The 72,089-nt window shown below is 39.6% G+C and overlaps 3 protein-coding genes across 3 annotated transcripts; 1 reads left to right on the top strand and 2 right to left on the bottom strand.

Annotated features, from left to right (window-relative positions):
• Nucleotides 1–9,791: 9,791 nt before the first annotated feature.
• Nucleotides 9,792–14,371, top strand: LOC107790879 (uncharacterized). Its single transcript, XM_016612847.2, has 3 exons — nucleotides 9,792–10,522; nucleotides 12,485–12,731; nucleotides 13,740–14,371. Exons 1-3 carry the CDS (start codon nucleotides 10,184–10,186, stop codon nucleotides 14,117–14,119), a joined length of 966 nt encoding a protein of 321 aa, XP_016468333.1. The 5' UTR covers nucleotides 9,792–10,183; the 3' UTR covers nucleotides 14,120–14,371.
• Nucleotides 14,372–33,120: 18,749 nt separating this feature from the next.
• LOC107790876 (glucan endo-1,3-beta-glucosidase 8-like) lies at nucleotides 33,121–34,951 on the bottom strand. Its single transcript, XM_016612845.2, has one exon. The coding sequence runs from the start codon at nucleotides 34,707–34,709 to the stop codon at nucleotides 33,267–33,269; it is 1,443 nt and encodes a 480-aa protein (XP_016468331.1). The 5' UTR covers nucleotides 34,710–34,951; the 3' UTR covers nucleotides 33,121–33,266.
• A 2,690-nt stretch (nucleotides 34,952–37,641) lies between these two features.
• LOC107790878 (tRNA (guanine(37)-N(1))-methyltransferase 2) lies at nucleotides 37,642–54,515 on the bottom strand. Its single transcript, XM_075225377.1, has 11 exons — nucleotides 54,118–54,515; nucleotides 53,490–53,587; nucleotides 52,299–52,403; nucleotides 47,239–47,299; nucleotides 46,995–47,070; nucleotides 46,026–46,524; nucleotides 45,843–45,962; nucleotides 45,494–45,658; nucleotides 44,642–44,748; nucleotides 38,205–38,279; nucleotides 37,642–38,090 (listed from the first exon to the last, which is right to left on the bottom strand). Exons 1-11 carry the CDS (start codon nucleotides 54,216–54,218, stop codon nucleotides 38,037–38,039), a joined length of 1,461 nt encoding a protein of 486 aa, XP_075081478.1. The 5' UTR covers nucleotides 54,219–54,515; the 3' UTR covers nucleotides 37,642–38,036.
• Between the last annotated feature and the right edge of the window lie 17,574 nt (nucleotides 54,516–72,089).

Below are 72,089 nucleotides of genomic sequence, written 5' to 3'. Positions count from 1 at the left end.
GCTGATGAATCTATCCTCTCAAATAGCGGGATTCCTAGTCCGGTCAATACCCCCAACCTGCGGCACACCACCCCTCGGTAACTCCCTATCTCCCTCATCACCTCTAGCACCCTCTCCAGATATTGATGTTGTGGGAGAGGTAGAGCATTCATCCCCACTACCTGCCGCTGAGCCCTCAGACGACCCAGAAGAAATGTTGATTGAGGCTCGAGCATCGGGGGAAGATGGGGGAGTGTCTCTACGTATGGCATTCTCCGGATATGGGATGTATAGAGGGACTGAATCTGAAGAGATCTCCCAGGAGGGCTGGTACTCACTCCCCGAGGTGTCAAGGGCTCTATCAGCTGCTTTGATTGCTTTGCTCATGTCCTTTATGTTTTGTCTCGCCTGGGGAGTGAGTTTTACCATTCGTTGCTTCCCTCCCCGGGAGGAATTATCTCGGTCGGGTTGTTTGGCACCTTTACCTCATTGTTTGACCATTATCTGCAAGCATACACATCTAACATGGTTAGTATCAGCACAGGCAGTGAAACAAGTCTTGAAATTGAATTGCAGACAGCAGGTTAAATGTTGCAGAAACAGCTACAGAACATGGCACTGCGGCTCGCACAAACATGAGTGTGGCCGCACTGGGGGCACCGCGAACCGCGTAAAGGCGACTGTGGTCCGCATTGGGACAAGGCCCTGAACAATATCTCTCTGATTCTCCCCACCGTGGCTCACACAAAAAGTAGTGCGTCCGCATCGGGCACCGCGGACCGCATAAAAGTGACAGCGGTCCGCACTGATGTAAGGACTATAACACCACCTCTCTGAATCCAACCACTATGGCCCGCACAAAGTAGCACCGCGGCCGCGGTGGGCCAGCGTGGACCGCATAAAGTGCAATGCAGTCGTGCTAGGCATAGGTTCAATTTCAATTACATGGGCACCGCGGTCCGCGCAAAATGGTAATGCGGACCGCGTCAGGGCACTGCGGACCGCACAAAAGCGACCGCGGGCTGCGAAAAGTACTTTGAACAGGCACTAAGTTAGGGTTTAAGTTTTTGCTATTTTTGTTCAAGTTTTCCACCTAACATGTCCCTACTCATTTTACCCAGCTCACAAAGGTCTCTAAACACACAATATCCAACCATTACACTTTTCTAGGCTAACAAATGAAATAAAAACGAGAAGAAGAAGAGACTCTAGCTACTGAGCATGAAAAACAAAATGAAATTATAATATAAAACAAAGAAAGATGATGAAATGTTACCAGATTGTGATGATGAGATGCAATTAATCAGGCTAAGCAAGAATTACTATCAGAAGAGAGAGTGAACAGTAGCTTTTAGGTATTTAAGTGTTAAGATTTCAAAAAGTGTAAGTTGTGACCCTTGGGCTCTATTTATAGAAAAACAGTGGGACCCAGCTTTAACTACCAGCGCGGCCGCACAAAACCGACCGCGGACCGCGCTGGGTGTGTTCAAAATGAAGCTTGAGCAGGCAACCTTTGTGGTCCGCACAAAATAGACCGCGGCCGCGGAGGTCCACCGCGGTCCGCACTAAATGGAATGCGGCCACGGTGGCAAACTTCAGAGAGTACCACTTTTCACCATCACCAGTGCGGACCGCACAAAGTGCACTGCGGCCGCACTAGCAATCTTTAGAGACTGTTCAACCCTTTTTTCAAACTATTTTGCATTGCATCAACTCAATCCCTGCAACATCTCACAATCAGTTAGCTCAAAAATCAAACCTACACTACCAAGAAAACACAAAAAACAACAAAAAGGAAAAAGAAAAAAAAAAGACATGGGTTACCTCCCAAGCAGCGCCTGATTTAACGTTGCGGCACGACGCATGTTACCATCACATCACTTTAGATGGAGAAGTGCCACCACGTGGCTATCATCAAATTTCTCCAGATAATGTTTGACCCGATGTCCATTGACTCTGAATACTTCACCATTCTTGTTCCTTATATCAAGAGCACCAAATGGGGTCACGAACACAACTTCGAACGGTCCACTCCACTTTGACTTGAGCTTACCCGGAAACAGACGTAACCGGGAATTGAACAAGAGGACCATATCTCCAACCTTGAACTCCTTACCCCGAGCATATTTTTCGTGAAGGTACTTCATTTTGTCCTTGTACAAGGACGAGCTAGAGTAGGTATGGAATCTAAACTTATCAAGCTCATTAAGTTCTTCAACCAGCAGATTTGCCGCAACATCCCATTCTAAGTTCAACTTCCTCAAAGCCCACATGGCCTTGTGCTCTAATTCCACCGGAAGATGACAAGCTTTCCCAAACACTAACTGGTACAGTGACATACCAATCAGAGTTTTGTAGGCCGTCTGATAAGCCCAAAGAGCGTCATCCAACATTTTTGACCAATCGGTCCTATTAGCATTGACAGTTTTAGACAAGATACTCTTAATTTCTCTGTTGGAGACTTCTGCTTGGCCACTAGCTTGAGGATGATAGGGGGTCGAAACCTTATGAGTACAGTGACATACCAATCGGAGTTTTGTAGGCCATCTAATAAGCCCAAAGAGCGTCATCCAACGTTTTTGACCAATCGGTCCTATTAGCATTGACAGTTTTAGACAAGATACTCTTAATTTCTCTGTTGGAGACTTCTGCTTGGCCACTAGCTTGAGGATGATAGGGGGTCGAAACCTTATGAGTACAGTGACATACCAATCGGAGTGTCGAAAGCCTTGTTGCAAAAGTGAGACCCCCATCACTAATGATAGCACGAGGAGTGCCAAACCTTGTGAAGATACTCTTTTTCAAAATGCCACAACACTCCGGGCTTCATTGTTGGGCAAAGCCATGGATTCAACCCATTTTGAGACATAGTCCACTGCCACGAGAATGTAAGTGTTCCCACAAGAGCTCACAAAAGGACCCATGAAATCGATGCCCCAAACATCAAAAATATCCACTTCGAGAAATGTATTAAGGGGCATCTCATCCCTTTTAGAAATTCCACCGGCTCTTTGGCACTCATCACATCTCTTCACCAAATCGCCTGCATCTTTAAACAAGGTAGGCCAATAAAATCCACAACTAAGCACTTTAGAAGCCGTTCTCGCCCCGCCATGATGGCCACCATAGGGAGAGGAATGGCAAGCCTCCAAAATACCCAATTGTTCCTCCTCCGGGACACATCGTCGAATCACACCATCCGTGCAAATCTTGAACAAGTATGGCTCATCCCAATAGAAATCCAAACTATCCCGCTTGAGCTTCTTCCTTTGGTTAGAAGAGAGCTCACATGGGATTATTCCGGTCACAAAGTAATTGGCAACATCGGCAAACCATGGCATGTCCTTCATTGACACCGCAAGAAGTTGTTCGTCGGAAAATGAATCATTGATCTCAAGGTCATCACAAGGCCTCCCCTCCTCCTCCAAACGGGACAAGTGGTCCGCCACTTGATTCTCACTACCCTTCCGGTCAACAATTTCTAGATCAAACTCTTGAAGAAGTAACATCCATCTGATCAATCTCGCCTTGGAGTCTTTCTTGGTCATCAAATACCTAAAGGCGGCATGATCGGTGTGCACTATAACTTTGGCCCCCATAAGGTAAGGTTGAAACTTTTCCATAGCAAACACAATAGCCAACAATTCTTTCTTGGTGACTGTATAGTTTCTTTGAGCCTCATTCATGGTCTTGCTTGCGTAGTACACCTGATGAAATATCTTGTTGATTCTTTGGCCCAAAACAGCCCCAACCGCAACATCACTAGCATCACACATGAGCTCAAAAGGCAAGCTCCAACTTGGTGCGTTAATGATGGGGGTAGAAGTCAACTTGAGCTTAAGAAGCTCGAATGCGTGCATACAACTCTCATCGAACAAGAACTTTGCATCTTTCTCTAGCAACTTGCACAACGGATGTACCACTTTAGAAAAATCTTTTATGAACCTCCGGTAGAAACCTGTGTGTCCAAGGAAACTCCTCACCCCTTTGACAGAAGTAGGGGGAGGGAGCCTCGAAATAACCTCAATCTTGGCCTTATCAACTTCAATTCCTCGCTTCGAGATTTTGTGACCCAACACTATACCTTCTTCTACCATAAAATGGTACTTTCCCCATTGAGAACAAGGTTGGTGTCTTCACATCGGGCCAACACTCTATCCAAGTTTACCAAACACTCCTCAAAATAATCCCCAACCACGCTGAAATCATCGATGAAGACCTCCAAGATATCCTCCACCATGTCGGTGAAAATAGTCATCATGCAACGTTGGAAGGTCGCCGGAGCATTACACAATCCAAATGGCATTCTAGAGAAAGTGAATGTGCCATAAGGACATGTAAAGGTGGTCTTCTCTTGGTCCTCCGGGGCAATTAGAATTTGATTGTACCCCGAGTAACCATACAGAAAACAATAGAAAGCCCGGCCCGCAAGACGATCAAGCATTTGGTCAAGGAATGGCAATGAGAAATGATCTTTTCTAGTCACCTTATTCAGCTTCCGGTAATCCATACAAACTCTCCACCCGGTGACCGTTCTAGTAGGAATGAGCTCATTGTTGTCATTGGTCACCACGGTCATACCACCCTTTTTCGGCACACATTGCACCAGAAAAGTCCACGAACTGTCAGAAATAGGATAAACCACCCCAGCATCTAACCACTTGATAACCTCTTTCTTCACCACCTCTTGCATCGCCTCATTTTGTCTTCTTTGATGCTCCAAGGAAGGCTTTGCATCCTCCTCCAAGATGATTTTATGCATGCAAAATGCGGGGTTTATTCCCCGAATATCAGCTAGAGTCCATCCGATTGCCCTTTTCCGCTTTTGAAGAACCGCCAAGGTGGCCTCAACCTGCATGTTAGTAAGGCAAGAAGAAAGAATAACATGTAAAGTAGAATTTGAACCCAAGAATTCATACATGAGGTGTGGAGAAAGTGGCTTCAACTCCAACACCAATGGCTCCTCAATCGATGGCTTTGTTGGTGGAGTTTTGCGGTTTTCAAGATCCAAGGATAGCCTCCTAGGCTCATATGAATATGAACCCATACCATGCAATGCATTCACGCACTCCACTCTACTAGCATCATCATTGACATCCATATTAAGAAGCACGGCCTCAAGGGGATCTTCAACATGGATCATGGAACTTGTGTCATCCACTATCACAGCTGTGACAATGTCCACAAATGAACACACCTCCGTGCTATTGGGTTGTTTTATTGATTTGCAAACATGGAATACCACCTTCTCATCCCCCACTCGGAAAGTCAACTCACCCGCTTCAACATCAACCAATGCCTTCCCCGTAGCTAGGAAAGGCCTACCAAGAATAATCGGCACTTCAAAGTCCACCTCACAATCCAATATGACAAAGTCGACCGACAATATAAACTTATCCACCCGGACAAGTACATCATCGATTATGCCCAAAGGTCGCTTCATCGATCGATCCACCATTTGAAGTCTCATTGAGGTGGGTCAAGGTTGTCCAATTCCCAAAGTCTTGAAGACCGAGTACGGCATCAAATTGCGCAGCTCTCTACTGATGTATCTAATTACCTAAAAAATGGTAAAATATTCTATTTATACTAGGCTGGAAAAATTAGACAAAAATACCCTTATGGGGTCAGTGCGGGCCGCATTAAATGGACCGTGGCCGCACTGGCTTACTTCTGCTTCTCTAAACTTGGACTCCGCGGACCGCGTAGAACGGATCGCGGCCGTGGAAGGTGCTAGCGCGGTCCATGCAACCACGACCACAGACCGCATGGCACTGGCTTTGCAAACTTCATCTCTCTGAATCTCATGACCGCGGACCGCACAAAAGAGTAGTGCGGCCGTGCAGCCTTCACCGCGGACCGCGAGATGTGTACCGCGGACCGCGAGATGTGTACCGCGGTCGCGCTTCTTCTAGCCTGATTCACCAACTTTCTGAACCACCTAGTGCGGCCGCATTCCACTTTGCGCGGTCTGCACTAGGCCTTCGTTTCTTAAATTTCTTGGTCTTTGATATTTGAGCAAGTTTCACACCTTTTTGAGCCGATCTTTGACATTTCGTCACTTTGTCGATCAAACCTGCGATCAAGCACAACTTGTGAGCCTTTTAGGACTAGTTTGTAACAATATATGATCAAAGCATAGGTAAGTAGGAGCATAAAACATGTTAAAATCCTAACTTATCACAGAGTCATTTATTAAACGCCTGCAATTGATAGCAAGACTACTACTTGTGAAAACAACATTGCTCACTACTGTTTGGTGCCATGCTATCTTGCATGCAGCATCACTTATCCGTCTTAGACCGACACATTATGATAAATATTCTATGTCACAATTAGTTTTTGGTCATGAACCAAATATTGTCCATCTACGAATTTTCGGATGTGTTGTATATGTGCTAGTAGCATCACCATAGTGCAGTAAGATGGGACCACAGAGAAGGATAGGAATATATGTTGGGTTTGAATCACCCTCTATTATTCGCTATCTTGAACCATTGACAGGAGATTTATTTACTGCTCGATTTGTAGATTTTCGGTTTGATGAAACACATTTCCCACAATTAGGGGAGAGAAAATGGAAATCAAAAGAGAAATTGTGTGGAAAGTTTCATCATTATCTCACTTTGATCCCCGTACCCCTATATGTAGTTAGGAGGTCCAGAAGATCATTCATTTACAGAATATAGCAAATCAAATGCCAGACACATTTTACTGATTTGAAAAGGATAACTAAGTCACATATCCCAGCAGAGAATATGTCTATCTGAATTGATGTCCCAGTAGGACCATCTACTAGCATGAGAGCTAGTGAACCTAAAGCACGGCTGAAGCGTGGTAGGCCTTTGGTTTCTAAGGATTGAAATCCTCGAAAAAGAAAATCGACAAATGATCAAAACGATACTATGAAGGGATCTTTTGAAGAGACCCAAGATTTGATTACTTCTGAGATTCCTGAAGAAACCGGTGATGGGATTAATTTAAATCGATCTGAAATAGTGGTGGATAATATTTTTGCATATAATGTTGCACTTAATATTATGCAAGATAGTGACGATCTTGAACCTCGATCTGTCGAAGAATGTCGACAAAGATCAGATTGGCCAAAATGGCAAGAGGCAATTTAATCGGAATTAAAGTCACTTGCTAAAAGAGAGGTCTTTGGACCAGTAGTCCAAACACCTGCCGGTATAAAACCAGTTGGTCATAAATGGAGTTTTGTGTGAAAAAGGAATGATAAAAATGAAGTTGAAAGATACAAAGCTCGCCTTGTTGCACAAGGATTCTCACAACGACCTGGAGTCGATTTTGATTAAACATATTCACCTGTTATGGATGCCATAACATTTCGATATCTCATCAGTTTAGCACTGCATGAAAAGTTTGAAATACATCTAGTGGATGTAGTTACACCTTATTTGTACGGTTCACTTGATAATGAAATTTATATGAAAATTTAAAATGCCTGAAGCAAATTTTAAATCTCAGGAAATGTATTCAATCAGATTACGAAGATCTTTGTACGGTTTAAAGCAATCTGGGCGCATGTGAATCGCCTTAGTGAATATTTGCTGAAAGAAGGTTATATTTGTCCATGTATTTTTATTAAGAAAATGTCATCAGAATTTGTTATACTTACTGTTTATGTTGATGACATAAATCTTGTTGGAACTCCAGAAGAGCTCCAAAAGGCAATTGAATATCTTAAGAAAGAATTTGTGATGAAAGATCTTGGAAAGACAAAACTTTATCTTGGTCTGCAAATTGAACATTTAGCAAACATGATCTTTATCCATCAATCTGCCTATAAAGAAAGGGTCTTAAAACGCTTTTACATGGACAACGCGCACCCATTGAGTACACCAATGATTGTTCGATCACTTGAAGTGAATAAGGATTTGTTCTGACCTCCAGAAGAGGACGAGGAACTCCTTGGTCCCGAAGTACCCTATCTTAGTGCAATTGGTGCACTAATGTATCTTGTTAATGCTACAAGGCCTGACATATCATTTTCTGTTAATTTACTAGCAAGATATAGTTCTTCTCCTACACGGAGACATTGAAACGGGATTAAGCATATATTGCAATATTTAAAGGGAACTATTAATATGGGTTTGTTTTATGCTAACAAAGATAGTGCAGATCTTGTTAGTTATGTAGATGCAGGTTATTTATCTGATCCACATAAAGCTCGATCTCAAACCGGGTACGTATTTACATATGGAGGTACTATCATATCATGACGCTCCACAAAGCAATTTATTGTTGTTACTTCTTCAAATCACGCTGAGATAATAGCTATTCATGAAGCAAGTAGGGAATGCATATGGTTGAGATCAATAATTCATTTTATTCGAGAAAAATGTGGTTTGGAATGTGAGAAAAGACCCAAAATTTTATACGAAAATAATGCTGCATGCATAGCCCAATTGAAGGGATGATTTATAAAAGGAGATAGAAAGAAGCACATTTCACCAAAATTATTCTACACACACGATCTTCAGAAAAGTGGTGACATTGATGTGCAACAAATCCGTTCAAGTGATAATCCAGCAGTTTTATTCAATAAATCTTTGCCAACTTCAACTTTTGAGAAGATGGTATACAAGATTGGAATGCGGAGACTCAAATATTTAAAATAAGGTTTTCATCAGGGGGAGTAAAATACGCGATGCACTCTTTTTTCCTTACTAAGGTTTTTTCCCATGAGGTTTTCCTTATAAGGTTTTTAATGAGGCACATAGCGATGCGTATTACTAAATATGTGTACTATTTTTCCTTCACTAGAATTTTTTCCTACGTGATTTTTCCTAGTAAGGTTTTAATGAGGCATATTATCTTTTAATGAACATCCAAGGGGGAGTATTATAATTATATTATGAATATTCATTTAATACTCCATTGTAAATAAGTATCCTGAAGAAGCTTATCCATATGGGAATCCGCTGTAAATATGTTTATCTATTTAGTACTCTATTGGAAATAAACCTCCTGAAGAAGCTTATCACTTCGGTACCTGATTATGGATAAACATTACCCCGGTAGAAGATTATCCATATCGGATACAATGAGCTTATCCTTTCAGTACTCCGTTATGGACAATCATTACCCCTAGTAGAAGATTATCCATATTTGGTATACTAGCAGCTTACACAGTAGCTTGTAGTAACAACTTACACAATAGCTTGCAGTAGCAACTTACACAACAACTTCTTTTTTTCTATAAATAGAAGTATCAGCACAACCGACCACATGTGCTGGTAAGTGTCTAGACTTCGGACCGCAGCGAGATTGTTGTTTCTTGTTCATCAGGCGACCCCAGGTAGTCCTGCAGGCGTCCGCAGGCCTTGGCGTTTCCTTCTATCTACTATTCCTATTTCTTTCATGTATTTCCAGAGACGGTGTTGTATTTATTTCTTTTAGACCTTTATTTGTAGTACTCCTAGATAGTCTGTGAAGTTGTGACACCAGTCTTGGGTAGATTTGTTATGGATTGGTATTAGCAGTATTATTAAATCTTTACAATGCAATCCTCCGCTTATTCAATTCTGTTGTTATCTAATTGTTGGCTCTTAACCGTTATCGGATTAAAAATAGAAATAAGGTAAATAGTTTAATTGGTCGGCTTGCCTAGCTTTCACTAGTATGCGCCATCACGATTCCCGAGAATAGAAAATCCGGGTCGTAACAAATACATTATATACGTCAATTTGAATTCGAATAATATATCAGTTTACTTTACCGTCTTTATTTGATAACATTTGTAATAATCTTCCACTGCTATATTTTATTAGTTATCAAACACAATCCTTAGTCCTCCCCTCTCTTGTTAGGTTCAGCCACACCCTTATGCTCTCAGCCAAACCCTAAATTAACCTTAACCGACCATCCCCTATAAATTTTGTTGGATCCACCATCTTCTCCAGAAAATCATTCTCGGAAAATTATCTTTAACCCGATCAGATCATATAAATCTTATCGATTTTTCGAAAATCCATCTGGGTCTTTTCTTAAATTTTCCCAAGAACCATCGATTTTAGTCGATCTTATCTGTCTGAAAGAACCTAGATATTTTTGCAATCTTCAGCATTTTATCTTCGCCCGATTTTGTGTATACATAGAGTGATAAACTTTTGGAACATAGCGACAAACGTACGTTGTTGGGTTTTTGCTTGTTTTTGAAATTGGAAGGAAAAAAAAAAAGATGGTGGGAGGTGGAAACAGGAAGGACGAACAGTTGGTGATAAGCAACAATAACGTATTTGCGGCACTTGGAACCCTAAGGAAGAAGAAGAAGTCTGATAAGGGGAAGAGCACTGAGGGTTCATCTTCCAAAAATGTGAAGAAGCAGGCTGATAAGGAATCTGAGGCCGTTTTCTGGGCTCCGGCACCATTGACTGTGAAATCATGGGCAGATGTTGATGATGAAGACGATGATGATTATTACGCTACTACGGCCCCTCCCCAGGCTGTTTGGGGAGCGGATTCTGCTGCTAACGAACAGCATGACAAGCCAAAGGAAACTGTAACTCTTGATGTGGAGGTGTGAATTCTTTGATCCACCCTTTTTGGTTTAAAGCTTTATCGTGTAAATATTTTATTGTTAGTGTTTTTTCTTATTTTAGAGTTATATGGTGCTTTCGGTGACTGTATGCTGGTAGTATTGAGTTGATTTGAACATTCTAATTTGCCCACATGGTCGTATAATTTGTATGCGTCTTGTGTATGAATTTATGTTTGTGTACACGATGGTTGTGCCTCAGATGGCTTTGGGAGTGTTCAGCTGCATGTATGAAGTCAAAATTATTTCCCTTGTCAGTAAGGTCAACTGGAATCACTGAAGGATAATGGCTTAGCTCTACTCATTTTCTTTTTTGTTTGGTATAGAGATGTTTACTGGCTTTGAATGCATTATTGATATTCCTCAATGCAGTTAATTTCATATCTCTTATCTTTTAGTTTTCTTTTACTCTATCTTAGTTTGTCTGTTCGTTGCTAATGGTCCATGGACACTTTTTTCTTGTTCCTGCATTTATCTCTGGTGTATAATATTATCTTGTACTTTTTGATTTCACAGTTATCTTTCTTAGATCCACATTATGGAGTGTCTTCGGTCAATTTTACTTGTATCAGATGTGGTACCTATATCTCTCTGTATTCTGGTTTTTTCATTAATTATTTCTTGATAAGGTTAGATTCTTTAGCTGTATATCCAGATTATCGGCCTTAACTCGTCAGTTGAGATGGCAGTTACCCGTAAATCACAGGAAACAACTAGAAGCAGATGTTGGACAATAGGGCTTTTATGATGTTAACAATTGTACACTGATAACATGATGTTGACTGAAGACGATTTCAAGTCCAATTGTAATTTATGTTATACACCAATTACAAAAATGTATATGCACTAGTAACTATTTGAAAGCTATGTATTGTAATCTTGACTTGCAAACCAATATAACCCAGTGGGGTTGGATAGTTTCCACTGTACGGTGCTGAATATTAATAGCGTTTTCCTTATTAAAAAAAAAGCAGTTTCCACATTTCAATGTCACTTTCTTGGTTATATAGGCAATATATGATGGCCTTGAAAAAAAAAATCTAAAATCCATTTTCATTTGAAAGTCTGGTCAAGTTATCCTTCACCTAGAATATCTTTTATTTTCTCAATAATATAAATTGGATTTTATGGTACCCAAGGGTACGACCTAGCTGTCAAAGAAGGGGCTTCAAACCTTGGATATCAGGGTTCAGATCCCAGAAGTGACAAAAAACGCTGGGTTATTTGGTACTGTGCTAGTGCAAGGTAGCAGTTACTCTGTTGAATAGTCGAGGTGCAAGCAAGCTGGCTCGCTATCATCATTATAAAAAATTGGATTTTCTGTGTACAATTTTTGGAGCGTACTCTAGGCTTTTTGTGGGGGCCCAAGGATTTATGATTTTTGCCTCCATTCTTTTTCCTTGTCTTTCTTTCCTGTTGCTGTCTCCCTCACTCTTTGTTGCTCCTATTCTGTTCTTTTGATGGATTATTACTTCATATTATGTTTCCAAACGAGCTTTTGATTGATAAATTACTTTTCGTTGTATTTGCATTTTTGAATAAAATTCTTGTTCTTGCCTTATTCTTTCATGTTGCCAGTGGTTCATTTCCGGCTGAGACATTTTTGAAGGATTATCAATAACTAGTTAGTGTTTCTTTAACTGAAATATATTCCCTGACATCTCTTTAAAGATGGCCACACTTAGTTCTGCAGTTGCTTCACAAAACCAATTTCATGTCTTGCTTATTTTGTTATGTGTTTGGAACAACGAAAGAGTTTGGTATAACAGAACTTTTCTGCTCTCTCCCTATATGCTATTTTCCCTCTTTCTTTCTAAAAAAATATATTTTTATTTGTTGATGATCAAATTATAGTGTCTTAGAAATGTAGATTTATTTTTCATTCTTTTGTTTCACTAGTTTAACAGTTTATCTGCATTAAGTCTTGTAATCTGTTCATATCAGGAAAGTGAAAGTGAAGACGAAGGCGTCGATGAAGCAGATGATGATAATGAGGAAGAACATGAGCAAGAACCTGATGTTCCAGAGGAGAAAGAGCCAATTGTTAAGAAGCCTGCTGAAATAGTGGCACCCAAAGAGTCGGAAAGGCAGCTTTCAAAGAAGGAACTTAAGAAAAAGGAACTTGCTGAGCTTGAAGCTATGCTTGCTGAATTTGGATTAAACAAAACTGAGAGCAATGATGATTCACAAGGTAATTTGTTTATGTATATGCAACTAGAACTTTGCCTGTTTCACCAAAAGGGAAAGCTAGAGAGGCCATTGCATAGCAATTATTTTTCCATGAGAAATTCGTACAATTTCGTGAACTGCCTATATTTCTCTTTGTACTGTTATCCCTTCATGCTTTGCTTCCGCAAGAAAATCCGCACAATTTATCCACTTCTGATTTGTATTCATTGTACTGCTGTCTTTCCTGCATCTAAATTTATTAATAGTGAAATTACTATTATGTGTAGGAAGAACTGAGAGACATCTCTAGTGCTTTGACTCGTGTTTCCTGAAAAGTGGATCCTCTTCGGTTGAATTAAATATTAAATGCGAGCATTGTTATAAAAAGAGGAAAAAAAAATTAAATACGTGCATTAAGATATGAGAACAGAAAGGGATGGCATGAAAGTAAAGGGTATCCTTATTCTCGCAAATGGATTTGCAAGAAGCAAGTATAGTATGTGTTGTTCGACTTGTGTCCAATTAGGAGCTCATTTACAAAGCTCTGACTGTTCCAAAAAGATAGCAAAGGATGGACCTATATTTAAGGCTACTTGTATTTTCCTTTTCGCCTTCAAATATGCTGAGTTTTCTTTCAATGCATACAGCCAACCCTGTTCCAACTTTCTCCAATGTGGCTTGTGGCATTGCCCAGCAAATACCCTCTAGCCCCTGCATTAATTCCCCCTTTCATTTTTAAAAAATAATACAAGAAGGACTTGTTTTGTCCATGGTGAGCTTTATCGATTAAGTCATCTGGCGTTTGTTCTTTTCCTTCTCTCGTTCTTGCTTCCAACTCCCTGAATCAAAGAATGTTTATCTTCTGCTGAGCCTGAAAGTTGGAACTCTAATATTGTGGCAAATTTTCTATCTTAATAAAAATATATTATGGATTGGAATGTGTCTGTGTTTAGCTTTCGCTATTTCTCTACGCAGTTTGCATTATGCATTGACTATTCCAATGTGACTTGGTGCTCCATTCCACTTGCAGGTGCTGCACAGGATAAGAAGGTGGAAAAACCCAATGGGGAGATGGCTAAGAAGGATGATAATACTCCCGGGGAGAGCAAGAGTGCAAAGAAGAAGAAGAAGAAGGATAAATCATCAAAGGAGTCTAAGGAGCAACATGATCAACCCAATGGTGTTGAGGCTGGAAATGGGACCAATGAGACCGAGAAGGGAGAAGATGCATCTACTTCTCTTGTGAAGGACAAGATAAAGAAAGTGGCATCTCTCAAGAAGAAAAAATCAAGCAAGGAGGTAGATGCTGCCGCCAAAGCTGCGGCTAGTGAGGCTGCAGCAAGGAATGCAAGGCTGGCTGCTGCAAAGAAAAAGGAGAAGAGCCATTACAACCAGCAGCCCCTGCGGTGAAATGTTTCTCGAATTGGAAGTGAGCATGTATGTTCTTGTTCATTTGTTAAATGCGCAATAAACATCAGAATCTGGTTCAACGGAGATCGATTATTGGCATACTACTTTTTGTTTTACCAAAAAATAGGTCGTTAATCTCAAAATTTAGGTTTATTGAATGGTGATGGTCCTCTTTTATATGCTGCTACCGGATGGACAGTTTTTGTGATGTTGCTATCCAATAGAAATGAACCAAACTCAATTGTCTCCCGATAATTTTGCCAATGAGTTCAAATTCTACTGGAGCTTTGACGCAAGACGATAGCATTTCTGCAGGCCCATTTCAGTGTCCGTGTTTCAAAACGAATTTAAAAAAATGTCTATTCAAACTTCAAAAAAGCTACTAGCTGCAAATAAATGGTATGACACCAACACATGCTTCATAAACCAAAGCCCGTGGTTGCATTTGTATTAGCCAACAGAGATACTTGTGTCAAAAAGAATTCAATATTGCTATTTATAATCATGAATAAGTACGCTTTCAACTACCTCACCAACAAAAATTCTGAAAACTTCTCATGGTCTTTGCCTTGATATTTTCATGGCCATATCCCATAGTTTCTGATATTTTTACTGAATTTTCAGCAGATCCTCATGGAGTGCTAAGCTCATGGTTCCTAAACGTACTTTTACCGATCACAGGTGTCATGACGCAAAATTCCACAAATGTTGTGATGGAACCTAATCCAACTCGATAGGTAAGCCAAATAGCATATAACACAACTCGAGAGGAAAATCATCAAATGGATAATGAAAATAAGAATGCAAAAATCATTACAACTAATATTTAGATTCACAATGTTCGTACGAAGAAAATACAATATCTGTTTAGATATGCACAAATAGAAGTACAAGTCCTAAACTACCATGAACAGAATGGTAGCTTGCAACTGGAACACTGGTACATCTTAAAAGCTAGACTTCGTCTTCCACAACAACTCAGTTCCAAAATCTGCACGCAAGGTGCAGAAGTATAATATGACTACAACCGACCCGATTTTCTCAGTAAGTATCAACACTAACCTCAACGAAGTAGCGACGAGGTTTAGTCAAAAGATACACACTTTATATGACATGTATAGCTCGATAGCATGTATAATAACAGAGGAATATCCATGAAACAAACAAAGAAACAACGATTATCAATAATAACGTGCACAAATTGAGGAGAAGGCAATAGGCATGCTTTCAAATAACCAAATCAAGCATGTACAAATGCACCAAATCCACATATTAATACAATTTGCATCACGTAGCTTTTATTCAAGTACTTCTACATATATACGGTCAAATTGGGCTTGCCCTTTCCGTGTGATTGATCAATATTGGAGCGCAATAAGCCAAGGATCGACCTCGTATTATATCGAAATATGGTTCAAAGTTAAGTTGTCAAGCTCAAGGCCCTAAGACCGATGAAGGTTGAGATCGTCCAAGATCGAGATCGCCCAAGATCGAGACCGAGTAAGATGGAGATCGAGGGAAGCTTACTGAGTCGAATAACAGAAAGACAAAATATCCGCAATCGGGCGAGGATCACGACGCAAATCCCGGCACGTATCAAGAAGAGGCCGATTAATTAGCCAATCATGGGTTTTCTTACTGTATTTAGAATTGTATCAAGAATAGGACTCCCCTACTATATAAAGGGGGTCTGATCATTTGTAAACATCATCTATTCACGCAATACAAAGCAATATACTGCCTTTCTCTAGTTAACATTGTCTGGTTATTCTGTTCTTAATTCAATTGATACATATTCGGTTCAAGGGTGACCAAACTCGAGGGCCAAGACTGTTCAATTTGTGTGGTTTAAATTTATTCTTTAATTGTCTATTTCAATACTATCTTATTGTTCTTAATTTGTGCCAAGTTATATCACGTATTCTTAAAACGACATATAAATTCAATTATTATTCGATTTTAGGGTAAATACTTTGGCGCCCATCGTGGGGCTAAGGATAATAGTGGTTACATGGTACAACTTTTTATAACACATACTATTTTACACTTGATCTTTGAAATATCTTTGATTACAGAATTAAAAAATGTCAAACTCTCAGTCAGTACCTCAACACATTGACAATGATCTCGGCCACCACAGCGAAAATGAGGACATTACACCAGGAAACGTTGTACCCCCTGCTGGCCTCGATGGACTTCCAGCTATAGATCCAATCGACGTCAGTTCACATGTAGCCATCAATGGGAATTTGGTCGTTGATCTCGAAAGCAGCATCCACGGGGATGCCCGATTAGCTACTCAGAGCACATGTAACACCCCAGACTATAGACAGAGTCCCACATCGGCAAAACACAAGAGGGATGCTGGGTATATAAGTCAACAAGCCTTAGACCATAACGACACATTTTAAATCTGTGAGGGCCTAGGCCCTGAGTGGACAATATCACTAGCGGGCTGGGCTGTTACAGATGGTATCAGAGCCCTCTTGCTTCAGCCTTGCCGATGGTGGGTCAGTGTTCAACTGAGTTTAAGCAAATCCCGGTTAGGTGGGGCAAACCTCAGTGCTGAGTCTAGGCAAATTCCATGCGGTGGGGCAAACCTAAGCGAAGACGATGAGTCCATAAGAGGGTGTATGTAACACCCTAGACTATAGACAGAGTCTCACATCGGCAAAACACGAGAGGGATGCTGGGTATATAAGTTAACAAGCCTTAGACCCTAGTGACACGTTTTAAATCCGTGAGGGCCTAGGCCCTGAGCGGACAATATCACTAGCGGGCTGAGTTGTTATAGCACACATGGTGGTAAAGATGGTGGGATCAGCCAGCGGGTGATCTTCGAAATGTTGCAGGCTCAACAGGCAGCAACAACCCAGCTCCAAAATCAAAACCACACACCAAGCAGGTTCGAACCCGAGCCATCCCATAAAATCGTACATGGGGTCGAAACGGTTTTGAAGAGGTCGAACGAGAAGGAATCGAAGACTGACCCTGCTATTATAAAGATGCTCGAAAAACTAACAAAGCGAATCGAAACAGGCAAAAAGAAGATCGAGGAAAATGACAAGAAGGTGGAAACCTATAATTCCAGGGTCGATCAAATCCCGGGGGCACCACCAATATTGAAAGGACTAGATTCCAAAAAGTTTGTACAAAAACCTTCCCCCCCCCCCCCCGAGTGCGGCTCCGAATCCAATCCTTAAGAAGTTCCGTATGCTCGAGATTCCTAAATATAATGGGACGACTGATCCAAACAATCACGTCACCTCCTACTCGTGTGCTATCAAAGGAAATGACTTGGAAGATGACGAGATCGAATCCGTGTTGCTGAAGAAATTCGGGAAGACTCTATCGAAGGGTGTTATGATATGGTATCATAATTTACCGCCTAATTCTATTGACTCGTTTGCCATGCTTGCAGATTCTTTCATAAAGGCACACGCCGGGGCCATTAAGATTGTAACCAGGAAGTCGGAGCTTTTCAAGGTAAGACAGTAGGACAACGAGATGCTTAGAGAATTCATATCTCTATTCCAAATGGAACGAATGGATTTGACACCGGTTACCGACGATTGGGCTGTTCAAGCTTTCACTTAAGGTCTCAACGTTCGAAGTTCTGTGGCTTCACAACAGTTGGAGCAGAATTTGATCGAATACTCAGCTATCACATGGGCCGATGTGCACAATCGGTATTAGTCGAAGATCAGGGTCGAGGATGATCAACTGGGGGCTCCTTCTGGGTCCATTTATCATGTCAGACTCGTAGATAGAATCAAGAGGGATATCAACCGAGAACCAAGATTGAATAGAGATCGATATCAACCGTATAATAGATACCGTAGAGGCAGTAGATCCGGGGAAAATTCTACACGGAATGAGAGGAGAAATGATCGAGGTCAAAGTTTATGAGGACTTATGAGTAAAAATGGATTCGATAGATCTATCGGTCCCAAAGAGGCACCACGATTGTCGGAGTACAACTTTAGTGTAGACGCAGTTGCAATCGTATCGGCCATTGGACGCATCAAGATACCAAGTGGCCTCGACCTTTGCAAACTGATCCAGCAGAAAGGGACCCTAACCAAATATGCAAATATCATGGCACATATAGCATGGGATGGAGGATTGTCGGCAACTGAGGGAGGAAGTAGCTTGTTTGTTCAACAACAGTCATCTTTGAGAATTCTTGAGTGACCGAGCTAAGAACCACTTAAGAAACAGAGATTCCAACAGGCAAAACGTGCAAGACGAACCCCAGCACATCATCTATATGATCATTGGACGGGTCGATGTTCCCCAAGGTCCGATGATGAAACGCACCAACATGTCAATCACAAGAGAAAAATATTCTCAAGATTACTTACTAGAAGGGACTCTATCTTTCAACGACGAGGACGTGGAAGGAATCATGTAGCCTCATAATGATGCACTGGTAATCTCTGTACTTATGAATAAAACTAAAGATAAGTGTGTGCTAATTGATCCAGGTAGCTCGGCCAACATATTACGATCGAGGGTCGTAGAACAACTCGGCCTGCAAGACCAGACCGTACTAGCAGCCCGAGTACTGAATGGATTCAACATGACTTGCGAAACTACTAAGAGAGAAATAACATTGCCGGTAAACGTTGCCAGTACTATACAGAAAACCAAGTTCTATGTAATCGAGGGGGACATGCGATACAACCCCTGTTCGGGAGACTATGGATCCACAAATGAGGGCAGTACCTTCGACCCTCCACCAGGTATAAAAATTTCCAACACCGGAGGGGAAAAGACGGTTTACGGGGAACAACCCGCTGCTGAGATGCTTGCGATCGATGAAGTAATTCCGATATCAACACTCTCATTAATTAAGGACTCAGGTTCAAAAGCGAAACAGGGAACCAAATAGCAATTATTGGTTCCACCTTCGACCCAATCAGATAAGTAAGGGATTGACGAAGATGATGACTTAGGGGTTCCTCGATCTTTTATCGCCCACGATGATTCCGATGCTACCAAGTCAACGATCAAAGAACTGGAGCAGGTTGTGCTGATCAAACATCTGCCTGATCGGAAAGTATATCTAGGCACGGGGTTAACTCCCGAGCTCAGGAAAAAACTTATTCAATTTCTTATAGCTAATATGGATTGTTTTGCTTGGTCCCATCTCGATATGACAGGGATCCCACCGGAGATCACTACTCGCAAATTGAGCTTGGACCCGAAGTTTTGCCCGGTGAAACAAAAAAGGAGACCCTAGTCCGAGATCAAACATGCCTTCGTCAAGGACGAGGTAACTAAGTTCTTTAAAATAGGGTCCATCTGGGAGGTCAAATACCCGAAATGGTTAGCGAACGTAGTCGTGGTTCTTAAGAAAGGGAAAAAACTAAGAATGTGTGGAGATTATAAAGACCTAAATAAAGCATGCCCCAAAGATTTTTTTCCCTTTGCCTAGCATCGATCGCATGATCGATGCCACGGCTGGCCACGAGACTCTAAATTTTCTCGCTGGCCATTACGGGTACAACCAAATACGGATAAACTCGGGCGACCAAGAAAAAACCTCTTTCATCACTAAATATGGCATGTACTACTATAACGTAATGCCATACGGATTAAAAAATGCCGGTGCTTCTTACCAACGACTAGTAAACCAAATGTTCGAAGAACAAATAGGAAAAACTATGGAAGTTTATATTGACGATATGCTAGTTAAGTCCCTACAAGCAGAGGACTATTTAAAGCATTTGCAGGGAACCTTCAGTATATTGAAGAAGTATAACATGAAGCTGAATCCAGAAAAATATGTATTCGAGGTCGGGTCCGGCAAGTTTCTCGGATTCATGGTGTCCAATCGGAAAATCGAGATCAACCCCAATAAGATCAAAGCTATCGAGGATATCACGGTACTAGATAATGTGAAGGGTGTACGAAGGCTAACCGAGCGTATTGCAGCCTTTGGTCGATTCATCTCGAGGTCATCCGATAGAAGTCATCGATTCTTCTTGTTGCTGAAAAAGAAGAACAATTTCAAATTGACCCCAGAATGTCAACGAGATTTAGAGGAACTTAAGTGATACTTATCGAGCCCACCATTGCTTCACACGCCTAGGGCGGATGAACGACTATACTTGTACCTAGCGGTATCGGAAGTAGCGGTAAATGGAGTCCTAGTCCGAGAAGAACAAGGTATGCAATTTTTGATTTATTATGTCAGTAGGACCTTAGGTGAGGCCGAAACTAAATATCCTCACCTAGAAAAGTTGGCACTCGCCTTGCTAAGTGCATAGGAAACTAAAATCATATTTTTAGTGCTATCATATATGTGTTGTGACAACCTACCCTTTACGAAATATAATGCATAAACCTAAACTCTCGGGAAGATTGGCCAAATGGGTCATCGAAATCAGCGAATACGATATCAAATATCAACCCTGAACGACCATTAAATTCCAAATATTGGCAAGCTCCGTAGCCGACTTTACACCGGCCCTAATACCCGAAGTCGAAAAGGAGTTGTTGGTAAACTCAAGAACATCTTCGAGAATCTGGCCCCTCTTTACGGATGGTGCCTCGAACGTAAAAGGGTCCAAACTTGGCATCGTACTAAAGCCTCCCACGGGCAATATAGTTAGACAATCTATTAGAACTGTAAAATTGACTAACAACGAAGCCGAGTATTAGGCCATAATTGCAGGTCTCGAACTAGCCAAAGTCTTGGGAATGGAGGTGATCGAGGCAAAATGTGACTCCTGCCTGGTAGTAAACCAACTAAATGGAACATTCAAAGTTAGGGATGAACGAATGCATAGGTACTTGGGCAAGCTAAAAGTAACGTTGCATCGTTTCAAAAAATGGACTTTGCAGCACGTGCCCCGAGATCAAAATAGTAAAGTTGATGCCCTCACAAACTTAGGGTCGTCGGTCGAAGACAACAATCTCAACTTGGGGGAGATCGTACAGCTTATGAGGTCGGTAGTAGAAGAAGGTCACGCCGAAATAAACTCCACACGCTTGACTTGGTATTGGAGAAATAAAACATAGAATATTTGAAGACCGGAAAACTTCCCTTAAATCCAAAGGAATCGAGGGCTCTGTGCACAAAGGCAGCCCGATTTAGCTTGTCCGAAGATGGAACCTTACTCAGGAGGACATTCGACGGTCCGCTAGCGATATGCCTGGGACCGGGAGATACCGAGTATGTTTTGAGGGAAGTCCATGAAGACACATGCGGGAACCACTCAGGCGCCAAATCATTGGTTCGGATGTTACACCCCATGTTTTTGCACATGAAAGTACGCCATAAGTAAATTGATATAAGCTCGGAAATGAGATGTTACATCCCGCATTTTTGTATGTTGAAGTTTTGTCCTAAGTTAACCGACGTAAGTTCGGGAATGAGATTATTTTGAGATTATAAGCACTATGCTATTTTAAAAAAGCGATAAGTAAATTCATGAAGGTGAGAGGGTAAGCGAATCGAAGAAAATAAGTTTCGTCGAGGTTTGATATTTTGAGATAAAATACGGTCTGAGTTATAATACCTGATATTTATGGACTAGTGTCATACAAGATACCACATGACCATAATAGTAAGGTGTGCAAAGTGTGTAAAAGTGAATAGTATTTTAAGTAATTTGAGATAATTCCTAATTATGTGGATAATTATGGATTAATGGGGGATTAACAAATCAATTAAGGAATTAAGTGGATAGTTATTTGGATAAGTTTGATTAAGCTCCCACACGTGGTAGCCCACTATGCCATATAGTGACTCTTGAATTAAATGGAAAGGTGGCACATTTTAAAGAAGGTATGTGACACCAAGTCTTGATTGGTGGGGCCCACACCACCAAGACTTAAAATCCATCTCTAAATTTAAAATAAAGATGTATTACATCTATGTGAAAGGCTTCAACAAGGTGAACTTCATTAGCAATGTGAGTTGCTTCAATCTCTCACTCAAATGAGACTTTGTAATGTTATAGCAGCGAGATTTTACGATTCTAAGGGAGTACGGTGCAATCATTCTCAAGAATATTATACGAATTTTTCCCTACTTCGATTCGTCGTTACATGATTTGTCATAATTGACGTGTGTTAAAGGGATCGTCAAGAGAATCGGCTCAGGTATGTTAAGGTTATCCCTTTTTTCCTTTTGGTATGATCTATACGACACAAACGAAATGATCAAATGCACAACTTCCATCAATGACTCTATTCATAGAAGTATAAGAGGTGCCTATATTCTTGAATTCTCATGTGTCTTATTATTACATCTTCTGTTCATGGGTCTCAAAAAAATACGTAAGTTGAAAAAAGTTTAATTCATGATATTAATCAAAGGCATAATGGTCTTATGATACTCCGAAAGATTTTTTGACGTACTTCTCATCCATTGTATTCATTTACATTGACCCATGACCAGATGGTATTATATACGCGTATATATGTATGTATGTATATATATATTACATAGGCATATATTTATATGTGTTTATATATATATATGGGATATGGGAAAAGGTTACGGCATTATATACGCACCACCACCTAATCAGCTGGTATACGTTGATGATTTGCCCACAGTAGCCGAGATGATATGATGGGATGCCCTCAGAGGCTTGATGATGTTATGAACACATATACCTATGCATGGTATGACATTTACATGCATATGAATGACATTACAAGTATTAAATGAGTCATAGAGCTATTCAGACTTACATTCGAGTCTTTTACTCCATGTTTCTCTTATGTCTATTATTTATTGATTTTCATTCCTTACATATTCGGTACATTATTTGTACTAACGTCCCTTTGCCTAGGGACGCTGTGTTTCATGCCTGCAGGTCCCGATAGACAGGTTGAGAGTCCTCCAAGTAGGCTATCAGCTCAGCAGAAGATATTGGTGCGCTCCATTTGCTCCGGAGTTGCTTATTTGGTCAGTTTGATTTGGACGTGTATTGTTTAGTATAGCAGGCCCTATCCTGGCCTTTATGATACTTATATACTCTTAGAGGCTTGTAGACATATGTCATGTACATAAAATATTGTATGGCCTTGTTGGCCTATATTTAGTGTACGAGTGATCATTTTTGTCTTATAGGCCCGTATGTCTTATGTATAAGTTGGTATTACATATTTTATTCTAGTTATCCCATGGAAACCTTTCTATCTTATTTACCTATGATAGCATGATACAAAAATATTCGTTATGTTGGTACTCGGTTAAGTAAGGTACTAGGTGCCCATCGCGGCCTATCGGTTTGGGTTGTGACAGAAAGTTAATCAGAGCCGGTTATTACTGGGTCGATATGGAAAAAGATGCGAAAGAGTTGGTCAAAAATTTGATAAATCTCAAAGACATGCTCCAATGATTCATCAACCTGGGGATCTGCTGCATTCGGTTTTATCGCCATGGCCGTTCATAAAGTGGGGATGGACATCGTCGGCCCTCTTCCATCGGCACTGGGTAAGGCTCAATTTGTTTTATTTATGACTAACTATTTCTCTAAATGGGTTGAAGCACAGGCCTACCAAAAGATCAGGGAGAAGAAAGTCATTAACTTCATTTGGGACCACATCATATGTCGATTTGGAATACCATCTGAATTGCATGTGACAACGAAAAACAGTTTATCGATAGCAGGGTGACCAAATTTCTCGAAGACCATAAGATCAAAAGGATCTTATCAACACCTTATCACCCTAGTGGGAATGGGCAAGCCGAATCGACCAACAAAACCATAATCCAAAACCTCAAGAAAAGGTTGACCGATGCCAAGGGAAAATAGAGATAGATCTTGCCCGAAGTCCTTTAGGTGCATCACACAACTTCGAAGTCCAGTACCAAGGCCATCTCGTTCTCTTTGGTTTATAATGACGAAGCTTTAATACCGGTCGAAGTCGGGGAGCCGAGCACTAGATTTCGATATGAGACGAAGGAATCGAATGACAAGGCCATGAATACAAGCCTGGAGCTATTAAATGAACGACGTGAAGCTGCCTTTGTTCGATTGGGTGCCCAAAAGCAACGGATAGAACGGTATTACAATCGAAGGTCCAATCTTCGATATTTTAATATCGAGGACTTAGTACTGAGGAATATCACATTAAACACCCAAAATCCAAATAAAGGGAAATTGGGTTTGAGCTGGGAAGGGCCGTACCAGATTCTCGAGATCACAGGGAAAGGGTCCTATAAGCTCGAAATGATGGACAGAGAACAACTACCGAACAATTAGAATGTAACTTATCTCAAACGATATTACTGTTGAGGTATGACCGACCATTTCAATTTTTCTATTCTTTGACTATCACATGCAGGCTATCGACAAGGAGCGGCACGAAGCCTTTAGGTTTGAAAGCACGTGTTGCACTCTTTTTCCCTTGAACTATTTTTGTCCCAATTGGGTTTTTCAGCAAGGTTTTTAACAAGGCAACAGAGGATCGTGCTAGCTTAAAATCGAAGGTTGATCATGAATCGGTGTCAAATACAACACTAACAGTATCTGAGGTTCCTCTACAATCAACCTCGAATACTGAGGGGGCATTGCCCTTGGATGTCAACTTTGTTAAGAGGAAATTACTTCATAATAGAGGGGTCTCGATAGGTGAGATTTGTAAGGGCCAAACGGTCAAATGAACTGTGCCCACATAGGTTTCTCGAGTCCTGGCACAAAACATGTATGCACGTGTAATCATTTTTCACAAGAATAAAGAGAAGTATTTTTCCTTGCAATTATCTCATGTCTTAGAAAAAGTTTTTCTACTTTTCATTTTCGTACTTTCGATCTATTATGGAAACTAGCTCAAAGGCCGATCATAACTAGAGTTCAGATAATCACTCCCGCACTCGGGGACTGCCATCCGAAAAATAAATTCGAACAGATCGAACTATCGAGCATCGAGGGTATAAGACCGTTTAGGTAACCCTTTAATTTAAAGGTCACAGCCATACCCACTCGGGGACTGTAATCTTAGGCAAGCCTGGATAATTCGAGAAAGCAATCTCACTAGGCTACACCTGAATTAAAAGGCAACGGCCAATTTAACACGGTTTGGAGACGTCCAAAATCCGTATCAAAAATAGGCCTTCGAAAAAGAAAAAATAAAATTCTTTCTCAACCGATTTTAAAGGCTACCCTCGGAAGACCCTCAAACTTAAGATATTTTCGGGAGAAAACTTTGGTAAAATCGAACCCCGATAACGCCTCAACCCAGAAAGGCAATAAAAGCAAGGTATGTTCGAACCCTCGAACACAACCTCATTGTTTCATGCTAAGGCATTCCAACCTTTGTGAACACAAATGATAAAGCAAAGGAAAAAATTTGAGATCCAAAAAAGAATGAAAAGCCTTATATTTATATACAATAAATTTTTACAAAGGCCAAATCGGCCTAATACAAAATATACAATGGCCGAAATGGCCTCTGAAATATGCAAAAGAAAAACAAAAAACCTAAAGGCCTAAGAGGCCTGGTCTGCATCAGAGGCAGCATCTTCATCCCCAAGATCTTTCCCGCCTTCAGACTCACATAAAGTATCTGAGTCCTCCTCGGGAAAGGCTAGCTTTTGAGCCCTAACTTCTTCTGTTTTGGCGTTCTCGAGTGCAGCCTGTATAACGAAGCCCTGAGCATGGATTTCATCGAGGGCTTCCCTTCGAGCTCGCCATTTTGCATGATCCACCATGCTTTTGGCCTACGCCTGGATAGCCCCGACATCGACCTTATACTAGGTCGTAGTAGCAGTGGTGGTCGTGGCAACCTCAGATTTGGCCGCCTCGAGCTCATTAGCCAAGTTAGCTAACTGGGACTGAAGCTCCTCAATTTTATTTGCTTGCACCGAAGCTTTCTCTCTTGCAACCCGAAGCTGGGACTCGATCGACTCCAACTCTGCTTGGACGGCCTCCTTTTCGAGGCTAAGATATCCATATTCTTCTTGAATTCTTCAGCCTCGGCTTAAATTGTATCTATTTGTTTCTGAAGATCCTCGATCTGTTCGAGCCTCTGTTGGAACTGCAAAACTGGATCATTAGTCATTATCTCCAATTGGTCTTCACTATCGTGAAGCCCTCGAAATACCTGTTCGGCCATCTCAGCATGCTCATCCCGGGCCGTCACTAGATCTGCCTGAAGCTTCTCATTAAGAAGTTTGTAGGTGTCATTCTTCTTAGTGAGGTCCCGAACCTCAGCCTCGCGCTCCTCCCGGATTCGAAGGAAAGCCTCGTGATGCAACAACAAAGCCTACAAGCAAGGAAGAAAATGTTAGAATTACCTATGACTCCAAGTTTAAAATAGATAATGGAATGACCCTCAAAGTTACCCAATTCAGAGCATGTTGTGCCTCGTTGAACAGACAAGCGACTCCCACCACATTTATCATATCTTGGTCTTCGTCGATCACCAAGAACCTCATATAGATCGCAATCCCCACGGGGGGAGAGAAGACCCAGGCATCCTGTGCTACGAAAAAAACTATATTCTGCCTACGGTCGGGGTTAACACTTGGGGCCGGGAACCGGTCCCCTAGTTTTGGGATCGACGAAGACCTAGTAGCACCCGGAGATGATTTTCTTTGGCACCGGTAAGTCACCATGCCCGATGACATCTCCGAAAGCACTGAACTCAACTCCATCCAAGAAGCCATGAATATCGACCGCCTCCTGAGGGCCCTCGCAAGAACGACCCTCCAACATATTGGCCTCATGGATCATGACATCCAAAAATTAAGGGGATTCGGATATATGAATCATTCCAAGATCGTCCCTCAAGACATCTTCAGATGCTCGGGAAACTTCGCCCCCGGTTTCTCCTTCGACCATCTCGGCTTGGGATGGAGTGGCCTCAACTTTTTCTAGTTCATGAACTTTGGCCGAGGCTCCCTCATCAACCCCCTCCAGTTCGGCGGACTTTTGTATCAAAAAACCAGCCCGCACACGGGCTACCAAACTTGACTCCTCTTCGTCTTCATCTTCGGGATCATTTCTTAACGGACTGAGTCCAAAGATAGAGCGATGATGCTCCTCTTGGGTTTACGAGCTTGTCTTTTCTTTGGCTTTTGCTTTTCCGAGTTCGGGGAAATCGGAGCCCCTTTTCTCTTCTTCTCTTTGGCCTGCTTCGGAGCAGGTAGTTGGGAAAGGATTTCTTCTTCAGTTGGGGGCATCATTTCCACATCTTTCTCGAGGCCTACAAAAGAAAGAAGATGAGTAAGCTTGAGAAAGTGTCCCAAATGAAAACCATTCAAAGAAATAAGCTTACCATGATTGCAGGCCTCCCATTAACCCTTTGACAATTCCATCCAAGCATGCTCGGAGTAAGGTCTCTATGATACTACGCTCTCGACCCCGCTTGAGATCGAGGATTACCCCCATGCGCCTGGGTTATATCTATAACATCAAAAAATATAGATAAGGAAAGGAGATAAGAGGTAAAACAAAAAAAATTAGAGAGACAAAATACTACTCACGGTGCATGTTCCATTTCTCCGAAAATGGCATCTTTTCAGCAGGAATTGGGTTTGAAGTCCTTACTCGGACAAATCGGCCCATCCAACCTCGGTCACGAGAGTCATCTATGCTTGAAAATGGGGCATTGACGCCCGGCGAGCGAGCTTGATCAGCCCTCCTCGATAAAGTCTGGGACTATAAAGGCGCATAAGGTGATCGAGGGTGAAAGGACATCGCTCGATTTTACTTGTGAAGAAACAAAGGAGAATGACTATTCTCCAGAATGAATGTTGGATGTGGCTGAGGGTGACATCATACCACTTGCAAAAGGCGATGATGATGGGGTCTAAGGGACCCATCATGAAGGGATAAGTGTAAACGCTTAGATACCCCTCCACGCGAGTGGTGATTGATTCCTTAAGAGAAGAAACTACTATATCCTAGTTCACCCAGTTACACTCCTCTTTAACCTTTTCGAGGATGTCTTCGATTATCGTGCATATATACCTCGAGACCCGTTCATAATGACCAGGTACTGAGGAGGTGTTTTCAATCCTAAAATAGGCGACAGTAGGGCACCTTCCCGGAACAAAATCCTCAAGGGGGTTCCGCTGTAGCTCCGTCACCGGTGGGCCGTGAAGAGGAGGCGGTCTCCCTTTGCGGTACGATTTTAGAAGTTTTTGCCATTATAAGGTTGAAGAAAAGGAATTAAGGTGATTTGCTTGAGATTCAAGAAATTTGGGAGCAAGAGTTGCAAAGCAAAGAGATTTTTTGTAGAGAAGCAGTAATGAAGGAAATTTTGAGCGTAAAAGTTTAAGAGGAAGAAGGTGGCGGTACTTATAACTTGCTGGTGGCGGTTCAGATCCGATGGTGGCTGACCAGCAACTGACAGGCTTTTAATGCCTTGGTAACCAAATCGACGGGACATTTCAATACCTACTGTCGCTGACATCATAATCGGGTTTGTCTCTTACGTCACGACACATCGAGACAGGATTGGAAAAATTCATGTCGTTTCTCGTTGTCTTCTCTCCGAGAAACGAGGGGACTATTTGTATATGGTCAAATTTGGGATTGCCCTTAGTGACTGATCGAGACTGGAGCGCGATAAGCCAAGAATCAGCCTCATATTATATCGAACTATGGTGCAAAGTTAGGTTGCCGAGCTCGAGGCCCTGAGACCGATTAAGGTTGAGATCGACCAAAATCGAGATCGTCCAAGATCGAGACCAAATAAGATGGAGATCGAGGGAAGCTTACTGAGTCGAATAACAGAAAGATGAAATATCTGCAATCGGGTGAAGATCACGGCGCGAATCCCGACACATATCAAGAAGAGGCCGATTAATTAGCCAATCATGGGGTTTCCTACTGTATTTTGAATTGTATCAAGAATAGGATCCCCTACTATATAAAGTGGGTCTGATAATTTGTAAACATCATCTATTCACGCAATACAAAGCAATATACTGCCTTTCTCTAGTTACCACTGTCTTTTTATTATGTTCTTAATTCAATTGATACATATTTGGTTCAAGGGCGACCGAACTCGAGGGCCAAGACTGTTCAATTTGTGTGGTTTGAATTTATTCTTTAATTGTCTATTTCAATACTATTTTATTCTTCTTAATCTGTGCCAAGTTATATCACATATCCTTAAAACCACGTATACTGTTATCCGATTTTAGGGTAAACACTACATGATCACAAAAGGGACTATGCATAATAGAGATTCATTTTCTCACAAATTTTCAAATAGCATATACTAATGCTCTATAATGCTTTATCATGAGTCTAAGTGTCAATTCATGATAAAGTCTCAATATGTACATCAAACCAGACTCTCTCTAAGTGCCCAACAATCTGCTAACAATTCCTACGCATACGAAGATGCGTGAATGTACATATGTCAACGATATATATGAATATTTCTACACGAGTCTAGGATGTCAATACATGCTCAAGACTATATCCTTTCCACAGAATCAACACCAATATTGACACACACACACACACACTGCGCTTATAGGGCCCAAATTACAATAGGTGATCACCTGACTCCGAAGAGACGGATTCATATCCTAGTGTTGCTTGGACAACTCACGTGCTACACGAACAAATCACGTGCCAATAATAATATCACTGGCACAGACAACTCACGTGCCTTAATAATACCAATCTACACGAATAGCTCACGTGTCGTACTCAATATTAATATCACAATAATCGTACAACAGAAACATTGTGCCATAATCATCTCAATTGTACGGATTATTGACGTACCATAGTCTCGGTCCATATAAGTGGACCATATGCAGGGATGCATACAAGTATATAATAAATGATCTCTAGGCATGATGTATGCCTATGTGTAATGTATACTACGATCCCAACATTTAATCCATCATCCAGTTAATCATCATGTCAAAATAAGGATTAAAAGTCTAAACATGATATCTAACACAAATAAGAAAGCTCAAATAGTTATACAATAGTTTAAGGCATATCACAACAATAACATGTGTGTTTGTGTGTTCATAATATAACATGTGACTGTGGCCAAATCAAGTACATCAACAAGCTCAAAAATAGTCCATTAATGTAATAACTTGGCCGGTCGTTTTGGGTATAAGCTCTGTTCCCCTATTTGATAATTTTTGTATGTATGTTTGTTGTCTCGTGACTTGCGGGGATGGTTGGTTTGGTCTCCGCAAGGGTTGAAAGTGATTTGAGACACTTAATCTCATTTTGAAAGTTTAAGTTGTTTGAGTTGACCAAGATTTGAATTTTGTGTAAATGACCTCGGATTGGTGATTTGATGGTTCCAATAGGTTCGTATGGCTATTTTGGACTTAGGTGTATATTCGAATTTGGATTCAGAGGTTCCTAGAAGGTTTTGGCTCTATTTATCGAAAGTGGACAATTTGAAGGTTTGGAGAGTTTATAAGTTTGATCGTTAGTTGACTTTGATGATATCAGACTGATTATTATTCTAAAATTGGAAATAGGTTAATTTTGTTTTTTGAAACTTATGTGCAAAGTTTGTTTGTGATTCGGATTGTTTATGCTTGAATCGGATGCTTGGTTGGAAGCTTGAGAGTTCTTATACTTTAAGAGATGTGCAACTTGTGTTTTGATCTTCGATTCGTGTAAAGTTATCGTATATGTTTATAAGCTTTGGATAGGTTCGGTTAGTATTTATGGACTTGTTGGTATGAGTGAATGGGGTCTCGAGTAGCTCGGATGAGGTTTGAACCACCCTGAGCATTTTGGTGTAGCAGATTTTTGCTGGTGTCAGGCCCTTCATCGCAAGCGTGGAGTGCAATTTGGGCTGGAGCAGTTTCTCTTTGTTTTCATGGAAGGAGTCCCGCATTCACAAAGAAGGATGATGGAAGCTAGAGGAAACCTTCGCATTGGCGTAAGGCATGTAGCGTTCACGGAGTGGCTGGTCATGTAATTCTTTGCGTTCGCATGTGTAATGCCGTGTTCGTGAAGGAGGTTGTAAGGAAGGCTTCACGTGACAACATCTTGGTCCATATCAGGGAACCATATGCAAGGAGGTATGCATATGAATAAGAGATAAACTCTATGCACGATATATGAATATGTGTAACATGTGACTGCATCACCAACATTGTAATACATCCTCCAAATAATTATTATGTCAAATTAAGCATCAAAAACATAAACATAATCTCTAACATAAATAAGGAAGCTCAAGTAGTCATATAACAGTTTAAGACATATCACAAGAATAACAAGTGCAGATGTATATTCACAATATAACGTGTGACTTCAGCCAATTTAGTATACCAACAAGTCCCAAGAATAATCTATCGGGCTCAAATAAGATGTCATAAGCTAACATGGCCTCTAGCATGAATAAGTGTGCAATGTAGGCATGAGAATAAAATAGAGCATAATTCAAGAAGAACACACATTATATCAAGGCATAAAGAAGCCTAGAATCTACCCCAAATATGGTAGAACCTCGGTATTCGCATATACGTTCGTCACCTCACATATACATTACCCTCGAAACACATAGCGCGTAGAAAATAATTTTGCTTTTCGAAAAATATTCCCTCAAGTCGAGGTTAAGCAAGATACTTGCTTTAACAAGCCATATTAACCCTCTAAAACCGTCTTTTTTGGAAATCACCTCCAACCTGCTCAAGTCAAACCAAATAATACTCAATAAGGTCAAATAAAATTATAGGAATCTATTCTATATAATAAAGCTTCAGTCTTTAATTATTTCTCAAAAGTCTATAAAAGTTAACAAATAAATCGTTACGAATGCAATAAATTCAATATTATTTGCTATAACTTCATGCTCACATGTCGGAATAATGAACTACTTAAACCACAAGAAACTAGACTCAAATGAATACAATCCTATTAAACCCTCATCCCAAAATTCTTTTATATATTGGGAGAAAGGATCTTTGAAGTCAGTTCATCTGCAGAACAACCTTGTTTCAGCAACTCAATTCTTTCGGAACTTGCTCCAAATGTACCGAAACTCACTTGAGCCCCTCAAGACCCTATCCAACCATTCCTACAATTTAAAATACCTATATGGACTTGTCTAAAGACTCAAACTACCCACGGGAACATCATAACAATGAACTAAGGCTCAAATCGAATAGAGCTTCTCTTAAGTTCTTAAATCTTCATTCTTTCGAAAGACTTTCTGAATCACACTTAGACAATTCGGATTATTTTCAAACTTTGCACAAGTTCAATTCAACTATATAGACCTAATAGCATCAAAGTCATCTTTTGGTCAAACTTATGAATTCTTAAGTTCTTCAAATTGAAAACTTTCGACACACAGCGTCGAATTCTTTTAGGAACCTCCAAAACCAAATTCGAATATACGTACAAGTCCAAAATCATTTTACAAATCTACTAGAACCATCACAACCCGATTCCGAGTTTGTTTACCCAAAAGTCAAACCTTGGCCAACTCTTCCAACTTAAACCTTCCATGTAGGAACTAAGTGTTCCAAGCACTTTGAGACCAAAATTACTCCCACCTGCGAGTCATAAAACATCAAATGGACAAACGAGAAGGCTCAAAGCACGGAACGAGATGCTAGAACTCAAAACGACCAATTGGGTTGATACATTAACAATAGTGAATGCGTCACTATTTAGCAATTGTTAGGTTCTGACTAGCAAGTATGGTTGATGGCTATGTTGATTTTCCATGGTTTGAATAGTAACATTCATGAGTTATAGACTTGCGTTAGGTAGTGCACAATTTGGTTTTTGTCTATCCAATTTGTAATTAATTAAGGATGACCAATCCATGTTTTTATATATAATTTTTGTTAATGTATAAGAGGTTCTTTTTGTTTTTATGCAATTTAATCTCCAATGAGTAATCGTGTTTTAGAAGGTTCATGTAATATATATTATCCCATCTTAGTTCCAATGACAGAATTACTAGAATGCTTTTATTGATTGATGCTAACTTCTTTAATTTTGATTTCTCATTTATGTTTTGTTTGTTAAGTGAAATGAAATTAAAAATAGAATCTCTGTTTGTTGCCCGCTGCAGAGAGTAAAATTTGCGATTTATCAAAGAATATCAGAAGTTAAGTGGGGTACAAAACAAAGGAAATGATGTCTTGTGAGTTGTGAATTTCAACATCAGCTGCTTTGCCAGTTTCCAATATTCAAGGAAGCATTCCCTCTCTAGTCTAGGAAACAAGCAGCAAAATGACTAGAAATCCCTGGAGAAAAGCAAGTATGATATACACAAAATTCTTGTGCAACAGCATTACTCTACGACCATCAGCAATCATCAAGGGAAAGTGGCACTTATCATCAGATGGATCGTTATGAGTTAACGTAGCCAAGCCATGGAAGTCACAGTCCCCACTGTTCTGACTTTTGAATTGATAATACATATTAAAAGCATAGGAAGCATTCCCTTGTGCAGTGAGATGATTGCAGGAAGAACCATAGCCCAAAGCAGTGCAATCTGAAAGACTGCACGCGTAATCTATACTCTTTGCCAACAAGTCTTGTGCATCTTTTAGGTGGTGATGAGGCTTTAGTATACACCACCTTTTATGCATATAATTCACACCTTCTACTGCAGCTAGTCTTTTAATATCGTCGAGCTCGTATTTTGGCTTTCCATCAAACTCAAAAATTCCCCAATGCCTCTCAAAGCTACCAGGGGCAATGCTTTTCGTATTCTCATCAATCAGGCTGAACAAGTAAACGTCTATTTTCCCCTTTCTCACAGGGGTTCCTTCTCCACTTAGAGCATGCTGAATCAGCCCTTGGTTAAATCTCTTGGCATTTTCAATATTTGCATATTTATCGCCGTCTGTTGGCCATCCTACTTCTCCAACTATGATTTTCATGTCAGGAAAGCCAGCTTTTTTCAAAGACCAGGCAAGAGTATCAAAATTGGCATCAAACACATTAGTATAAAGATGATCACCATCCTTAATATATATATTTGATCCATTAAAGAAGGCATATTCTAATGGAAAGTAATCGTTATCGTCGAGACTAAGGAAAGGATAGATGTTAACGACAAAGGGTGCATCATTTGAGTAGAGATATTGGACAATTTGAATGGCTAAATCGCGTACTTGTGGCCTGAAATCACCAGCTGAAGGGACAGGATTCGAGTCAGGGGAGTAGTAAATGTCAGCATTTAGGGGGACGGTTGCTTTAACCTCAGGACCTAGTCCAGCATGGTTGATGGCTTCTTGAACATTTCTGAGAGCTGGTAAGGTGTAGTGGAGATAAGTGCCGTTGTATGTTTGAAGGAAGGGCTCATTCCCTACAGCGACATACCTGATTTTGACACCGCGAGTGTAAGAATAAGTAGAGACATTGGCATCAATCCAAGCAGCAGCAACACCAGGGTCAGTGCTCATCTGTTGCAACATGTAGTTAGGAATTGCAAGCATGACTTCAATATCACTACCAATCAAAGCACTCATAATCTTGTCATCTGGCTCAAACAGTTTTACTTTATCAAAACCGTTTTCTTTAATCATCTTCACCACACTCTCTGCTGCCAATTGATGTGATGCCATAGTACCCCAGTTCACTCCCACGCTCAAACATTTCCACACCATCGTCATAAACACTACAATTCCCACGCTCAACAAACTCATCGTTTTATGGATATATCTCTCCTTAATTCTTTTTGAAGAAACCTCACATAAGCAAGATGAAGAAAAAGAAATCGATAAGAGAATATAAAGAAATCAATTTAAATTAATAACGAGCAGGGAAAAGCCACTATATATGCACTTCCTAAAGCTACCCATTGAAAATATCTTTTAGTATTTTTGTTTTCTTTCTTTTCGGGAGAGGTAAAGGGAAGAATTTCATGAGAATCCAACTTTCCATCGATGAAGATCACTTAACTATATCACTTAATACTCATAAAAGTTGTTACTATTTGCTTATCTACTTTGTTTATTTTTCTCTTTATTATTATTTCTCCTTCCTTTACTTTCTTTTTTCTCCTTCCTTTTGACTCTTCTTGTCTACTCCAACCACTCACAGTTGGGATCCACGTAAACATTTACTATTTGAAACCTAATCTTCCAAGTTACAAAGAAGAAACCGGACGAGGAGATTAGAAATACTTATTTTTTTCTTTTAAAAAATAAAATAAAATATTTGGTCAGCAAATGACCTAAATAATTTGTTCATCACTTGCAAATTTCAATATTAGGGTGCTTTTAATAGGAGACTTTTTCGTTTATGTACTAAATTATAAAGTTATTTACCGTAAATATCTAAAGTTTGGTACTATTTATTAAAATTGACTGGATTTTTTTTTCACAAATTATATACATACATGCATGATTATTTTCTCTCTATCTCTTCCATCTTTCTTTCTCTCTTCTCTTTCCCTATTTTCCGTCGCCTCCCTCCTAATTCATATCGTCAATGGAAAACAACCAATTACATCTCTGAAACAAATCCCAGTACAAATAAATGACTATAGTCATCTTCAAATCAGATTCAATTACCTCCAAACTTCGGATTCAACTTTGTATTAGTATTTCCAACAAGATTCTATGCTACCCAGTTAATTTCTCACACAAAATTCAAATCTAGAACCCAGTTTCTCCGAAGTGCAATCCTGCTTTTAATGTGAAACTCGAAATTTATTCACCCAAATCATTCAGTTCCCATCAATATTTTATTTTCAGTTAAAACAAACATGAATCAATGCAAATGAGCCGATTTTGAATTCATTCTCTACTTTTCTTTCTTTAATAAATTGAGTAAGAAAAGAATAATGTATGGTACAACAACATACTCACAATTTAAAAATAAATTTCGTACAAATTTGTTTCATACAACTAATTATACAGTATACAGCTTATCTACAACTTTCGTACAACATTCTTACCACGTTAAATACAACTACAACATCATACAACTTAAATGCAATTATCATACAAAATTTGTATAATATATCTTTTCTATGTATTCTGTATATAATATGTATATATTTTGTATGTGGTGTGTTCTTATTCCTCTCTGAAATTCCAATCAGAATTTTGTCTCTTAATGCAATTTTGATACATATTAATAACTTTATGTGAAAAGAGAGTATTTAAAACTTAAATAAAAAATTTCATAAAATGATGCATATAGTATACAACTAATTTTCAACTTTCATACGACATTCAAATAAAAAAATATATAACTACAACAAAATACAACTTAAATATAATTTATATACAACTATAATACAAATTGTATGTATATTGTATGTCATGTGTTCTTCTTCTTCTTCAAGTTTTAATATGATACTTCAGCCAAATTTAAATCTAATCTTCACCAAACACCCTCAAAATTGAGGTATAAATTTCAAAAAATATTATCAATCGTTTGCAACAGCACCCTTCAAACAAATAATATTTCATTCGAATTAAAAGTTTCGAAGCTTTTTAATGGTTGTCAATGATGGAGAGTCAAACGTCTTCAAAATCTATTGATTGATAATTTCAGTTCGATCACCAACTGTGCAACATGAAAGAAAATTGTTAAGTTAAGACTACATAGTCAACGATTGACATCCATCGATGAATTTCTTGAAGAAAAAAGAATAAAGGAGATGAGAAAAGAGAAAGAAACAGAGATTATCGAAGGAAGAAAACTGAAGAAATGATAGAGATGGAGATAGAGAGAGAATGAGAGAGAGCAACGAGGAGAGAATGAAAAATTGGATACGCTACTTGATCCCTATTAAATTCCTAATATCAAGGAATATTCATTTTTACTTATTCGTATATAATTGGTAAATTGTATATTAATTTTTAAGTAAATTAAAACTTTATTGTGAAAATAATAAGTTTAAAAGTAGTATAGCTAAGTAAAATCTCTTTTGGTTGTTTGGAATTTAGCATGCTTGAGTCATAAGAAAGTGTTAACAAAAAGGACTAGGATCTTTCAGGTAACCGAAGAACTAAAAGTCGACTTTAGTAGTCCTTTCGTCACTTCCATTTTCTTCTGTAATTTCTCACTATATCAGTTTCTTTCCTTTTCTTTTTATTTTCCGGCACCAACTCCCTTTTTTCCTTTACTATAGAATAATAATTTAAATCTCATGACAAATGTGACTCGGTGGGGCAAATAAAATAAAGTAAAAGAAAAGATCTGGGCCCAGAAAAGTTGAAGAGCTTGTCACTTTCTGGTTAGTAGATGGGTGATCGACTCTTTTATGCAAGGATAGTGAAAAGAATCCTCGACAGTGCCCCACTTTCCAACCAAAATCGACGTGTTTTAAAGGCTCGTGCAATCCTTCTTATTGTTGTTTACACTTCTTTTTTCATCAAAGTTTTAAGCTTTTTGTAGCTTTTGATTTTCAGGAAAAAGTGGCTCGACACTCTGGTGCCATTCCTATTCAAGAAGATATACATCCTCCAAAAGATAATTCCATCAACTTCCACAAGTATACATCAAGGAGAAGGGGCTTAGGGGATATGTTTGCCGATAAGTGAACGTCATAAACGTGGCAATGGGGACCTGCATTCGCACAGCCCCTATTGCAGGGTAAAAAAAAAGATGGAATTCATATGAAAAGAATGTCACTTTAAAAAGTATTTCATTTACTCCTGGAGTAAAATATGCATCAACTCAATCAATACAGAGGAAAAACTAAAACGTCAAGCATTTCGCAAATAAATGCTATAATAGTATTTCCTGTTTCCTGCTCCGCTTTATGTTGTGTGAGAGGAAGCGGATAAGACAAAATGGTAGACAGCACAACATCGGATGTCGGTAGATGCTTGTTGTCAAAGTTTTATCTCATTTCTCTTTCTGCTGGACAGGATTCTTTTGGCTAGCGCACTCCAATACACGCATCAAGACAGTATAGAGTAATTAGTGCCATTTCTTCCGACCTTGAAATCCAGCTACAAAGTGCATTCTGTTTTTTTACGATTCTTTCCCTGAGAGAGTATCATGGTTTACCCTTAATCATCAATGCACGTTTCTTCGGGTAATCTGAAGCTTAAACAAAACATAGCCTGCAAAACAAAAGGAAAACAACAGCTTCAGGGGCATAAAGATAGAATAATACCCGTGAATCAAAACAATATGAATGCTGTGCTCCAAAGAAGTTGAGTCTATTGAGCTTGTACCTTATTTGGAGCAACATCTCTAACCCTGTGAAATACAGAGCTTTGTATTCTGGCTCCCAGGGCAGACTCTGCAACCTGCAAATCAACAAATTGAGATCACCAGAGACATACAAGCAAATGTAGACTAGCTGAACTAAAGGCTAAAGGATGAAAATAAGTACATTGTAAAGGTAGATCTCCGTAGCACTATAAGGAGAAAACAGACTAGTAAGTATTAACTGAGAGCAGTTTAACCAGCTTGACCTGTGATATACTATCCAGATATCGAATACTATGCAAGCTACAACATGATTCATAGATTTAGTCAATCTAGTTATTCAAGGACTTGGTAAACATGAAACAAAGTGTGTTAATCAACTACCATTTTGTATTAAGTGCATCTGTAATTTATTAACCCATTGAGATTCCCCAAGAACTTTCCTGTTTCAGTTTTGCTACTAAAGATGCAAATCGTTTCATGTCATGCACGTGTTCCATTTTATTATGATCCAAGTACATTTCAAATAATCTTGTGCGCAGCAATTATTGAGGAAATGTATAAAGCTTTACTGCAAACCTGCACGTTAGCCCATACACTATTACCAATCTTTGGTATAGTAGTCTCGCAGTGGATTATTCTTATCAAATTCACACTTAAGAAATCTCGAGGGCCTTACCCTGTAACAACTTACTTAAATTAAGTAAAAGAAAACCAAATGTTGATTGTTAAACCAAATACAAAGTATTCACATCACAGCTAATTGATATGCTTATCCTCATTTGTTTTTTTTAAGATTAAGACGTCTGAATCTGAATACACATCTGAATATATTAAGATGTGTATTAAGATTAAGACATCTGAATCTGAATACACATCTGAATATATTAAGATGTGTATTAAGATCTGAATAGAAATAATTAAAACTGTTTGATTTTTAACATCTGAATGTATAAAATTTATCTTTATTTGAAAATTAATAAACATAAAATTCATCTGAAATACTAACTAATCTGATATTCTATCAATAAAATATATAGTTTTTAAAAATATGATAGTTGCTGGTGGTGATGGCTAACGGGTGAATGCCGACTAGAGGCGGTGGTTGGTGGTATTTTTGGTTGATGATGGTGGTTCATGCTAGTAGCTAGTAGTGATTGGTAGTGGTGGCGATAATGATTGAGAATGGTGGTGGTGAGTGGTGATAGTTAATAATGGCTGGTGGTGATAGTAATTAGGGGTGTCAATGATTCGGTTCGGCCGGTTATTTTATAAAATTTGTACCATACCAATTTTTCGGTTATTCTATTATATATAACCACAATTAGACTTTTCGAAACCGTCCCAATCATGTCGGTTTCTCTTCGGTATCGGTATGGTCCGGTTAATTTTCGGTATTTATTTTAAATGTCATGTAAAATTCATCAATAGAAGTAGAATGCAATAACATACATTATTTTACGGACTTAGAAAACTCTCTAGATATTTTTAATGTTTAAAGGGTGATGAAATTAAAAAAAAAAATGAAAGATAGAGTATAGATCAGTATTGTCAAATGCACGCTTAAGCCCTGAAGCGAGGCTCAAAACATGTTGAGCGCTTTGCCTCGCTTTGTGGGCGCTTTAGTATCGCATCAAGGCTTTAAGGCATACTATTCCTTGCCAATGAGTGTAATCATGAAAAAGCGACATTAAACAATTGATATTTCACTTTATCGTAAATTTTTTTCAATTTTTTTGTCCATATATTTGTTATTCATGCTTATAATTATTAGTCTTGGACTATATATACATATTTTTACTTTTTTTCCAGTTGCGCCTTTTTTCATTAAAGCTCACGCTTTATTTGCGCTTTTAGCACCAACGGACCTAAGAGTTTTTTTGTGTTTTTCGCCTTTGATAATATTGGTATAGATCCATCAACTATTCTACAACAACGTAAAAGAAACCAAGCAAAAGCAAAGAAAATATAAATCACACGAGTAAAAGGAAACATATTCAATAAATTGTAGTTTACTACTCATAATTACTAGACTACTTTGTGTCTTTCTAATAAAGATACTTGAAATAACTTAGTTTAAGTAGAAGTAGCATAATAGGATTAAAGAATTAGTATTTTGAGCTTAATTACTTGTTGGCTTGCCATAGTTTTCATAATTCCAAGGCCCAAAGAAAAATTTAATGCATTATTATTTTTAAACTTACTACATAAATATATTTTTCACATGTAGAATTTATTCGGTACGGTTCGGTATTTTTACGGTTTATTTTTATAAAATAAAAAACCTACCCTAATTATCGGTGCGGTTATAGATTTATATAAAAATCTACGGTTTCTTAAAAAGAAACTTAAAAATCGGTTCAGTACGGTTCGATAGGTTTAGTCGGTTTTTAAATATCCATTGACACCCTACTAGTAGTTGTGACTCTGGAAGGTGGTGGATGGGTGGTGGTAGGTTATAATGATGGGCAGTGCCGGCTGTGGTTGTTGATGGTAATGGGGTGGTCAGTTGTGGTAGTTGAGGTGGATGATTGTTGATTGTGGGTGAGAATGATATATGGTGGTCGGAGTGGTGGGGATAGTGGGTGGTGATAATGGTGGCGGCTATGATTGAGGATGGTGGTGGCATGATAGTGGGGGTGGTAGTGGTGGTGGCATGGTGGTAGTTGATAATGGTAGGCGGTGGTGGCAATTAATAATGAATATGTGATAGCATCTTAATGAAATTAGGTCCTGTTATAGATCTTAATCATACAGACCTATTCAGATCCATTAAGTGATTGTGAAGTAAAAAAAAAATAATTAATAATTAAGATCTGAATAATTAAGATTCAGACTTTAAAAACAAACACACTTAATGTTTGAGATTTGAATGATTAAGATTCAGACCTCCATTAAGTGCAAACAAATGAGGCCGCAATCTAACTTTTGCCTCTTAACTCCTCCAAGAATTTTATGAGTTAAGTTAATTGAGCAGAAGCGTTAATTGTGACTTCTAGTTTTGACAAAAACATCGAAAATTTATATATATGGTATTTGGTGGTGGTGATGGCCAACGGTGGTGCTTGTGAATGCCGACTAGAGGCGGTGGTTGGTGGTGGTTTTGGTTAATGGTGGTAGTTATGGGTAGTAGTTAGTGGTGACTAGTAGTGATGTCGATTATAGTTGAGGATGATGGTGGTGGTGTTGATTGTGATTGAGGAAGGTGATGGTGGATGGTGGTAGTTTATAATGGTGGACAGTGCCGGCCGGTTGTTGATGGTGATAGAGTGATTAGTTGCGGTAGTTTAGTTGAGGTGGATAAGTATGTGTTTGTGGTTGAGAATGGTGGTGGTGGGAGTGGTGATGGGGTGGGTGGCATGATAGTAGTTGATAATGGTACGCAGTAATGGCAATTAATAATGAATGTGGATAATAGCATCTTAATGAAATTAAGTCTGTTTTAGATCTTAATCATACAGACATGTTCAGACACATTAAGTGGTTGTGTAAAACAAACACGCTTAATGATTAAGATCTAAATTATTAAGATTCAGATTTTAAAAATAAATACACTTAATGTTTGAAATTTGAAGTGCAACAAATGAGGCCTTATGAGACAATAAAATAGCAGACAAACACACAACCGATTTCTGAATTTCAAGATGTTGCTCAGGGATCATAAAATGTAACGACCCGGTCGGTCGTTTTAAGATTTAATGCCCCGATCCACTATTAACTGTGTTCCTCGTGTTTGTTTCTGCTATATAGATTTGTCGGGATGGTTCGTTTTGAGTTTCGGAGTGTTTGGGACACTTAGTCCCTAAATGAGAGTTTAAACTTTAGAATTTAGACCGTAGTCAGAGCAGTGTGAAGACGACCTCGGAATGGAATTCCGTCGATTCTATTAGCTTTGTTGAGTGATTTCGGGCTTAGAGGCGTGTTCGGATCGTGTTTTGGAGGTCCGTAGCTTATTTAGGCTTGAAATGCCAAAAGTTGAATTTTTTAAGTTTCCAGATTGATAGTGAGATTTTGATATCGGGGTCGTAATCCGATTCCGAAAGTTGGAATAGCTTCGTAGTGTTGAATGTGACTTGTGTGCAAAATTTGGGGTCAATCGGAGGAGGTTTGGTTGGTTTCAGCATCGGTTGTCGAATTAGGAAGTTTCAAGTTCATTAAGTTTGGATTGCAAGGTGATTTGTGTTTTTAGCGTTGTTTGATGTGATTCAAGGGTTGGAATAAGTTCATATGGTGTTTTAGGACTTGTTGGTATGTTTGGTTGAGGTCCCGGGGGCATCGGGTTGATTTCGGATGATTAACGAACCTTTAGACTTAAGAAGAAAATTACAGAAATTGCACAAGTCTCCAGTTCTGGTTTCCTTTTACGCGTTCGCGAATGGGAGCTGGGGAAGGTGAAATTTAACGCTTCGCGTTCCCGATGTCGGTCCCGCATTCGCGAAGCTGAGAGGTCATATGCCTACGCGTCCACGAAGAGGGTCCCGCGTTCGCGTAGGGGTGAGAGAGTTGCTATCGCGTTCGCGATGAAGGAATTCTGGGCCAAGTCTAGTTGTGCTTCGCGAACGCGAGGGGCCTTCTGCGTTCGCGGAGAAGGAATTACCTACGCAAATTATAAAGTTCCAAAATCGAGGATTAGCCATTTTTATCAAAACTAGAGTTTGGGAGCTCGGATTTGGACGAGGTTTTGAGGGATTTTCAGAGATAACAATTGGGTAATGATTCTACACTTGATTTTGGTTATATCCCACTAATCTATCATTAATTTTATCATTTAATTTCGGATTTGAGGTGAAAAGTTGGGAAAAATGGAATAGAGTTCTTCAACTAAGATTTTGAGTTTTGATTGGGATTTTGACATCGAATTTGGATAATTTTGGTACGAGTGAACTCGTGAGTGAATGGGGGTTCATAATCCGTAAGTTTTACCCATTTTCGAGACGTGGACCCGGGGAGGATTTTTGGGCATTTTTCTATTTTCTTGTCTTAGCTTCGATTTCATTAGCTAAATTAGTTGTTTGTAGTTGTATTTACGTTATAATATTAATTTGATTAGATTTGGGCCACCCGGAGTTGGATACTCGTGGCAAGAGCGTGATTTCGGATTGATTTTAAGCCGATTCGAGGTAAGTGGCTTGTCTAACCTTGTGTGGGGAACTCACCTTAGGATTTGGTATTGTTGTTATATGAGTGTCGTGTACGTGAGGTGACGAGTGCGTAAACGTGCCGATTGTTGAAAAATATCGTTTTCATTAAGTAAATATATGTTTTCTTGTAATTGAGCAATATTTGTACTTGACGCCTATTGCTTAGTTTAGGAAAAGCATGCTTACGTGATTTAATTGTCTTACCTGCCTTAATTGCCTACTTGTACTTTATGCAGCATGCTAGAGTAGAATTTCCTGTTTAATTCTCGAATAGAACTGTAAATTCTTCTGAGATTATTATGTGTTTACTTTGGGACTACGGGACGATATCCCGGGAGATCCCCTGTATGTTTACTTTACGGATCGGTATTCCGGTAGATCCCCCGCACATTATGTTTGGGACTACGGGACAACACCCAATAGACTTCCCGTATTACTTTGGGACTTCGGATTGGTATTCTAGGAGTTTCTCCCTGCATAATTATGATTCGGACTATGGGACGATATCCCGGGAAATCCTCTGTGTATTTACGTTTGGGACTACGGGACGATATCCTGGGAGATCCCCTGTTGCTATCTCTATGTACTGAGTATATTCTGTCTGTGATTTACACTTATTCAACTGTTAGTGTCTTTAATTATATTGTCGCACTTCTTACTATTTTACCTCGTTTCATATATATATATAACCAGTAGGGCTCTGACCTTCCTCGTCACTACTCGACCGAGATTAGGCTTGGCACTTACTGGGTACCGTTGTAGTGTACTCATGCCCTTTCCTACACATGTTTTTCGTGTGCAGATCCAGGTTCTTCGGCTCAACCATACTATCAATGAGGCGAGGCGATCTTCAGAGACTTCGAGGTATATCTGCCGCGTCTGCAGACCGGGGAGCCCCTCTCTATTCCTTCTTTTAGCTATAGCCCTTCTGTATTTTCCTTTGGTTAGACATTCTGGAGTTAGAACACTATGTAGTATCCACAGCTTGTGATTTCATGAGATCCGGGTTTTGGGGGTTGATTCAGTTTGAGTGTGTATTTGTATATGCCGAGCGGCATCTTAAATGTTTTTATTATGTTTGATCCGCAATTTTTGCTAGTTTTATCTATCGTTCCTTTTTTCGCAAATTGTTAGGTTTACCTAGTTGTAGAGACTAGGTGCCGTCACGATAGTTCACAGAGGGCGAACTTTGGTCATGACATAAAAGCACGACAAAATAACTGGAGAGTGAGCAAGTCTTGTTTGCAAATTGAAATGCAAAATCAAAGTACAACAAATTAATCAAAGTAGAACAAATTAACTTTTAAACTAGGAATTACCGAAATTATGTAGTCTTCTGTTTCGCTTGCCCGCATGAAGCAATAGCAATGAATCCAGGGTAAAGATCCCTTCCAATATCTCCTTCTGATAAGGCCTCTAAAGGCATCTAAGGAACAGAAAGCAATTATTAATTGCCTTCATGTTATAATACATTAGCAAATATCATTGTCTGACGACAAGCCAACACATTTTCTGTTTAACCGCAGGTTGTAGAAAACAGAAGGTAATTTCCAGGAAAATGCACCCACAAAACACAGCTATAACCTGCTGGCTTAGAGTAATATCAGTTCTATTTTTATCACAGAAGGAGGTGCCTTTGTTGAACAAGAGAATGCTAAATACAACAAATGGACTTGACCTGAACAGTTTATTGCATCAAAAACTAGATAACCTGAAAATGTGGTTAATTTAATACATCATAACATGAACTGATGACCAGCAAACATATATGGTTTGAAACACATTTACTTTTCCCTTTTGTTTCAGAGGACAAGATTGGTTCTGACTCTTGGGCACCAGTCCATTAATGTATCTCCAAAAGATATACATGTTTCGGGGCTTTGACCCAATGTAGGTGCTGCTGGAAGCCATGGGCAAGCTTCTCACATTTCCCTCCTTATGGCAGTTTGTAAATTGGTTGGATTCTAAAATTAAGACACAAAATTAAAACATTTCCACTGATGCTTAAAACACCATCAGAATTATCCCCGTCAGATTCTTGCATGATAATCTACATATGGTATTCGAAAGAGACATTCAGAAACATGGACAGAGACAGCTAACAAGCAAATAACTGTTGACCACAGTTAAAAGATATGCATGTTTGGAGGGAGAAATCATAGTAGATTTACCAAGAAACTCCAGAGCAGAAGCTGGTAGGTTCATGATCACATGATCCACATGCTCCCAGGGCTTCGTATTCAATGACTCAGAACCCTTCATTCTCTTATTTGGTCCTCTTTTTTTCCTACCAGTAACAGAAACACCATCATTGACAGCAGATCTGCCTTCTCCCTCTAGTGCACCAAATGAGCAAATTTAGTTATTTGTGTTCAAAGTATCTCAAAAGCATGGTATTCACACATACACTGGGTTCAGCATTTTGGACAGGAATAAAACAGAAAACTAACTCTTAAATATGCACATAATTGATTATAACAAAGCACAGTAGAGCATTTATCATTTCTTTGCCAGCCCCACCTTCTTGAGAACTCTCAGAACGTCTTTTCACAGAAGTTACACTCACAGCTGCCACCATAGATGAATCATCAGGTCCTGCAATGTTGCATGAAGTTTTCTCTTGTACTTCTTTGACCTCATCTGCAGGGGTAGTCCAGATTAACAAATGAAATGCTTTTGGGGGTAAGATAATAATTCACGTACAGTCTTTAGATAGTGTCTCCCCATCTGCTTGGCCACTGGGTCTCTCAGAGAAATCAGCTTTGGCATTGCTTCCGTTACAGGGTACGGCCATGAGTTGAGAAATAAATTTCCTTGCATCCATATTGTATGGGTAGACTAGATGATCAACCTTGTTGATTTCGGCATTAATTTTCAGATAACAAATGCTATCTGGGTTCAAATCATTTGCATACACTACGCATTCTTTCTGCGCTGCTGGTATAGCAAAAGGACCAATGCCAGCAAACATATCACATATGGTCTCCCCTGCCTGGAACTGTGAGACAAGCCTTAAATGCTCATGTTCCAATCTAGAATTCCAATACACCAAGCTATAATCAAGCTTGAAAGTTGAACCATATTGCTTCACTTCTGTGACCATATCATCTTTCCCAGCCAGTATCTCAAATTTTGGCACACGAAATTCATTGGTAATTGTTCCAACTTTATTCACAACTGTCTGGATCCTGGGGTAGTTTTTCTGGAAGGATCAGGAATGAATAACTTGATCAAATTAAGAAAAAGATCGGTGACTTGGGAAAGGCAGAAACAGGGTAGAATTCTCTCATTAAATGAAACTGAAACCATGATAGAAATATTATCACATAGATGCCTGGAGATAAAGTGAAGGAGATGGAAGGGAGCAGCTTGGCCCTAATGCAGATGAGGTAAAATCAAGTGTCTGGCACCAAATCTTAGGTTAAGGAAAAGCAATTTCTTAAGAAGGAAAGATCTTTGTTTAGGGAGAAAAAACAAGTATCTCATTCTTATCAATTAGTTCCATCAAAAATATTAAGGAGACGAAATTAAATCTGATGCAAAACATTTACATTGCACTATAGCAGAGATTCATGCATAAGAGGGGAAAACCAAGTGTATGTTGATTCCTTTTTTCATGGACATAGCTAAATGGAAGACACATTCATTAAGGCCATAAATTAGAAAACATACATCATAAATAACTTTGCCGATTATGTCCTTGTAAGGAAGAAGCTCATCAGTTATATTTAAATGAGCAATGTGACCTGCAGAAATATCACCTCAATTATTTAGGGACCTCAGTTGGAGGACAGAATATTGAAATTTCTGACTTCGAATTAAAGGAAGAGAGATGTACAATGAAGATTCTCTAAAACCTATAAAGAAAGTATAGAAAAGATAAAGAGAGAAAAATGTTGCATTGAAATACTTAACTATTGTCTCAAATGATGATGGTACTTCAAGGCCAGGGGGAAGAATCTGCTTTAATATATGGTCTGCAATGTAGCAATTGGTGAAAATAAGGCAACTAGTCATGTGAATCTCAATTATTGGATTTGAAACCAATATAACCTATCTGTAATGGTCATAAAATTTATAACTTTGTATTGCATGTCTTCTTAGGTGAGTTAGTTATATTCTAAAGGACAAGAAAATTGCATATTTTGTGTAATAATGACACGACATTGATGGAGGTGTAAATGGATGCCAAAACTATAAGTATCAGGTATACATATACATATATATATCATATTAATAAGAGGGAGTTGGAGGAGCTTGAGGTCAACATGTATGCTTCACCTGTTAGCTTAAAGGTTTTTTTTGAAATTTCACCGTTTACTTGCTTTCAAGCTATTGTACTTCATAGCTTTATCACCTATACATGCTTATTACTTTGCTCAAATAGTAGGGTCCACCTCATTTTACAAGCCACACGTTCACTCAGCTTTTTGAAGCTATCACTTCCTCATCCCGTGGACCCCGCATTGGGTCTTTCAATGTCACACCTAGAGGTCTAGCTCCCCTTTTTATGGGTTTGGCTATTGCACTTCTTTGTATTTTCCATATTTTAATTTGCCATATAAAATTTTAACTTTTTTCCGGTAGAATTAAAAGGAAAATGATGATTTAGTTGGAACTGAAAGGCTATTAAGATTTTTTAAAAAAAAGGTACTATAAAATTGAACGCTACACCTTTACTTGAAGATCAAAATGAATTGATTTTAAATTTTCTAATTTTTAAATGATAAATGAAGATGTTAAAATTATACGAGGTAGTCAAAATGTACTATTTTCATTCTCGAGAAATAAAATTTTGGTTGCTTAGTCAGAATAGAATTAATGCTTAATATGCGACGATTTAATGATCCCCTTATATAAGTTGGAGCTACGAGGAAGTTTGTTAGCTTACTAGAGGCTAATCCACCAACTGGTGGCTAAAAGACCAAAATCGCTTTTGCCAATCAAAACCCTAAAAGTGGTAAGTAGATTTAAATCACTTCTATGTTTCCTTGAACAGGTCTTTTTGGATATACGACATGCCCAAGTACTCCCTAAATAGATGTTCACTTTTACTTGGCACTTTACGCATATCAAGAGAAGACAACAAATTTTTTCCTGTTTTACCCATAGTATTTATTACTCATTTCAAATCATTTTCTCAAATCCAATAAAATATGCATCAATTAATATGGGTATCATGGTAAATTATACACTTCATTTATTATTTCTTAAGGGGCGTGAAAAGTCAAAAGATGCCAAGTAAAAGTGACCTGAGGGAGTACTATTTTATTTCAATTTTATTTAATAATTGAATATATAAATTATCTTTAAAAATGAGTCGATCCTTAACAAATCTTGTACGATATCAGAAATACTAAGATAGCATACATAGGTAAACAAGGAGATAGAAATTCTTTGTTTTCACATTTGAAGTTAATAATACATATAGACAGAATTGCAGAATGCTCACCAATTTACTGAAAAATATGGCCAACTTGTTACAAATAGCTCACAACGGCATTAATTTACCACCATAGCCAAAGCCAGCACAGCGGATTCAAATGCAAAAGTGAGTCACATCTGAAAATAATACAAACAACACCACCAAATAGTTGTTGGGCCCGGGCTTAGCTCAGGTATACATATATATCATATATGGTACGCTTAACATGACTTTTATGCACATGAATATAAGCTGATGAACAAAGAAATGGTGATGGTAAATAAAAGAAATGCAACTAAGAGCAAGGATCACAAATGAGAGCACTATTGTATTTTAGATTATTTGCTTCCTAGTTCACCTGTTGCAAGTCCCCCACACCTCTCCTCCCTTTTTCAAGTTCAGTTTGTTTAGATTAACAAAGGACACAAGAATATAGGAAGGGTCAAAAGTAGATGCCTCTACAACCATGTTAAAGGGTAAAAATGATGAGAGACACAATTTCACTTAAATGCCTACTTTAAAAAAGATATTTTTGGCAGGTTATGAAATATTTAAAATAAGGTCTATATAAACAGAGTTGCTAACCTAACAAATAAAACAACTTACCAAACTACTACAAGAAATATAATGTAGGAGGTTATTAACTATAGCTCACACCAACTCGCAATAAGGCTATAGACAACACAATCTTACAGTTTAGAGAGTTAGGAGGCTGAAGTTTTACCACCGTAAAGTTATCAAAACAAAAATACTTTGCCACCGTCAGAAATCATTTCACCGATAGCATCAAACGATAACTAAAAATTGCGATTAAGGGTATAGTTATTTCCTTTCTCAGTATAACAAATTTTACTGGTTTTGAACTGCTAAACACAACAACAACAACAACAACAACAACAACAACAACAACAACAACAAACCTAGTGAGTTCCCACGAGTGGGGTGTGGGAAGGGTAGTATGTATGCAGACTTTACTCCTAGGGACCATACCCTAGGAGGGCAGAGCAGTTGTTTCTGATAGCCCCTCAGCTAAAGACAAGATGCAAAGAAGCAATGGTAACCTATGTTGCTCAGACTCTCTGAAAATGTCTCGGGGTACGTGTCGCATTCTCCAAAGATAGTGTATTTTTGGAGGATCCGACACAGGTGTTGCAGCATTTTGGAGAGTCCGCGCAACATAGATGGTAACGAGTGGTAACAACAGCAAGATATTAAGAAAACCGAAGCGAAAGAATGCAATCAAAGGTAGTACCAACAATCCAAGAATAAAGATACCCCGCTAATACTAATGCTACTGGTCTGAGAAAGAAAAAGAGAAACGCTCGACTGCTTACTAACCTTCCATCCTAATTCTCGACCTCCACACCCTCTTATCAAGGGTCATGTTCTCGGTAAGCTCCAACTACGTCATGTCCTACCTAATCACCTCTCCTAATACTTTTTGGCCTACCTCTATCCCTTCTCGTACCCACCAAGGTCAACCTGCCACACCTCCTAACTGGGGCATCTGTGCTTTTCCTCTTTACATGCCCCCATCATCTCAGCCTCGCCTCACGCATCTTATCCTCCACGGGGCAACTCCTACCTTTTCCCGAATAACTTCATTCTTAATCTTATCTAACCTGGTATGGCCGCATATCCATCTCAACATCCTCATTTCAGCTACTTTCATCTCTTGAATATAAGAGTTCTTGATTGTCCAACACTCCGCCCCATATAACAAAGTTGGTTCTAACCATCACTTTGTAGAACTTACCTTTAAGTTTTAGTGGCACGCTCTTATCACACAAGACCTTGCATCGAGGGTCTATCAGAAATAGTCTCTCTATCTCTATAAAGTAGGGGTAAGGTCTGTGTACAGCCGTACACACTACCCTCCCCAAACCCCATTTATAGGAATACACTAGGTTTTTTGTTGTTATTGTTGTTGTTGTTGTATTCTTATCACACAAAACACCGAAAGCGAGACTCCATTTCATCCACCCTGCTCCAATACGATGTGGGATATCCTCATCAATCTCCCAATTTCCCTATATTACTAATCCAAAGTACTTGAAACTATCTCTCTTAGGGATGACATGTGTATCAAGCCTCACATCCATGTTTGCTTCCTAGGTTACGTCGATGAACTTACCCTCCAAGTATTTTGTCTTGATCCTTCTTAACTTGAAACCTTTAGACTTTAGGGTCTATCGCCATACCTCCAGCCGCTCGTTAACACCACCTCGCGTCTAGTCAATTGGAACTATGTCATCTACAAATAATATACACCATAGCACCTCCACTTGAATGTGTCGTGTCAGTGCGCCAATTGCCAAGGAAAGCAAAAATGGACTAAGGGCCGATCCCTGGTGCAACCCTATCACAACGAGGAGGTGTTCTGAGTCTCCTCCCATTGTCCTTACTCGAGTCTTAACTCCATCATACATGTCCTTAATCACCCTAATGTAGGCTACAACCACACCTTTAGCCTTTAAACATCTCCAAAGAACCTCTCTCGGGACTTTGTCGTATGCTTTCTCTAGGTCAATGAACACCACATGCAAGTCCTTCATTTCCCTATACTGCTCCACCACTTACTAGGTGAATGGCTTCCGTAGTCGAACGACCTGGCATGAAATCAAATTGGTTCTTAGAAATGGACAACACTCCTCCTCAACCTTTCTTCTACCACCCTCTCCCAAACATTCGTATAGTTTAACAGCTTGATACGCCTATAGTTGTTGCAATTTTGGATATCACCCTCGTTCTTGTACAACAAAATCAACGTACTCCACCTCACTTCTTCGAGCATCTTCTTCGTTCTAAAAATGACGTTAAACAACCCAACGAGTCACTCCAAGCCTGCCCTACCCGCACTTTTTCTAGAATTCCACAAGAATTTTGTCTAGCCCGGTCGCTCTAACCCAGCTCATCCAACGTATAGCCCCCTCGACCTCCTCAACTCTTATGCGCCTACAAAATCTAAAATCTCGACGACTCTTGGAGTGCTCCAAATCACCTAGCACAATGTTCATATCCCCATCTTCACTCAAGAGTTTATGGAAGTACAATTGCCATCTTCGCCTAATATGTGTCTCTTCCATCAAAACTCTGCTCTCTCGTCTTTGATGCACTTCATTTTGATGCATTTCACTCGACATAGAATACATAATTTTAGTGGCTTTCTATTTTCGCAAGATACACAACTTTCAGCGCCTTTCTACAATTTCCTTTTATTAAGGTGAGCTACATTTTGCAATAGTAACGGAATATGCAAGATGTTCCCAAACGAAGCTTTGAAATCATTCTTGTTCTACTAACATTATTGATAATTTGTATCCACTATGATTTTGTTTAAAATGAATATCACCTCAGAAAAGTTTACATAATTTCAAAAAGAATATACAGAATGAATGTGAGAGAAAAGAAGAGACAATTATTTAAGCTAGAATCCGGACTATTCCAGTCAAATGGACTGCAGTATTGCAAAAGAAAATGTACAATATCAGGAACTATCAAAAGCTAATAGGACTCATAGTTCAACTTATAGTGGAGGACTAATTGCTTACCTGCACTCCAATAAGAATAACCAAGTGTCAGCAAATAGGGAGCAACTTCAAACTGACACAGGCCTTTTAGTTCAGCAAGCTTTTGAGCAGGAATATCAGATAAGTCTGTATCATAATTGGCCAAAAAATAGGCATGTTAGCAATAAGATGTTGATGACAGTGGTCAAAATGTACCAGTGTTCAATATAAATTTGAATCTCAGACATCCAAAGTTAGTAACAGCGGCTCCCAGGATGAGACTAGACAGAAAATGAATAGAAGCCACAAGTAACATAAACGGATGACGAGTCCTCTTAATGAACTAGTTACTGAGTCACAAAGTTGCTTAAGAATAATGTATGAAAAAAAATTCATACAGCCAATACTTGGTTGAGAACAATATATGACACAGAAATATGAACACACAACCTTGTTTTATTTAGAAAAGGAAGGCTATTGCAAGCAGAGAGTTGCCATCGGAAGTATTACACTATATATCAGAAATTCCTATAGCCAGAGCCCATGACCTATCTTGAATTGTCTGAATAGGAACTAAAGCATTAGTATATACTCCTTAACGCAAAATGATACCAACAATCACCTTCAAAAGAAAAGGAAGAAAACAATAATAAAACTGATAAAAAGAAATGTCTGTCCCAAGAGCTTTCTGCTTTCTTATTGTTTTCGTGGATGAAGTAGGAAAAAAACATGATAGGCAAAGAAAAGTCAATTCCGAAGATCACATCTGATCAAGAATGGGAAGAGGCAGAAATGAGCTTCCTGTCTAGCTTTCTAAATCAAGGAATGGAATGAACTATAAACCCACATTATCTTGCCCAAGCTGGTAAAAATGCGATAAATTTAAGCTTTATTTGAGCCAACAGCAATCCAGTCAACCAGCAAGATGCAAAACTTTCATCAAAGTGAATCAAGATATTCTGATTCGTTGCTTTATGTTTGACAACTCTTTAGTTGTTTCTCTTTTCTTCTTTATGGGTATGCATAGAAGAATACATACTATTGCAAGGTTGTCCCCGTAGCAGATCTTGTTTTCCAAGTCATGACATAAAATGAGAAAGCTCATGCTCCGGTTTTTCATGCATGAAAGAGGTCAGTTATCTCAAATCTCAACAGACAAGAAATTTCCATTTACAGCAGAATCAGGGGGATATGTTCCTAGACTATCTGTCATAAAGTAACATATTCATTTACCTGGTCTTTTGACTTTTTCAGAGAAAATCATGAACCGGGTTTTTTCATTTGTTGGATCCTCAGTGATAGGCTTTAAGCGTGGCCTGTCAAATAAATGCCTACAAGAAATGATCTTTCATCACCAGCAGCGGAAAATAGAGTTAAAAAGGTAAATGAGACACTCAACAAAGGAGATACCAACAAAAGATTTGATGTTTAGCATTTTTTGTAGAAGGTGTGGTGCTCTAGAGCAGTAAATATAACAATAAATACAGTTGCGAGCCAAAAAGTGATCTTTCAAACAACATCTAATATGAGTTTCAGATATGTGACTTTTCATTCACAAATAGATAGGAGAAAAGCGAGTTCCACATATGAGTCCGTGTACATTAAGGCTTTTCAATTAATTAAATTGGAATATAGAGAAGATATGAACTGTGGGATTTACTCACAAAAATCAAGCATCTAACATAAGGCATGTTCTAACTTGTTAGTAAATTTAGCAGAGAAATATCATCAAACGCCTACACAGTTATCAAGGATCACCCTCATGTCATATACTTTACTTTTATTTTGACAAGGAAAACAATTGTTTATACGATAATTTGTCTAGTAAAAAAGTTAATCTAAAAGGAAGGATAATCCATACCCATGGAGTATTCTCATGGCAGCCTTGCAATGCTCCCGAGGAATCCTAAGTGCCCATAGTTTCAGGTGCATGTCGAACTTGCTCTTCTCCAATTCCACCATTTTGCGCGATAATTATTAGTGATACTAGTGGAGGTCCACACAAACAGAAGTGGTGAAAGTGCTTTTAGGAACAAATTAACCAACACTAGGATGAATTCAAGATCGATTTGGGGTTTTAGGGTTTTGTATTGAGCAGAAATGGAGATGAAAGTGGAGGGAACAAATAGGCCGGAAAAGCAGGTCGGCGCGGTCATTTGGATGTATATGGGCTAACGTTTTAACTTCCCTCCTTTGAGGCCAAACTACTTTTTTGCATAACTTAAGGCTCAAGGAGCAAAGTCAATCTATCACAACCCCAATACTCAATGGTAATGGCGCCTATCATATTACTAGGCAAGCCAACCCAAACCATTAACCACAACAAGTTCCTTTTATAAAACTATTTTCTAACACACGCTTAGATACCAAATTTTCATAATAAGTGTTTAAAATACAATTACATACGCGAAAGTCAAATAAACATAAAAACAACACAGCCCCCAAATATCTGGTGTCACGAGTCTAGAGCCTCTACTACACAACTGACTGTCTCATACAACAACAGTCTAGAAAAAAATGCGGAAAAAAACAAGATAAGAAGGAGAAAACAGGGATGCGGACGTCATGCAGCTACCTTGAAATCTCTGGCAACCTCTGGATCAGCTAAGGACCCTCACTCTGCCACTCGGGCACCTGGATCTGCACCTTGTGTGCAGGGAGTAATGTAAGTACACCAACTCAGTAAGTAACTAAAGTAAATGAGGTCTGAAAGCAGTGACGAGCAGTTAAAAATCATATAACTGAATAAACAACAGGAAAGCAAGTCCATTTCACAAATTAAAACCAGTTTCGTCATAAAATTATCAACTTCAGTTTAAACACTTGAAATCATATACTTGGCAATTTTTCAACGGAGGCTTATTTTAAAAGAAGAGCGAAATCATTGAAAACATCATAACTGGGCCCCTCGGGTAAGGTATCACTCAGAACATGGCCTCTCGGGCAGCCTCTCAGTCACTCGTGACTCACTCTCGTCACTTAGTACTCACTCTCAGCACTCAGGCTCATTAATATCTCATAATAATAGAAATCATAGTAACCGCTGCGGCGTACAGCCCGATCCGTAATTTATAGTCGACTACGCTCACTTGGGGTGTACAGACTCCGGGGGGCTCCTACAGCCCAAGCGTCATATCACTGCGGCACGCAGCCCGATCCAATATACATATCGATGTCGCGTGCAGCCCGATCTAATATATATATATCGCTACGGCGTGCAGCCCAATCCATATAAGTATCATTGCGGCGTGCAGCCCGATCTATAATATATACATATAATATCCTCACTATTAGGTTCTCGACCTCTCTCAGTCATTAATCTCACAGCCTCTCAGGCACAACAATAGAAATTAGGGAACTCAACCCAAATAGTCCTCACATTTAAAAGTAGAGTGATAAAACCAGTTTTAAACAGGTAAAACATGACTAAGGATATGCTTTCAACAAGTAGAGTAAGGAAAAATAGTAAAAATGCCCCTAGGGGTCTCAACAGGTCGGCACAAGGCCCGAAACATGACATACAACTCATAATATAGTGTAAGTACCTAAAGTACGGAATATCATAAGGTTCTAAATCAAATACGCGGCTTAATAGTCGCTACGGGACGGATCAAGTCACAATCCCTATCGGTGCACGCCCATACGCTCGTCACCTAGCATGTGTGTCACCGCATTTATCAACACAAGTCAAATACCGGAATTTGTACCCTCAGTTCTAGATTTACAATGATTACTTACCTCAAACCAGTGGAAATACTACTCCGCGATGCATTTGCCCCTCGAATCGGCCTCCACTCGCATCGAATCTATCCAAAATCAGAATCACAGCGTCAAAATATGCTAAGGGAATAAAGCTCAAGCGAAAACAATCAAATAATACCAAAAATTCCGAAATTGGCCAAACTCGACCCCCGGGCCCATGCCTCGAAATTCGATAATTTTTACATCAATAGATTCCTCATCTCCCCATGAGTTCATACATATCAAAAGTTCTGAAATCCGACCTCAAATGGTCCTTCAAATTCTCAAGCAATTGTCTAAGTTTTCAAGCCCTAGTTTCCCCAATTTTAGCCCTTAAATCCCATTAATCATCTCTCTAATCCGTGAAATAATAGCATAGGAACGAGTTTTAGGTCCAAATTACTTACCTCAATGAAGTTCCCTTGAAATACCTCTTTTAAATCGTCCAAAAAGCTCTAAAGCCGAGATAGGAATGGTAAAAATAGCTCAAAATCGCGAAGGGCGCAATTTATACCTTCTGCCTAGACATTTTTGCATCTGCGGCCCCTTTACCCACTTCTGCGGTATCGCATTTACGGTCATTCATCCACTTCTGCGGAAATCACTTACCCGGTCAAAACTCGCATCTGCGATTAACCTTCCGCACCTGCGCCTTCGCAGGTGTGGTCCCACAATCGCATTTGTGGTCCCTGTCAACATCTCTAGATTTCGCTTTTATGGCCTCCCTTATCGCACCTGCGGCATCGCACCTACAGTCCCCAATCCGCATGTGCGGAAATACCAGAAGCAGCAAATTCAGCAGCTGCAACAAAGTTTCAAACTCCACGTCAACCATCTGAAATCACCCCGAGGCCCCAAGGACCTCAACCAAAGGCACCAACATATCCCAAAACCTTATTCAAACTTGTACCAATCTTCCAAACACCTCAAACAACACCAAATTAATCAAAACACATCGGATTCAAACCTAAGTTTCCAAAATCTTCCGAATTTTGCTTTTGATAAAAAACTCAACCAAACCATGTCCGAATGACCTGAAATTTTGCACACACGTCTCAAATGACACAACGGGACAACTGCAACTCTCGAAAATCCATTTTGACCCTTATATCAAAATCTCGCCTACCAACCGGAAATCGCCAAAATATCAACTTCGCCAATTCAAGCCTTAATCTACTCCAAACCTCCAAAACTCATTCTGATCGTGCTCCTAAGTCCCAAATCACCTCCCGAAGCTAACCGAACCATCGGAACTCACATTTGAGCCCTCTAACATACAAGTCAACATTCGGTTGACTTTTCCAACTTAAATTCACTTTAAAGATACTAAGTGTCTCAAACCTTACCAAATCCTTTCCGAACTCAATCCGACCAACCCGATACTACATAACATGGATAACCAAAGCATAAAGAAGCAGAAATGGGGAAAATAGAGCAGTAACTCATTAGATAACTGGCCGGGTCGTCACATCCTCCCCAACTTAAACAAACGTTCGTCCTCGAACGTGTCAAGAAACATACCTGAAGTCTTAAACGGGTGAGGATATATGCTCCGCATCTTCCGCTCGGTCTCCCAGGTAGCCTCCTTTACGGGCCAACCTCCCCACTGCACTTTCACTGAAGCTATATCCTTTGACCTCAACTTTTGAACCTGATGACCCAAAATAGCTACTGGCTCCATATCATAAGTCAAATCATCATCCAACTGAACCATGCTGAAATCCAAAACATGAGAAGGATCCCCAATATATTTTCGGAGCATAGAAACATGAAATACCGGATGCACACTCGATAAGCTGGGTGGCAGAGCAAGCCATAAGCCACCTCCCCAATCCTCCGAAGGAACTCAAAAGGCCCAATGAACCGAGGACTCAATTTCCTTTTCTTCCCAAATCTCATAACATCCTTTATGGGGTGATACCTTCAACAAAACCTTCTCGCCAACCATGTAGGATACATCCTGAACCTTCCTATCAACATAGCTCTCCTGCCTCGACTGCGTTGTACGAAGCCTCTCATGAATTACCTTCACCTTTTCTAAAGCATCCTGCCCCAAGTCTGTACCCAATAACCTAGCCTCACCGGGCTCAAACCAACCAATTGGAGATCTACACCGCCTTCCATACAAAGCCTTATATGGAGCCATCTGAATACTCGATTGGTAGTTATTGTTATAAGCAAACTCTGCAAGCGGTAGAAATTGATCCCATGACCCTCCGAAATCAATGACACAGGCACGTAACATGTCCTCCAATATCTGAATAGTGCGCTCGGACTATCCGTCCGTCTAAGGATGAAAAGCTGTGCTTAACTCAACCTGAGTACCCAACTCTCGCTGCACAGACCTCCAAAACTGCGAAGTAAACTAAGTGTCTCTATCTGAAATGATGGAAACTGGGACACCATGCAAACGAACAATCTCCCGAATATAGATCTCTGCCAACCGCTCCGAAGAATAGGTAGTATACATAGGAATGAAGTGCGCGGACTTGGTCAGCCGATCCACAATCACCCAAATAGTATTGAACTTTCTCATAGTCCGTGGACGTCCAACAACAAAGTCTATAGTGATCATCTCCCACTTCCACTCTGGAATATCTATCCGCGGAAGCGAGCCACTCGGTTTTTGATGCTCATATTTCACCTGCTGACAATTGAGACACCGAGCTACAAATCTCACAATGTCTTTCTTCATTCTTCTCCACTAATAATGCTGCCTCAAATCCTGATACATCTTCGCGGCACCCGAATGAATGGAATACCGCGAGCTATGGGCCTCCTCTAGAATCAACTCCCAAAGCCCATCTACATTGGGCACACAGATCCGGCCCTGCATCCTCAACACCCCATCATCACCAATGGTCACATCTCTGGCATCATCATGCTGAACTCTGTCCTTAAGGACAAGCAAATGTGGATCATCATACTGGCGCTCTCTACTGCGATCATATAAGGAAGACCGAGAAACCACGCAAGCCAATACCCGACTGGGCTCTGAAACATCTAATCTCACGAGCTGATTGGCCAAGGCCTGAACACCAACTGCAAGAGGTCTCTTTCCAACTGGAATATATGCCAAAATCCCCATACTCACCGCCTTTCGGCTCAAAGCATCGGCCACCACGTTGGCCTTTCCCGGATGGTATAATATAGTAATATCATAATCCTTAAGCAACTCCAACCATCTCCTCTGCCTCAAATTGAGATCCTTCTGTTTGAATAAGTGTTGGAGGTTACGATGATTAGTAAACACCTCACAAGACACACCATACAAGTAATGCCTCTAAATTTCCAGTGCGTGCACTATGGCAGCCAACCCCAAATCATGAACGGGGTAGTTTTTCTCATGGGGCTTCAACTGACGAGAAGCATAAACAATAACTCTTCCCTCCTGCCAACCAATACCAACTTTAGAAGCATCACAATACACAGTATATGAAACTGAAGCTGATGGCAAAACTAACACTAGAGCTGTGGTCAAAACTGTCTTGAGCTTCCGAAAGCTCTCCTCGCACTCGTCCGACCATACAAATGAAGCACCCTTCTGAGTCAACTTGGTCAAGGGCGATGCGATAGATGAGAATCCCTGAACAAACTAGCGATAATAGCCTGCCAAACCAAGAAAGCTACGAATCTCTATGGCTGAGGACGGTCTGAGACCATCAACAAACCTCATAATCCTCTCTTTATCTGTCGGAACCAACCAGACCGCATGACGAGCTAACTTAGAGAACTGCATCTCATACTGCATCACCGTCATATCTCCCTGACGCAATTGCTCGAACTGCCTACGCAGCTCCTCTTAGCGAGACTGTGGCACATACTTCTCTAGAAAGAGAACAGAACTGCTGCCAAGTAAGGGGTGTTGCACCAACAGGCATACGCCCCTCATACGCCTCCCACCAAGTGAATGCAGCCCTAGAAAACTGAAAGGTGGTAAAAGTCACACCACTGGTCTCTAGAAGACTCGCTGTACGAAGTATCATTTGGCACTTATCCAAGAACCCCTGGGCATCCTCGCCCTCTGCACCGCTAAAAGTCAGAGGCTTGAGTCTACCAAACCTCTCTAGTCGACGCTACTCGTCATCCGGCATAACTGGTATCACAAACTCCTCAGCTGGTGCAACCAGCTGGGTTGGAGGTGACCCCGGTGTCTGGAGTCCCTGCACAACCTGCTCAGGTGTGCGAGCAATGAGAGTCTGGGTGCCTCCCCCGGCCTGAGAAGTAGTTGCGGCCGTAGTAACTGAAACCGCCTGAGCCAAACCGGTACACACTGATAAGATCTGAGCTAAAGCCTCCTGAAGGCCTAGAATCACAATGGGCACCGTTGGTGCTTGAGCTAGTGCTATTGTAGCATCCCCAACTAGGACTTGATCCTCAATTGGGCAGCTGGTGGATCTGCAGGTGCTTCCCTAGCTACTCTACCCTTACCACGGACTCAGCCACGCCCTCAGCCTCTGGTGGCCCCAACTGGTGGTACTAGTGGTCATCCACCCTGCCCGGTAGAACGTGTCCTCACCATCTGTGAGAATATGGAATAATATAAGTTTAGTATTCAGATCAACAGATTCACACGAGAAGAATTTCAAGAATATTAAGATTTTCCTAAAGGTTCTGCAGCCTCTCGAGGATAAATACAGACGTCTCCATACCGATCCGCGAGACTCTACTAAACTAACTCATGACTCGCGAGACCTATGTAATCTAGGCTCTGATACCAACTTGTCACGACCCCAATACCCGGTCGTGATGGCGCCTATCACATTACTAGGCAAGTAACCCAAACCATTAACCACAACAAGTTCCTTTTATAAAACCATTTTCTAACATAGGCTTAGATACCAAATTTTCATAATAAGTGTTTAAAACACAATTACATACGCGGAAGTCAAATAAACATAAAACCAACACAACCCCTAAATATCTGGTGTCACGAGTCTAGAGCCTCTACTACACAACTGACTGTCTCATACAACAAAAGTCTAGAAAAAAATGTGGAAAAGAACAAGATAAGAAGGAGAAAACAGGGATGCGGACGTCATGCAACTACCTTGAAATCTCCGGCAACCTCTAGATCAGCTGAGGACCCTCACTCTGCCACTCGGACACCTGGATCTGCACCTTGTGTGCAGGGAGTAATGTGAGTACACCAACTCAGTAAGTAACTAAAGTAAATGAGGTCTGAAAGCAGTGACGAGCTGTTAAAAATCTTATAACTGAATAAACAACAGGAAAGCAAGTCCATTTCACTGATTAAAACCAGTTTCGTCATAAAATTATCAACTTCAGTTTAAACACTTGAAATCATATACTTGGCAATTTTTCAACGGAGGCTTATTTTAAAAGAAGAGCGAAATCATTGAAAACATCATAACTGGGCCCCTCGGGCAAGGTATCACTCAGAACATGGCCTCTCGGGCAGCCTCTCAGTCACTCGTGACTCACTCTCGTCACTCAGTACTCACTCTCAGCACTCAGGCTCATTAATATCTCATAATAATAGAAATCATAGTAACCACTACGACGTGCAGCCCGATCCAATATAGATATCGCTGCGCGCGTATAGCCCGATCCAATATATATATCGCTGCGGCATGCAGCCCGATCCATATAAGTATCGTTGTGGCGTGCAGCCCGATCCATAATATATACATATAATATCCTCACTATTAGATTCTTAACCTCTCTCAATCATTAATCTCACAGCCTCTCGGGCATAACAATAGAAATTAGGGAACTCAGCCCAAACAGTCCTCACATTTAAAACTAGAGTGATAAAACCAGTTTTAAACATTTAAACAGGTAAAACAAGACTGAGGATATGCTTTCAACAAGTAGAGTGAGAAAAAACAGTAAAAATGCCCCCAAGGGTTTCAACAGGTCGGCACAAGGCCCCTAACATGACATACAACCCATAATATAGTATAAGTAGCTAAAGTACGGAATATCATAAGGTTCCAAATCAAATACGCGGCTTAATAGTCGCTACGGGACAGACCAAGTCACAATCTCTACCGGTGCACGCCCACACATTCGTCACCTAGCATGTGCGTCACCGCATTTATCAAAACAAGTCAAATACCGGGGTTTGTACCCTCAGTTCTAGATTTACAACGGTTACTTACCTCAAACCGGTGGAAATACTACTCTACAACGCCGTTGCCCCTCGAATCGGCCCCCACTCGCGTTGAATCTATCCGAAATCAGAATCACGGCATCAAAATATGCTAAGAGAACGAAGCCCAAGCGAAAACAATCAAATAATACCAAAAATCTCGAAATTGGCCAAACCCGACCCCCGGGCCCATACCTCAAAATTCGATAATCTTTACATCAATAGATTCCTCATCTCCCCATGAGTTCATACATATCAAAAGTTCTGAAATTCGACCTCAAATGGTCCTTCAAATCCTCAAGCAATGGTCTAAGTTTCCAAGCCTTAGTTTTCCCAATTTTAGCCCTTAAATCCCATTAATCATCGCTCTAATCCGTGAAATAATAGCATAGGAACGAGTTTTAGGTCCAAATTCCTTACCTCAATGAAGTTCCCTTGAAATCCCTCTTTCATATCGTCCAAAAAGCTCTAAAGCCGAGATAGAAATGGTAAAAATAGCTCAAAATCGCGAAGGGCGCAATTTATACCTTCTACCTAGACATTTTTGCATCTGCGGCCCCTTTACCCACTTCTGCGGTATCGCATTTACGGTCATTCATCCACTTCTGCGGAAATCACTTACCCGGTCAAAACTCGCATCTGCGATTAACCTTCCGCACCTGCGCCTTCGCAGGTGTGGTCCCACAATCGCATTTGTGGTCCCTGTCAACATCTCCAAATTTCACTTCTACGGCCTCCCTTATCGCACCTGCGGCATCGCACATGCGGTCCCAATCTGCAGGTGCGGAAATACCAGAAGTAGCAAATTCAGCAACTGCAACAAAGTTTCAAACTCCCCGTCAACCATCCAAAATCACCCCGAGGCCCTCGGGACCTCAACCAAAGGCACCAACATATCCTAAAACCTTATTCAAACTTGTCACAATCTTTCAAACACCTCAAACAATATCAAATCAATCAAAACACATCGGATTCAAGCCTAAGTTTCCAAAATCTTCTGAATTCCGCTTTTGATCAAAAACCCAACCAAACCACGTCCGAATGACCTGAAATTTTGCACACACGTCCCAAATGACAAAACGGGACTATTGCAACTCTCGGAATTCCATTCCGACCCCTATATCAAAATCTCACCTACCAACCGGAAATCGCCAAAATATTAACTTCGCCAATTCAAGTCTAAATCTACTCCGAACCTCCAAAACTCATTCTGATCGTGCTCCTAAGTCCCAAATCACCTCCCAAAGCTAACCGAACCATCAGAACTCACATCCGATCCCTCTAACACACAAGTCAACATCCGATTGACTTTTCCAACTTAAACTCACTTTAAAGAGACTAAGTGTCTCAAACCTTACCAAATCCTTTCCGAACTCGATCTGACCAACCCGATACCACATTACACGGATAACCCAAGCATAAAGAAGCAGAAATAAGGAAAATGGAGCGGTAACTCATGAGACGACTGGCCGGGTCGTCGCACAATCACACAAAACTTCAGCATTCTAGTAGACGGGTCTGAAGTAGCAAGTGTGTTGAACCAAGTGTGCTGAAGTTTTTTGTTTCTAATTGCTGAACTTAAGCATAGTTGCTGAAGTTTTGTTCTCTATTTGCTAAAGTTTTTATTTGTAATTGCTGAACTTAAGCATAGTAACTGATGTTTTGTTCTCTATTTGCTGAAGTTTTTGTTTGTAATTGCACTAAATAAGCTGAAGTTTTTTTGTCATAGATTCATTAGTTTTGTCATTAAGCTTTTTCAAAAACTTCAGCAGAAGATGCTGAAGTTATTTAGTTTATTTATAAAAACTTCAGCACTGAATAAGCTAAAGTCTTTTTGTCTTGGATAAGCTTTTTCAAAAACTTCAGCAGAAGATGCTGAAGTTATTTAGTTCATTTGTAAAAACTTCAGCACTAAATAAGCTGAAATTTTTTTGTCCTGAATTCATTAGTTTTGTCATAAAGCTTTTTCAAAAACTTCAACAGAAGATGATGAAGTTATTTAGTTCATTTCTAAAAACTTCAGCACTATATAAGCTGAAGTTTTTGAAAAAGCTTTCTAACATACTAGATAAATAATTATATTGCCAACAATATCTAAATCATAAATTTTGGAAATAATAAACGTGAAAAAACAGAATTATCATGAAAAAAATCACTAAGTGTGACTTTCAACTTCCTGTACGTGAAAATATTCACAAATTATTGTCTACTAACTTACATAATTATTTATAATTTATTTTTCAATAATCTGATAAATATACTTATGACAATCATCTCATGAACTGAAGTTTCATAGCAGCACCAACAACAACAGAAGAAAGAAGAAAAAGAAGAAAAAGAAGAAGGAGAAGAAGAAGGATGAGGAGAAAGGGGGCTGAAGTTGTTTAAAAAGTGAGTACAAGTTAAAACTTTTAAAAAAATGGATATAGGTAAAATGGGGGTGACCAAATAAGGCGTCCCGTGCAATTTTTACGTCGGCTCGGCGCCTCGGCCCATTATTTTACTGCCTATTTGAGCCCATTAAATTTTCTCAAAAGGTTAGTTTTATAGCTGTACCCACAAAAACTAAACTAATTACCTTACCTACCCATTAATTTTTTTACCCACCAAACTAATTATTCTTCCTACCTATTGCAGCTTTTTTGGGTAATATTGTTAGTGAAAGGAGATAGGGTAATCGTGATTGTGGCTATGCTTTCATAAAGTTAAATGGAAAGTCATGAGAGGCTATTATTAAACTATGAGATTAAATTGTGCCCATAATTTATTCTTGACATATTACATAAGGAGGAGGAAAGCGAGAACCTGAGAAAGCCAACAAAAGGTGAAATCGTAGACTGTCCATAAAAGTTAAGTATCAAGAAGAGAGAAATAATTATTATTTCATCATCTACTTCTAATACAATAAACAACATCTCCATGGACTTCCATCTAACACCTTTTTTAACAAAAAAATTGTAAAAAGCATGATAAATTTGTTAAAACATTTAAAAAGGATCAAGCTAAAAAAAATTAAAAATTAAAAGATAATCCAATTATAACATCATATTGTATATTATAACAATATATTATTGTAGTAAACTATATACTATTGAATCATATATTTTATTCCGAAATAGCATATAATATATGAAAATGATATTTTGTGTTCTTCATGAAACATTATACTATTACATTAAAATAGTATACTAGTATGGTATGTTGTATGTTATTACAACATATTTTTGTAGTATATTGCACATTAATACAATATATCGGTAATATACTGTAATAGTATACAGTTGCATTATAGCTATATACTCCTACAATATATTGTATACCGTAGCAGTATATTATTAGGTAATTGTGTTCTTCTTCGATTTTCAGCTGAAAGATTCGATCTCAATCACCTCGAATCAACTTCAAATATGATCAAATATCAGTATGAACTTTCAGAATATACTATAAGCAATATTCAATAACACTCACTTTGAATCAAACAAGAAATCTTTAAAAATAAATGTTGAGCTTCAAGCCAACAATGATGAATATTCAAACACACATAAAAATTCAGATTTGGGAAGCCTACTCGAAGGTACTATGAGCAATATTTTATAATACCCACATCGAATTAAACAATAAATCTTCAAAATAAAATTTCAAATTCAGGAGCTTCAAGCTCAACAATGGTGGGTACTCATACACGCACAAAAATCATAAGGAAATGAGGTAGAGCAATAGCTTGGGTTGACCCTCTTAATGAAGATCAATCTGGCAGAGACGACGTAGATCCATTTAAGTCCAGTACTAGGTAAGCTTGAAAAAATGAAGTCGGATGTTTTTGACATTCTGTACTTCAAATGAGAAGGCAAATAACTAATGGATGGGCCGGGTAAATAATTTGGGCTGCATAGGTAGAAAAACTAAATAGTTTAGACTTGATTATTGAAGGGTAAATAGTTTGAACTTAATGGGTATAAAGTGAGATTTTCCCTAAAAAAATGTCCTTAAATCCCAAATGTTTTTTTTTTTATTATTTTAGCAAACTTTCCATTAGAAATTCATATATACAAATCACAATGAATCACGATGCCAACTTCCTAAGGAAAACCCAAGAAAAATTGTGTACTAATTGTATATTAACACCCAAAATGTCGAAAAATTAATCCAAATAGCAAGCTGCTTATCCAACTACTTAAACTAAAAATAGCCGGTGGAATATAATATATGCATAATTTATGTATAATCAATGCATATAGTTAGAAAAAGTAAATAATAAATATGTCCGAGTATTTATGTAAATATTTCCAAAATGTATCGTGTTGAGACAAATAAATAAGGTCGAACAATAGAACTCAAAAAGTTTCAGACGGATTGTATAGCTTTGAAAGGGTTTAGAAGGAGTTCTGCCGAATAAAACTAAAACCCGAAATCCAAACCAAGATCCGAATTTTTTGCATTTTTTGTTTGTATTTCCGGATTATGGATTGGATCTCAGATTTAATATTTAAATTTTTTGGATATTAGATTTGAAACTTCAGAATTGTGGATATCCGAAAATCCAAATCTTTTATCTTTTATATTTAGTCCATTATTCATATGCTCAATAGTAATAAGTCTAATACCATAGCCATTAGATATTATCTCATATATTCAACACTAATTACTAAGTTACTATCAAAATATTTTCTATTTGGACATAGTTTTACTATTGTTACTTCTTATCGGCCTTATTAATGTCTTTAATGTATTTTCTTGGTAATGATTTTATTACTTGTATACTTTATTTGGATGATTGCAGTGAGAATGAGGAACTTTTTAGATAATTTAACCTGAATACTTTATTTGGATGTTCATTTTTATAAGAAGAAGAAACATCTAAACTTATAGGCTCAAAACCGATATATCCAAATCGATTAATCCAAAATCAAAATTAAAAATCCTATCTAATCCGAGCTTATTTGGATTGCCATTTATTTAATCCAAAGATCGAATATTCTAAACAAAATTTTAATATTCAATCCGAACTATCCGAACTCCCACCCCTAAATAAAACTTGGAATTCAATAATTAATGCCACAAAAGTGCAATTTGGGAACTTATAAGTTTTTAATTAATTTAACAAGTTTAAAATAAGAAAATCAAAATAAGAAAAATAATTGTAATATCTACACATGACGGAGGTTATTTGATATTCGGCATAATTAAGTATATTTTGGTTGTTCCCAACTCTAGTGCTTTCTAAGAGTTACAATCATGAAATATAATTAATTACGCTTAATTAATGATTTGTTTGTTTATAGGAAGCACAAGGTGAAAGAACGAATTGGATTGATCTTGGGAATGAAATGAAGAATTAGAGTAGACATCATGCGGCGCATGGTAGCCGTATCCAAAAAGATCGAGCGGAGAACTTGGCTGATATAGATTTCTTAAAGATTCATGCATATTGTATGCTAGTCTGGGGAACTTGACTAAGCGCCATGCTGAACATAACCACCGCGAGAAAGGACTTAAAAGAACTTGATATGTTCTTGTAATGACTCGATAGCTCGCTTTGAGTACTATATGATAACCCCTCATGTCACCATGCCATATATGTGCCATTTGGCATATATTAATGCCATGTGGAAGCTTACATAAGAGGAAGGCTAGCATTTGTGAGAAGATTCTAGAGAAGTATGGACATTTTCTTTGTAAGACCCTAGATCCTTATGGAATTGCTAGGAAAGTCCTTGGAATCTTCTAGGCTTGTAGAAAATTCTAGAGGGTGTGCTTACTTGTAAATATGGAAGGACTTGTGGAACTATTATTATTTACACACTAGCCCCTATAGTATAAATAGGGAGCATTCATTTGTAATTCATCAAGTAAAACAATTCAAGTTCTCTCTAATACAAAAGCTTCCTTTGGCCATTCTCTTATGTTCTAACATTCTCTTAAGAGATCTTGAGTGTGATAAGGCTAACTTGGTATAGCAAGAACGTGAGCAAACTGTGCAAGATCGTGAGCGAGTTGCCAAGTGCCGCACGTGCGCTTAGTTCAAGACTAAGGACGTGACAGCGTAGTATCAGATCCAGGTAGCAACTAAGGGAATGAGAAATGACATAGAAATTAATACTTCCAACACCCAAGCCAACGTCATCCAGGATGCTGCTGGCAAGAGCGATCGTAACAAAAAGAGGAATGCCACCAATAAGAGCCAGGAGGTGCCACCCGAGGTTGTGTTAAACGAAGGGCTTACATCCGAAGAACCATCTGCCACTAGGGCGAGCGAGGATGAAGTGGAGGTCCTGCAGGAGGACGTCTCGCTCGGTAAAGAGTAGGTGATGAAGTTGAACAAGGAGATGGACGTCGTAGAGATCTTTGGCCAACGCTTGGGGAAGGTGGAAGGCACCCTTAGCGTTCTTGAGGGACACACACTTGAGGAGATTGAGAGTATCCGAAATGACTTAGAGGGCGCAGTCCGAGATGGAGCTAAAACAAACCACCACTGCCTTGGAGTGCAGACTCATGGAGGCGCTGAGCACTATCGATGCCATGAAGGCTAAGATAAAGGCACTCGAGCAGCATGTCGATGCTGGCATGACTGAGGCAGACAATAATGTTGTCGTGACGAGGGAGGCCAAGATCGAGGCTCCCAAACTATCAGTGTTCAAAGGTGTTCGTGATGCATAAGAAGTGGAGAACTTCCTTTGGCACTTGGAGAACTACTTCAGGCACGGAAGAGTGAGGGATGATGAGGCTAAGATCAACACCATTATATTGTACCTCAACAGGTATTGCTGCTTTATGGTGGCGTCAAAACTGTACTGACATGAAGAAAGGGCTATGCAAGATTGAGACGTGGGAGAAGTTCAAGAAGGAGTTGAAGAAGCAATTCTACCCGGTGAATGTGGTGTATGAGGCTAGGCGGAAGCTAAGGGAGCTCCGATAGACGACCACAATTCGGTAGTATGTGTGCGGATTCACTACCTTAATGATGCATATCCCGTCATTATCCGAGGAAGATTCACTCTTCTACTTTAGGGATGGATTGCAAAATTGCACAAAGCAGGAGTTAAGAAGATATCAAGTAGCCAATGTGGACGAGGCCATAGCGGTAGCCGAGTCATTTGTTGACTTCAAGATGGAACCTGCCAAGTCCAAAGAAGGCAACGCCAAGAGGGGTGAGGAAGATCATGACAAGGACAATAGGAAAAGCATAACCGAGATATACAAGGGCAATGGCAAGGGGCCATCCCATAACGGACAAGGGTTTAAGAGAAATAGCAAGCGGCTAGAAAACGGTAGAGAGTACGTGCCTAAGGGAGGGTGCTACTTTTGTGAAGGATCACATTGGGCAAGTGAATGCCCAGAGTTAGGGAAGCTTTTCAGCAATGATTTGGAACTTTACTCAAGCACATAAGGGTAACATAGGAGAAACCGCCAGCATTGGAGGGATACGCTTGGAATCTAAGCCGAAAGTAGGGGATTCCAAAGCCTATCTTGGCGTCATGCAAATGGAGCATGGTGGAAGCAAGAAAAGTTGGATGGACATAGTTGAAAGGGATGGTAAGTTACAAAGTGATGGCACACTATCAAACTTAGACGATGCACTATTGACTGAGTTGCTAAAGAAGAACGAGCCATGGGTTTGGATGGAGCATTGTCAAAAGGCATTTGAAGGCCTTAAGGTAGCTGTAACAGAGGAGCTAGTCTTGGCGTTACATGACTTTGCCAAGACATTTGAAGTGCATACAGATGCCTTAGACTTTGCCATTAGGGGTGTCCTGATACAAGATAAGCATCCCATAGCGTTTGAGATCCGCAAGTTAAATTAGACGGACCAGCGTTACACGGTTCAAGAGAAAGAAATGACTGCCATTGTGTATTGCCTTCGTACATGGCAAAATTATTTGCTCGGATCGAGGTTCATAGTCAAGACTGACAATATGGCTACTAGCTACTTTCAGACGCAGAAGAAGCTCACACCAAAGCAGGCTAGGAGGCAGGATTTCTTGGTCGAGTTTGATTATGTGCTGGAGTACAAGCGGGGCATAGGTAACGTTGTAGCCGATGCCTTGGGCCGGAAAGCTGAGCTTACTACCATCGCTTCAACAAGTTGGTATGCTCGTGAGGCTATAAAATAAAGCATGCAACATGATACAGCAGCCAAACAACTTATCGAGTTTGCCAACCAGGGCAAAACAAGACGTTTTTGGGTAGAAGACGGCAATTGCTTACCACAGGTCCGCGGGTCTATGTGCCTAGTTTGGAGACATTAGACGGTGGATCATAAGGGAGATTCATGACACAATGTGGGCTAGTCATCCAGGCCTACATCGCACCAGGGCCTTGGTTGAGTCAGTATACTATTGGCCATGCATGCGAGATGATATAATATGTTATGTGCAGACTTGTCTTGTATGTCAGCAGAACAAGGTTGAGCAACAACAGCCCGGAGGACTTTTGGAGCCACTACCAGTTGCAGAGCGTCCATGGGAGAACGTGACTATGGGATTTATCACTTGCCTGCCAAAGTCTGACGGTTATGGTACTATTATGGTATCGTGGATCGATTTTCCAAATATGCCACCTTCATGTATGCCTCACCAGGTTGCACAACCAAGGAAGCCGCCAAGATATTTTTTAAGAACGTGGTGAAGTATTGGGGCTTATCAAGGCATAATATTAGTGATAGAGACCCCCGCTTCACTGGAAACTTTTGGAGAGAGTTGTTCGACATACTTGGCACAGAGCTACACTTTTCCACTAGTTTCCACCATAAACGGATGGACAAACAGAACGAGTCAATGCCTTACTAGAATACTACTTGAGTCATTATGTAAACACGCTTTAGAAAGATTGGGCAAGGCTCCTAGACATCGCCCAATTCTCTTATAACTTACAGCGGTGTGAGTCTACGAGGCGGACAATATTTGAGCTAGCCATAGGCCAACAACCACAAACTCTACATTCATTACCAGCCGCGTTCGAGGTAAAGAGTTTGGGGGCTTATCATATGGCCAAAGGATGGGAGGAGCAGCTTGACACTGCGAATCCCCACTTGGATAGGCAGCTAAGAAGATGAAGAAGTTTGCGGACCATAAGCGGCATCCCACAGACTATAGAGTTAGGGACATGTTCATGGTAAAGTTTAACTCAAGATAGTTCAAGACATTATGGGGCATGCATTAGAATCTGATTCGCAAGTATGTGGGGCCATTTAAGATCGTTGCCAAGGTAGGCAAAATCTCATACAAGCTTGACATGCCGTCGTATCTTAAGATCTACCCTGTCTTCCATGCCAGCATGCTTAAGCCATATCATGAATATAAGGATGATCCGAGAAGGGGCCAATCAAGTCGAGCGCATATTACTATCACCGCCTCGCATGATCGGGAGATTGAGGCTATTATGGATTAATAGGCCAGGCAAAAACAAGGGCAAAAAGCCACCGCTATGTTCCTTATCCATCGGAAAAAGAAATCACCGGAGGAGGCCACGTGGGAACAATATGAAGATTTGTGGCAATTCAAAGATAAGATCTGAGAGTTTATGCAGCAGCATTGCACCGCGGTCGTTACAATATTAGGTGGGGGAGAGTGTGATGAACCACCACGTCATCATGCCACATATGTGCCATTTGGCATATATTAATGCCATGTGGAAGCTTACATAGGAGGGAGGCTAGCATTTGTGAGAAGATTCTAGAGAAGTATGGACATTTACTTTGGAAGACTCTAGATCCTTATGGAATTTCTACGAAAGTCCATGGAATCTTCTAGGCTTGTAGAAAATTCTAGAGGGTGTACTTATTTGTAAATATAGAAGGACTTGTGGAACAATTATTATTTACACACTAGGCCCTAGGTGATTAGTATAAATAGGGGGGCATTCATTTGTAGTTCATCAAGCAAAACAATTCAAGTTCTCTCTAATACAAAAGCTTCCTTTGGCAATTCTCTTATGTTCTAACATTCTCTTAAGCAATCTTGAGTGTGATAAGGCTAACT

This window comes from Nicotiana tabacum, chromosome 11, assembly GCF_000715075.1.
Source record: "Nicotiana tabacum cultivar K326 chromosome 11, ASM71507v2, whole genome shotgun sequence".
Taxonomy (NCBI): Eukaryota; Viridiplantae; Streptophyta; class Magnoliopsida; order Solanales; family Solanaceae; genus Nicotiana; species Nicotiana tabacum.
The sequence above is the reverse complement of the archived record's forward strand: the minus strand, read 5'-3'. Positions and strand labels throughout refer to the sequence as shown.

Coding starts and splice junctions, on each gene's coding strand:
- LOC107790879 (XM_016612847.2), top strand. CDS start 10,184: ATGGTGGGAGGTGGAAACAGGAAGGACGAACAGTTGGTGATAAGCAAC. Junction 10,523..12,484: donor CTGTAACTCTTGATGTGGAG/GTGTGAATTCTT, acceptor TGTTCATATCAG/GAAAGTGAAAGTGAAGACGA. Junction 12,732..13,739: donor GAGCAATGATGATTCACAAG/GTAATTTGTTTA, acceptor TTCCACTTGCAG/GTGCTGCACAGGATAAGAAG.
- LOC107790876 (XM_016612845.2), bottom strand. CDS start 34,709: ATGAGTTTGTTGAGCGTGGGAATTGTAGTGTTTATGACGATGGTGTGG.
- LOC107790878 (XM_075225377.1), bottom strand. CDS start 54,218: ATGGTGGAATTGGAGAAGAGCAAGTTCGACATGCACCTGAAACTATGG. Junction 52,404..53,489: donor TGAAAAAGTCAAAAGACCAG/GTAAATGAATAT, acceptor ATTATGATACAG/ACTTATCTGATATTCCTGCT. Junction 45,963..46,025: donor GGAGACACTATCTAAAGACT/GTACGTGAATTA, acceptor CTACCCCTGCAG/ATGAGGTCAAAGAAGTACAA.